General features: G+C 32.3%; 6 protein-coding genes and 1 non-coding gene across 7 annotated transcripts; 2 read left to right on the forward strand and 5 right to left on the reverse strand.

The window, feature by feature from the left end:
• The first annotated feature begins 1,167 nt into the window (after positions 1–1,167).
• LOC129880875 (non-classical arabinogalactan protein 30-like) lies at positions 1,168–1,684 on the forward strand. Its single transcript, XM_055955108.1, has one exon. The coding sequence runs from the start codon at positions 1,172–1,174 to the stop codon at positions 1,682–1,684; it is 513 nt and encodes a 170-aa protein (XP_055811083.1). The 5' UTR covers positions 1,168–1,171.
• A 1,655-nt stretch (positions 1,685–3,339) lies between these two features.
• On the reverse strand, positions 3,340–24,775 carry LOC129880874 (clathrin heavy chain 1-like). The gene is made up of 30 exons (XM_055955106.1): positions 24,509–24,775; positions 20,669–20,873; positions 20,048–20,136; positions 19,852–19,930; positions 19,558–19,685; positions 18,158–18,256; positions 17,960–18,068; positions 17,763–17,842; positions 17,437–17,664; positions 17,258–17,323; positions 16,571–16,687; positions 16,200–16,397; positions 15,959–16,075; positions 15,760–15,819; positions 9,930–10,016; positions 9,731–9,814; positions 9,520–9,654; positions 9,374–9,436; positions 9,191–9,295; positions 8,910–9,022; positions 8,578–8,830; positions 8,359–8,495; positions 8,001–8,279; positions 6,915–7,917; positions 6,308–6,793; positions 6,039–6,209; positions 5,777–5,962; positions 4,697–4,819; positions 4,024–4,134; positions 3,340–3,820 (listed from the first exon to the last, which is right to left on the reverse strand). The coding sequence occupies exons 1-30, from the start codon at positions 24,551–24,553 to the stop codon at positions 3,653–3,655; spliced, it is 5,124 nt and encodes a 1,707-aa protein (XP_055811081.1). The 5' UTR covers positions 24,554–24,775; the 3' UTR covers positions 3,340–3,652.
• Positions 24,776–27,950: 3,175 nt separating this feature from the next.
• Positions 27,951–28,034, forward strand: TRNAL-CAA (transfer RNA leucine (anticodon CAA)). The gene has a single exon. It is a non-coding gene; the product is annotated as a tRNA-Leu (tRNA).
• A 699-nt stretch (positions 28,035–28,733) lies between these two features.
• Positions 28,734–31,371, reverse strand: LOC129880876 (probable protein phosphatase 2C 2). Its single transcript, XM_055955109.1, has 3 exons — positions 30,800–31,371; positions 29,568–30,086; positions 28,734–29,419 (listed from the first exon to the last, which is right to left on the reverse strand). Exons 1-3 carry the CDS (start codon positions 31,298–31,300, stop codon positions 29,255–29,257), a joined length of 1,185 nt encoding a protein of 394 aa, XP_055811084.1. The 5' UTR covers positions 31,301–31,371; the 3' UTR covers positions 28,734–29,254.
• An 11,542-nt stretch (positions 31,372–42,913) lies between these two features.
• Positions 42,914–48,141, reverse strand: LOC129877787 (endoglucanase 14-like). The gene is made up of 6 exons (XM_055953324.1): positions 47,947–48,141; positions 46,861–47,274; positions 45,858–45,944; positions 45,109–45,264; positions 43,957–44,244; positions 42,914–43,319 (listed from the first exon to the last, which is right to left on the reverse strand). The coding sequence occupies exons 1-6, from the start codon at positions 48,139–48,141 to the stop codon at positions 43,002–43,004; spliced, it is 1,458 nt and encodes a 485-aa protein (XP_055809299.1). The 3' UTR covers positions 42,914–43,001.
• A 2,500-nt stretch (positions 48,142–50,641) lies between these two features.
• Positions 50,642–54,462, reverse strand: LOC129877796 (xylan O-acetyltransferase 1-like). Its single transcript, XM_055953333.1, has 5 exons — positions 53,885–54,462; positions 53,241–53,412; positions 52,332–52,531; positions 51,772–51,930; positions 50,642–51,242 (listed from the first exon to the last, which is right to left on the reverse strand). The coding sequence occupies exons 1-5, from the start codon at positions 54,394–54,396 to the stop codon at positions 50,894–50,896; spliced, it is 1,392 nt and encodes a 463-aa protein (XP_055809308.1). The 5' UTR covers positions 54,397–54,462; the 3' UTR covers positions 50,642–50,893.
• Positions 54,463–68,761: 14,299 nt separating this feature from the next.
• On the reverse strand, positions 68,762–71,859 carry LOC129880877 (zinc finger CCCH domain-containing protein 29-like). Its single transcript, XM_055955110.1, has 2 exons — positions 71,730–71,859; positions 68,762–71,143 (listed from the first exon to the last, which is right to left on the reverse strand). The coding sequence occupies exon 2, from the start codon at positions 71,135–71,137 to the stop codon at positions 69,053–69,055; it is 2,085 nt and encodes a 694-aa protein (XP_055811085.1). The 5' UTR covers positions 71,138–71,143; positions 71,730–71,859; the 3' UTR covers positions 68,762–69,052.
• Between the last annotated feature and the right edge of the window lie 230 nt (positions 71,860–72,089).

Consider the following 72,089-nt stretch of genomic DNA (forward strand, 5'->3'; position numbering starts at 1 on the left):
AGGACAAATTGTGTCATTAAATATATATTTTTTCTTGTATCGACACAGCCTTTATTTTATTAAACAAAGCGGTCATAATTTTATATTTTTATAATAAAACTTTACATATTTGGACTAAATATTTAATTTGTCATGTAGGATTACCAATTTTTCCTCGTAGACTTTTCATGTACACGTAGATACGTCATAAAAGTGGCCTCAAAGAATTATCATTATTTTCTTTTAGTAAATTGACCAATCTAATCTACCACTGACTTTATTGGCCCCATTGTCGAAGTGTTAAGCACGTATAAATATACTTAGGTCTATGCATGTATCAAACATCATCATAGAAGTCAAAAGGGAATTTATGTTTTATGTATTCACAGAGTAAAAAATATTTACATAATTATATGAGACAAATGTAATTATATATAACTTTATTTAACAAGTATTTAGTGGAAATATTTATTCAAATAATAGTATTTAAGTAACTTATTATAACATGTTCAATTAGACTCATAACGTAAATTGATTTATTTTCTTCTTGTGAATTTAGTTGATGTGTGAAAATTCAAAGGGACGGAGGGAGTAACTTTAATTCAAAGGAGAAAACGGGCTTTGTTAAATTTCTTGATAAATATTAATCGATAATCTAGTAAAATAAATAAACTAATCTACTATCACATGTGAATCTACACTGATAATGTAAATAATCTCTTACCATCAAGAGCGGATGGTGATTGGTGTGTTGTGATGTTGGGTTCATATGAGCCCAATAATTTTAATACAAAACATAGATTTATATGTAACAATGCATTAAAATTATAATAAATAAAAGGTCTTAACTCATAATTTTAAAAATACAACAAATTTAAATCTTAAATCTCTCTTGGCGTTATCCACATGCATATTACTTAAATCCTATCAATAAACAAAGGAGTCAACTCCTTCAACTTCATCAACTATATTTATATCAAAGTAATTATAAACTTGAGAAAATGGTCATCACGTTATTAGCAACCAATCTAAGGATGAATCTTCAACTCTAACAAACACAATTAGTAGCCTTCACGTCATTAATCAACAAAAAAATGTCAATTGCCAATAATAACTATATATATATATAGGAATAATCATTTCAATGCCATTAACATCATCAAGAAAACATTCCAAAAATTTCTCACATAATATGGCTATTAGAATTCAAGTTATCTTATTCGTATCTTCGCTCCTTCTAGCATTCGGGTATGGTCATGGCCCGGCTCAGCCCATTGAGACGTCGACGACGATGGTGGTGATCGAAGGCATGATTTATTGTCAAAGTTGTGATACCTATGGATCATGGTCATTATCAGAAGCAAAGCCAATTGCATCTGCTAAAATTAGTGTTATATGTAAAGACTACAAGAAAAGAGTGAATTTTTACAAGGCATTTGAGACAAATGAGTATGGTTATTTTTTTGCAGAGTTACAAGGTTACAAAATGAGACATTCTTATCTTGACCATCCACTTCAATCTTGTCATGTGAAATTAGTCAATTCTCCACAAGAAAAATGCAATATTTTTAGTAATATTAATTATGGAATCAATGGTGCACCACTAAGATTTGAAGATAAAGTAATTGATAGAAGTGATTATAAAGCTGTTATTTATACTGCTGGTCCTTTGGCTTTTCGACCAACGCATTGCCCTCCTAAATAAGTTGTCACCGTGAAATCTATACATCATGGGTTCAATTCGTGGAAGCAGTCACTAATATTACATTAAAGTAGATTGTCTACATCACATCTTTTCCAGACTTCCTTCAAATGCAGAATGTTTGATGCGCAAGGCTGTCCTAATTTATGATTTTGAAATTTTTTGATGGTCCAATAATGTTTTTACAAATCTCCACTACTATATTTTGTTTGTATGATATTTTTGTCCTATGTGCCAAACAACCTAAGCTACTCCTCTCGTCTCATTTTATTTGTTGCTTTGGCTTTTTCACGTTCATTAAGAAAAACAATAATTGCAAGATACAACTTATTAAGTTACCTTTATTTGTTAAGTTTTTTTTTCTTCTTTTTCTTTGAGAATTTAGTAGTATTAGAAAAAACTACTTTCTTAATGTTAACAATATAATTTAAAACAATTGTCAACTTTAGTAAATACAAAGTATGGTTTTTTAAGTTACCTCTATTTATTAAATGTTTTTTTAAAAAAATTACTACTTCTTTAATGTAAAGGATATAAATTGAAAGCAATTGTCAACTTTAATCTTAAAATTCCTAAAGTGACAGTTCTTTTGAAACAAATTTTTTAAGCTAAAACAATACCTAAAATATCAAGTTAGCCGAAAGAAGTACAAAAATCTGGCTTGCCCTATTTATCTTCTTAAGAACGAGGCTTATTTCTTTTAGCCCCAAGCACAAAGCAAAGAAATTCACAAGAACATTCTATAGTCTTAGTAAAAGGGGGGAGGGGTTAAGGACTCGACGTGAGATATTACATTGTACGAGAAATCCTAGATGTTGTCCAGTAAAGGATCATCAACAAGGGAGTTCTAGTGTGTTTTGTATCATTTGATGATGCCGAGTGAATCACTAAAAAAATGTGAAGTGTATGGTTAACCCAATACCGAAAGTTTCATGTGAAGTGTATGGCTAACCCAATACCGAAAGTTTCATAAGACTGGAGCAGGCATATAGATTAACCACCTTATTTCCAATGATTTATCCTTTGTATTATTATTTTTTATGATTAATTAACTCGAATTTGGGAAATCAAATACAAATCTAATTTAAAGAACAAAAACGGCTTAGGAATATATTCAACTACGGAATAAAAGTTTTTATATCTGAAAAGTGCATTTCAGCGTTCTTAAATTTGAACAATATACATATACAAGTAATTGCACTCAAATTCAATTTTCATGCAACTTCACATATACCTTTACAGTTGAATAATTAAGAGCATACCCTTCTTTTAGATTATGTAACACTGATATTAACCCAAATTTATAAGAAATAATTACTCAATTATAAAATAATACGTACTGCTCAATTTTGGAATAACATTAGTAATAAATTTACCTTACCAGAACTTCTGCAACTTGATCTATTTAATACTGATTAGATGGCGTTTCATCATTCCGATAGAAGCAAGTTTATCAGAATGACCATTCAGTAGAGGACTAATGAAGATTCAGCCAGTTAAGTCAGCCACTGAATTCCTGTCACAGTTCGAATAGTAAACAAAAAGCACTATACTTTCATTTACAGTAGCTGGTGATAACATAACTAAAGAGAGCATTCAACATGATTTTATCCAAAAGCATACCTGGAAAAATTACAACAATTGAAAACTGAAGAAGATTAAACACCAACCCCAGAAAAACCAGTTAAAGCAATCATCTTTACATAGTTGTCTACAAAATATCCTCAACTTGCTGCCTAACTGCAAAAAAATGCCTTTTCTAAAAGAATATTACAAGGAGATATCAACACACTATGACACACAACAGAAACAATTATTTCTCATAGTCTCCACTTGTGCCCTCTTCAGCAACTAACTGCAAGGTGCTGGAGAAAGATCAGAGCGGAAGACTAAATAAAATAAAATTTTAAAAGCTCGATTGTGCCCTCTCTTCATAATGTTTGTTTACACCAGTGGGGTAACACCATCAGATTAGTAGGAACCCATTGGTGGCATGCCAAATGGAGGCATCGGAGGCATTCCCATTCCACCCATTTGAGGTGGTGGAGGCGGAGCAAAACCTCCACTCATACCAGCACCACCCATACCCGGCATTGGCGGAGCAGGCAAAGCCAGAGGCAGCAGCTGAGCATACATATTCTGCGACCAAAAAAATGAACAGGATTAGCAAGGCCTGGTTGAGAAGATAATCGTGTAAAACAGATGGTCAATTTGCCACAGCCATGAATGTGATGTAGTACTTGTCAAAACATTACCAAAACACTCTGCAACTTCTGTTACCTCCTAGGCTAAAAAGCAGGAAAATAGGCAAATACATTCATCATAGACAAGTCAATAACTACCTGGTGCTTCATAACATCCTTCTCTTCATTCTCTTTGGCTTTTGCTTCTTTTTGAGCCTCAATCTTATCTTTTATCAGGTCATCTACCTTGCCAGTGTATTCACGGATAAACTGTGCCAGACAGGACCCAAATTAGAACGTGGATGCAGATAGTAGCACTGAACTACTAGAAATTCAAAAAACTAGGGCAGTCAGCAAAACTACAAGGGGGAACAAAAGAGAAGGTAGAAGGTATTCATTAGAGAAGGGTATCTAAAAAGTAATGAAAAGTTTCAATTACTTCCCCTCAAACATAATGACATATATACAACAAGAATAATACTATACAGAGGGTTGCTGAGAAAAAAAATTATGTTCTAATAACTGATGGAAAAAATTATCATGTTTTAAAGATGCTGGGGTAGATCAAGGGTTTGATACTAGTGTCAAATTGGTGATCAGACGTACTTGCACAGAAGTCTAAAGATACATACCACAACACACCATGCATGCAATATAAGAGAATTCAATTCATTGTTTTACACACATCAAAATTTAAAAGGCTCTATCAATACGTTTACCAGAGGAAAGGGCACAACTAATGCAGTTATAACTCTCCCTAAAAGCAGATGACAAAATAAGCACATGCAAGACTGCATAAACAGACAGGGAAGGAAAGGAGGTCAGAGGGTACCTGTAATAGATAAGGGAACGCGAAGTCTATCATATTATTCATCCATGCTAGCTCAAGGGCAACATCTGCGCGAATCAAATCATAACAAACAAATAGGCATGATGCAAAGCATTCTTTCTTTCCCTGCAAAAGCACACAACAAGAATTAGAAGATTGAATGAATTTTCCACTACAGTAAATATTTACAGATTAGATGAGCTTTAACCAAATGCACAATTAATGCAATCAAAGTTTCTCAACTCTTGGACTAGCAATATCATTTCCACGAAAAATTTAATATGCTCCTACTTCCCAAGCAAAAAAATCCCTTCGTACTGTAATTGTTGATGACAATTCTGCATATGCGATCCCCAGAAAGCATAGCCAGCACCAAGCCAGATAAACGAGGGTTGTGGTGATTACAGCAAACATAAAAATAGTCTAGTTGGATCCATGTCGCTGATCCCAACTAGTTTGAGATTAAATTGCTTCATTGATTACAAGGCCGACAAATGTTAACTGACCAAGTTACTTATCTAGTAGCAATAAAATGTTCAAATAACATATTATCAGGATCTCCAAGTTGCCAGAATATTTATCCCCACAATCACACCTAACCTTCAGCGTGACCGTCATGGTTTATAAAAATTATTATGTACTCACGTGTTATCTTAGATGCAAATGCACCAGTGCAAGAATTGTTTTTCTTAATTTTCTGTGGACTTCTATAATATCTTCCCTCCTTTTTTTTGGGGGGGGGGGGGGGATTATACCAGCTGTTGGGATAAATCTTATAGCCTAGTTGAAACATTTACATTAAGTCTGGTACTTGCAAAAGTCTTTTTTTGTTTGTTTAAAGATTTTATGCCCAAGTGATAATAAGTATAAGACCTAGAAGAACCTGAGAGTAAGAAAACCTGCAAGTTCTCTTAGAAGATACACAAGTATTGGAATCAAACAAGTCCAAATTGAGCAAAACGGATATTGAAGAATTATATAAAACGAGTCCAACTAATTTAGGATTATGGCATAGTTGGTAGTGGTTGGGGGGATAAATGGAGGACAGGTACGGGTGAATCTTGAAATCCTAAACACAGGTACCTGTTCAATGAAGTAAACAAGCAACTCCTCAGCAAGTTCACGATCCCCAGATTGTGAAGCTGTTTCCATTGCGTCTTTGTAAAGATTATCTTTCTTCGATAGAGCAATGGATTGCTTCCACCGACCAGCCTTCTTATAAATAGAAGCAGCGACACGCCTCATCTCAAGGAGCTCATGTTTCTCTATCTGCTCAAACAGAAAAGGAACTATTATCAGACATGATAACTACCAAGAAAGACAACTTAGTGCAACCAGCCATCACCTTCTGTGCAAGCCCAATCTGATCAAAGCTATCATGCAATTCAATTGATTCACGTAGTCTGTCATAGTCTTCTTCTTCAACATATATCTCGTTAAGGGCCTCATTCACAGCAGAAACATTGTTGCTTTGAACAGCAATCATATAAGGCTTCACTAGGCGAAGGTGACCCGCCTGGTATCATTCCCACCAAAAAAAAAAGGGTTAACAAGAACATATACGAAAGAGTAAGCAAAATTTTGAAAGTAAAGGGTTTCAATGACAAGTGAGACCTTTCTCATTATATCCACTACACGTGTGTGGTCCACCCTGAGTGCTAGAACATTTAAAAGATCATTGATGAGATCAGGATGCTCTTGCAAATAGAAGTGGACGGCCTTGTAATAAAGTTCCACATTAGCAACTTTCACAACGATATCTTTGAATTGCATGTGATCCCACGCATCTGGAGAATGATTCATAACAGTAGTGGCAGCATTATCAAATTCATCATATTGGATATACAAATAGGTAAGTTCCTTCCAGTGTTGCTGCTCATCACAGGCGCGAATAAGCTTCGGAATGTTGAGACGGGTGGAGAATAATTTAATGTGTTCCATGAGCTTCTCATGACGGTATCTGGCATATAGAACACCAAGTTCAGTGAAGATACCCATATGGGCGCGCTCCAAACCAAGCCCACTCTCCATAAGAGAGATTAATTCATTGAAACATCCTCTGTTTTGGTAAAATTCACTCACTTCCTCCAAATCATCTACCTGCAAAATCAAAAAAGGATACCAACTATCACCAGTAGTCCAGAAGATCTCCCTACATTTTCAATGAGCAAGTTCAAAAGAAATACTGACAAGCACAATAGAAGAGAGAAGCAAAAGTTACCTGCACTATAATGTTAAGCCCACAAATTTGAGCCAAGCGGAACTCCTCAGCATCAACACAAGCAAAGCAGACTTCTTTCCATGTCTTTGCACTGTTTGCTTTACGTGCTGCATCAACAGCACCTTGGAATTGATTCAACTTTATAAGAGTGCTTGCCAACTTAGCCCAATTAGAAATAAAAGCAAATATGATCTTTGCAGCCTCATACAAGGCTCCATCATACAAGCGATCGCCAACATTAGGTAGATTAGCAACATTTGGCATCAGAATAAATTCTTCAATATCGCCCAATCGATCAATCTTAGCATAAGCATAAATGAGTTCACTGTCAACCTTGGGCTCCTTAGTCTTTTGCCTTACCATCAGCAAATACTTCACTAAGTCATGATAAACATCCGCATCCTCTGCAGCATGAATGACATCCAAGAATTGGGTGGCATCATCTGCACGAATAAATGATTCAATAGCATCACTCACTAATCCCTCTCTGAGTTGAGCTTTGGCCACCTGGCTCCAAACAGCATCTTCTTCAACTCGGAATGCAAACTCCACAGCTCGATTTATATCACGGATGCTGTCGAGCAGAACATTGACAGCCTGAACATTCAAGTTGAACTTCTTGAAGATTGCAAAAGCTTCTTCATAGAGCTGTGCTTCAACAGCAACCTCCCCAACCGCGGGACCATCAAAATTATCAAGCCTATTGATATAGTCCATGACTCTAGATGGATCAGCCTTAATGGCTGTCAAAATAAGCAAATTCTGCAGATTAAAGTTCCCACTAAATGCAGAGTTTTGGAGCACAATCTTTTCAAGAAGCTCAATCAGTTCATGGGGAAGATCAGCTGTCATGAATGCTTTAACAGCTGCAGAAACTTGTTCCGGGCTCTTGCTTTCAGGCAGAGCAGTGGAGACAACTTGATCTATGAGCTGCCTTCTAAACTCGTTCTCAGGAACAAGAACTTTATCCCAAAGATCACCATCCATCCTCTCAACGACATACCTATAAATATTATAACAGGGTTATTCATCTTCAGAAATCTTAGAAGTGATAAACCAACACTTGGAGACTAACAAAAAACAAACCTGGCTTGAAGTTTGAACAGAGAGTTCTTATTTGTCACATTAATAAGTTCATCATCACATTGCCCTCTTCTATAGGCCACAACAGCAAGGGTCGGATCACGCTTCTCACAATATTTACCCACAACACGAGAGTCATAATATGGGTTGGTCGTGAGAAAATGCTCCGGGTTATTATTGCTCTCTATGATGATCTTACCAAGAGCATTGTGTACATGCACATCTTGGCTTCCTTCACTGACAAGATGCTCCAAAAACTGTGTGAGCAGTCGGAGTCGGTTCCTGACAACCAGTAGATAAGTGTAAGAGACAGATTATTAAACTGGCAATCGTAAAGTAGTTGTAACAGAGAGACAAAAACCTTTTTTCACACTCAGCCACAAGGGGCTCAACGGGAAGCAGAGAACGAACAGAAAGGATCAAGCCTTTGATAAAATCCTCTGGACACTCGTCATCTAAAAGCTGCCCCACAACTAAAGGAGCATTTCCTGGATTGACCTGTTACATAGAGGATATAAGCTTGTAAGTCACATGTTAGGAAACACTACAACAAAGCAAGTACTAAAAAGAAGTTACCAACCTTTTGAACATAACCCTCAATATATCGTAGCATATTGTTAGTGTACAGATAGTGTGTGAGATCAGGAACAAAACCAAAGCGGTCGCAAACATTGATCAGAGGTCGGGCATCAGGAAGTTTGGCTTCCATCAAGAAGTTCTTAGTCTTTTCAGGGTCGTAAAAGTTAGATTCTCTTGTCACGCGCTCAACCTCCTTGATTTGTCCAGTCCTGGCAGCTGCTTCAATATACTTAAAGTGGATATCAGGATCCTCACTGCACAAGGCCCAAAAAATCATTTATTGACGAACAACTAAAATTAGCCAGTTCAAAATGTCCTATCACGAGTACACACCTCGAACTCAAATATGATCCCAAGAAGAAGTACAACCCATCGTACGACTTGAATTGCTCAAAAAGCTTAATGCAGGCATCAATACCCAACTGTTCACAGTACTCTTTTGCAACCTGATATAAAATACAAGTACAATCAAGCCTCTCGTTACATGTATGTCACAATTCACGAGAACCAATCAGATGCATCCTTACAAGTATGTCACACTTCTCAAGAACCATTAATGCATTAGCAATGCCAATATCAAGCAACAAACTCTTCAGGAATAAGTAAATAACTACCTGAACTATTATTTGAAGGTTGCCTTTGATATTGATCACCAGAAGGTCCTTCATGCACTCAAGCGCCCATTCACGTGAGACAGTCCCAAAGAACTCAACCAGAGCCTGAAACATGCAATGTAGATAAATACATGTCCAACAACCCTCAACAGTAAGTCAATACGATCACTGGATCACACCAACCTGAGGCTCAATTGCATGTGTATTAACAATTACGCGCTTGATATCAGGTAGTTCACTGTAGTGCTGCAGAAACATACATAATTAACCAACTTTGTAATCATATCTTATAGGAAGTTAAACTCAAAAATGCTGAAAACCAGTCAAACCTGCAAAGCCCGAATATAAAGACCAGCTTTTTCACAAAGTTGAGCAATTCGTGGTCGATCATAATGACTGAACATTCCATTGGCTAATATAGCATCAGCAACATTTGGGAAAGTCACAAGGTTGATTTCCAAGACCTGTATACAAGAAAGTTATAGCCGAAGAAAAATGTATAAGCAGAAAGATGTCCCTTAATGACAAGCGGACAGATACCTTAGTCTGCAGGTAACCATGCTCGGGAAGGTTAGGCTTCAGAACATCCAACAAAAATGCTGTTGCCTCACGGATCATGTTCCTCTGATGTCAAAACAGAAAGAGAGACTCATCATCAACTGGTACATTGCACCTCAAAAAACTATTAAAAGGCTTCTGAACCACATCAGCCATTTAACATCATTAAGCAGTAACTAACCTGAAGAAATAGGTCGGTTATTGTATTGTAATCAACAGGACACCCTCCCTCCATTTGAGACATCATGAGCGCAAAATTAACAGCACCCTGCACATAATGACAATTATTCTACTTCAACCTAAACAAAGCACCATGTCTTAATTTTTTTTGAGAATGAATAAGCCCTGTGTCTAGTTACTTCACTTCCATTTAGTTATTGGAGAATTTATTGATGGAATTGTGAGTAGCCACTAATGGCATTAAAGGTGGTTGGTGATAAAGATGGTTTGATTGTAATGAATTGAATTGGTGAATAATGGTCTTAAATGAACTTATTGGATGTTTATGAACTAGAATGAGTGTTGAAACTGAACCATAAGAGGGAAATGTACCTAGTGTGAGAATTGAGTGATTCATGACTTATGCCTTATATTTAACTAGTTATACATGATTTGATGATTTTATCCCTAATACTTATAGATTGTGAGTTGTTGGGGACCCAGGAAACTTGAAGAAGTGAATTGGATATATAGCTTGGGAAAGTTAAAGCTAACCTATTAAATGTGAATTTTGACTAAATCATGTATTCCAAGTATTTGACTGAATGCCTAAAAGTTGTTTTGTGGCTAAGTACTTGTGGGAGCAAGCAAATGCCAAATTCACCATATTTGAAGCTCGGTTGCAAAGTGTGTTGTGAACTCCGGTTCCTAAAGTTAGCATTATGTGATCTTTTTGGTATGGCTATAATGGTGCCTTTTGGCCTGTGTGGAACATGTTGAATTGTTTCCTGTGCTTGGCTGACTTAATGTCATGTTGCATTATGTTAAATGCCTATATTGGAAGTGAGGGCAATTGATAGCATTCACGGTGGCATACCTTCATTAAAATACTTGAGATGCAAGACTAGGTTGATAAGCTTCAATGGGAGATCAAGAAGGTGCATATCGTGGAAGAAAAGCCCAAAAATGAGCCCAAAAATTATGATGAAAAGCGGATTAAGTGTTACACATGTTTCATGATCCAAGTCCAAATCCAAGAAGAGGAAGATTGGGGCCACATGGAGCCCAAGAAAGGAGCTGAAACACCCAAGAGGAGCTGAAATTTCATAACACAGTCGAGTGAAAAATCAAGCCCCAAAGGGCAGCAACTCATGCCCAAAGGGTGGCTGAAATGGACTTGAGAATGCTTCCCAAAAAGGGCTACAACTCAAGCCACAAATGGCTGAAATACAAGCCCAAAAAGAGGCTGTTTAAGCGTGTGATTTTTGGAGCAAATTTTGCACTTCTTTCCATGTTTCTTTTAGGTAGTTTTGGCTTTTGGGAAGAATTTTGGGATAATTTTTATATGTTTTCCTAGGTTTCCTCTCTTGTATATAGGGGTGAATTTTGTTATTTTTCATTAGAGCATTATCATTAATATTATTTAAGAGGTTCCTCATCTTTTACACCTGTGTATGGTGACTATGAATTTATCTTGCAACCTTACAAAAAACATTCTTTAGAAGGTAATATTAACTCTTAACTTGATATCTTTGGTTTCTATTAAAGTAAAGAGAAAATAGTCAAATGCCCCCCAAAACTATTAGCCAATTACCAAATACACACCATATTTCACGGGGGTCCTACTACCCCAGAACCATTTCAAAGTGAAATTAATTTCACCCTAAAACGGCATAACCAGTCATGGGTCTTGAGGTGAAATGCACACGCTTGACACGTGTATTTCACCAGTTAATCTTTCGTGTCTAACAAATCAAAACCAAGCTCAGGAAAAACCAAAAATGACAGCAACCTTACACCCCTTACCCCCACCCCCCACTATCACTATCAGTGGCGGACCCACCTTGTGCCGAGGGGGTTCATCCGAACCCCCTTCGGCGAAAAATTATACTATTTATACATAGTTAAAATAAATTTTTATGTATATAAAGTAGATGTCGAACCCCCTTCGACTAGCTCGTGTGTCTACTTATTTAGATTTTGAACCCCCCCTTATTTAAAATCCTGGGTCCGCCATTGATCACTATGCATCCAGTCATTGGTCCTTCATGCCCCATCCCCCAGTCAAACAGTGTTGCCAAAAGCAAAAAGCGCAAAAAAGCTCTAAGCTCTGTTGGGGCTTTAAGCGCAATGCAAATATAGCGTGTGCTTTAATGAAAAAAGGTGCAAAGGGAGAAAAAGAACAAAATATATATGTTTAGTCTAAGACTAATAATTTATAAGCATGAATGACAAATAGATAAACAAAGAAATTGAAAAATAATTGCGATAAAGTGAAATATCAATTATTTAGTGTTGTCTCTTTAGAAGAGGTTCATTGGCAAGGAAAAGTATGTCTTAGAACCTTGATGATGACACTGAAGCGCACATTAAGCGAGGCGAAGCGCTCAACACGTTTTAAGCCTCGCTTTAGGGCTTAAGCGTTCCTTTGATAACACTGCGGTCAAGTGACCCAACCCTCCCCACCCCCACCCTTCTCTCTCTCTCTCTCTCACACACACACACACCCCTTTTAGAAGGCAAAAAGAAGAACTCATAACATCAATTTGAAAAATTCCTCTTTCTTCCCCATAGTAAACTGAGTTTCTGATTTTGATTCTTGGTGGGTATTCGGAGAAATAGGATTCTTTTTCAGAAAATCTGGATGATAGAGAGTTATGGCTACCTTCTGATATTTTTCTTGTAGAAGTTGTACCCGTTTCAGTTTCATCTAGTAAGTTCAAAAACAAAAGCCCCATTACTTTTTCTCTTTGTTATTGTCACTCTTGAGTCAATGGCTTAGAAAAAGAAAAATCAATTAATGGGTATGGTTTTAAAAAAATGGATTTGATTTATTAGATGTGTACTAAACAAGTCTACTGAAGAATTATTTGTTCATAAAATGCATCAATTGCTAGTAACTTTTATACTATGCATCCATTGATGAAGCTTAAATATTGATAATGGTGGAGGAGGTATAGTTGTATAGATAGATGATGAGAAAGAAAGAAAAAGAAAAGGAAAAAGTAAAAGAGAAGAGAATGAAAATAAAAAGAAAAAATAGGCAACTCACTCTCTTTGAGAGAGTGGAATGCACTCTCTATGCCAATTCAACACTTAAAGGCTTATTTATTCCTTTTTAAAGTAGTCCAAGGGGGTAATAGCACTCCCGTGAAGTATTAAGTGTGTAGTGGTAATTGGCTAATTGGGGGGGAGGGGGGGGCGCTATTTTCTCTAAAGTAAATTAAAGAAGGTAATTAGACTTATACTAATTATTGTCCCTAATTTCCAAAATGGGGATCTAGATCACTTTTTATCTCAAGTTCTTTATTTTTTTGGAAATTGGTAAGTTTGTATTCTTCAGCATTAAGGATATGCTGGCCACCACCAAAAAGTTAAATTACAGACTCCCTATCAGATCTATAATCTGTTCAGTATCCTCTATACATAGCTGTTTACACCAAAAAAGTAAAGATACAATAAAATTTCATTTGACTTTACGAATGGAATTGGACCTATCTTCAAAACATCTGGCATTTCCCTCCCTCCATACTGGCCACCATATACATGAGGGAATCAATCTCCACCATCTCTTTTGGCTCTTACTTCCCCCTCTTCTAATCCAGCAGCTAAGAAGGTCTGCTATATGCTCAGGCATGGACCGGCTATAGCCAGTGATGTTGAGAAACAAATTCCACAGCTGAGCAGTGTACTTACAATGCAAAAAAAGGTGCTTGTTTGTCTCCTCAGTCACCATACACAGAAAACACCTAGGAACCAGTTGTGTTCCCTTCCTCTGTAGCACTTCTTCAGCTAGGGAGGCCCTTTTGATAACCAACCAAGTGAGGCACTTAACTTTGGTAGGAATGCTGCTTTTCCAGAAATAGTTCCACTTGCATTGAGTATTTGTATTAGTCACCTGGAGACCTCTTTTGTAAGCACTCTTTACACAAAATATCCTATCTCCGTTGTGTTTCCAAAGAGCTATATCAACCTTTATACTGTTAATAGAAACTTGCCCTATTTTCCCCAGTAACAAGTCTACCCTCTCTATCTCCCAATAATTTAAAGGTCTCCTAAAAGAGATATCCCACCCCTGTGTGGACCAACACTCCTGGATTGTCACCTCAGGGTTTACACAAATAAGAAATAGGTCAGGGAAAGCCTCCTTTAAAGGCAAATCTTGTCTTCCATTGATTGCCATAAATTCCTAATTGTTCTCCATACACCCACTCCATACGTATCAGTTACCATTTCTGTGCACCATGGGTTAGCTTCACCATACTTAGACACAATGACTTCCTTCCACAGACCCTTGTCCTCAGTGAAGTATCTCCATAACCATTTCAATAGAAGACTCTCATTCTGCAGCCTAAGATTTTTGATTCCCAGACCCCCATCTTTTTTACCAAGCAACACTGTTTTACATTTCACCAAACAGTAGCCCTTCCCCTCCTTATTCCCTTGCCACAAAAACTTCCTCCTCAACCTATACAATTTTTCATCACCTTTGCTGGGATTGGAAAAAGTGACATCACATGAGTAGGTAATGAATCAAGGACGGAATTTATCAAGATAAATCTACCCCCAAGAGATAGGTACTGGGCCTTCCACTTAGCTAACTTCCTCTCAGTTTTCTCTAGAATCCCATCCCATATCTCTAGTGCTTTGTGTGTATAACCCAGGGGAATACTGAGATAAGTGGTTTGTAGCTTTTCTGTTTTGCATCCTAGTATGTTGGCCAAACTCTGAACCTGATGAATCTCCAAAACTTGAAAAAGGCTACTCCTTCCCCAGTTAACTACCTGAAACAGCCTCAGAGAGTCAGCGTTTTTTCTCTTAAGTTCTTAAATTGACCCTATTTGTATCATAATTAGTTTTAATCCGCTAAGCTTGGATATTAATATCAATTAGGGTTCTTAGCAGTTAATTTTGAAATTTGGGGACTTTATTCTGGAAATTTTGCATATCATAAAATTCTTGTCCTTAAATTTTTGTATCTTTGCTTTCGCATTATTTACTTGCTTTTATTCAAGTAACCTGATTCTTAGCAGCAACACTTCACAAGTGTTGTGGTAGGGTTGCTGAGGTTAAAACCTCCATACTTTTAGATCCACAGCTCATCTTTTGGAAGTGAGAGCGACAATTCCGATGCATGATATGTGTTAACTGATGAGCCATTAGTTACTAGTTTCCAACTAATATGAGCTTTTACAATGTTACAGTAAAGTGATTTCAGTTGCATGAATATCTTTTCAGATAATACAGTTATGTGGTACTTAACGACTTGGTTTTCAGTTCCAGTATTCAATTTCAATTTATGAAATATTTTTCATGATCATATATTTCATGTTGTTTCATCAATAATTCTTGTCCCACCATTTAATAGGTAGTCGATGAGACAATGAGTATTGTGATGTTATATTTAGACAGGAAGGGCCTGCTTACCTTTTTGGATGCAGAGACAGTTACCTTTGAGCCCAGTAGGCCCAACTAGAGCTTGCATCATCCTTGACATCTCTGGCTCATCGTTTAGCATAGTACCTTGTGATATTTTAGATGGCTCATGACTTCCTCAATTTTTGACAGTTTAGTATCGTTTGGGGTTTCGTTTTACAAATGTTGTGTATTTCCCTTGTCGGGGCATGTTGGTCACCTATTAAATACTATCAAACTTTTGAGTTTAAATGACCTATTTTACAATTACCTTTACAATTTACATTTTTATGAATGTTAACTACCAGCTATGTGGTTCGCTCGACGGGGGTAGTTAGTCGGGTGAGATCACATGCCCCTAGTTTTGGGTCGTGACATGAAGCTTGTAAAGAAAGGAGAGAAGTTGAACATTACTCGTAAAACCATTCCAGGCATACCTGCGGATCGGATCGAAGAATTGTTTGGAGCAGGAACAAATAGTCGGGGGTATATCCAACCTGTATCAAGAAAAGACATCGAATTACTTATCTCTGAATGTTCTGATATATGAAAGAATAAGACTGTCTAACACTGGATTGCAGCTCAGACAACTAAGAAGCAGTCAGTAATGACCACAGAAAAGCATGCATCACTGACCTGCTTTGAGTATATCAGAATCTTGTCAAACTCCCTGCGCTCAGCAAAAGCGGCAACAACTTTTGGTGTTGCTCTTGCTTTGATGTATATCTTCAAGGCAAGGTCATTATCAACAGTCTACAACAAAAAACTTACTGCTATCAGTAACTTAAGCAACAGATTACTTGCAAGAAAAAAATCAATTATAAGTGGTGAACAACAGAAAAATTGAATCCGCTTAAAGTTAAATCCTGCAATCAACCTTCACAAGGTCACCAAGTTCCTCACTACACTCTAGCTTATCTTCAGCCAACCAATTCTCTAAGAGGTTCTTCTTATTCTGGTTGACAACAAGTCGTGAAAGTTCCAAAGACTCAAATGCATTGAGCTTCCCTTTAGTCAAGAGTGTACCAAAGTACTGCAACAGAGGAGGCGTTTGCCCTGCTTGAACAGGAACACTCTGCAAATAAGACAACATAACACATTACCTTTTACAGGATGAGACACTAAGAAACATATGCAATTGATTTTGCAACTCTCTGCGACTTTGAAGGGCAACAAATAATCTGATAGGGAATAACACAGATTTGGTCAAAATAGCCTTTTTTCATGATTTGGTAACATAGCCAATACCTGAAATTTAGCAACAGTATCCGGTGTACGCAGTATGCCTTGGGGGGATTCTGCAGCAAGCTCAGCAGCCTCTTTGTACTTGGTTTGAGCAAACAAATCTTGGAAGCGCTGGACAACCTGAAGCAATACAAAATTAATAGATGTGAGATCACTGTGAATAGCAGACAGCAATAAGTTCCCAACATGCTGGATCGATCAGAACCACTGCTTTTGATAAATTTGCCAATTGCTAATCATAACCAATCAAAGGACTGGTGTTCAGGTAATATAAAACCATTAGCCTTGCAGAATCTTGTTCTAGCAGATGATATCAACTGCTTTATCAGAGTACTGTTGATACATACTGCACTTGAGCCGAGGGTCCATCGGAAATAGCCTCTCTACCTCAACGAGGTAGGGGTAAGATCTGCGTACACTCTACCCTCCCCAGACCGCACTTGTGGGGTTTCATTGGGTATGTTGTTTTGGTTGTAGATGATATCACTAAGAACCAATTAATTAATTTCCATATTTAATCTAGAAAAAGGAGATGCATTTTGAAGAGCAACAGCCTGTATATACTAGTTAAAAGTATGAAGAAGTTTCACATGCAAGAGATCCCTACACATTTTAAAAAATGATGACACTCCATCCAGTCAACAAAGCAATTCAAAAGATAGTGCATGGAGAAACAAGGTTTCCACTTACCAAATTCTCAGCACCGGGAAGATTTCCTCTTTTGGCAAGATTGACAGCAAGCTCTAGATTATTCAACTGCAACAAAATTTGTACAAAGTTTGTCTTTCATGATCATGGATTCATCAAAAATTTCTGGATATGCATCTACAACAATAAACGGCACCAGAAAGAAAAAGAAATATACTTACTTGGCCACTGACAAAAGGAATAATTGTTGCTTCATTTACTGTGGCTAGCAACACTTGCCCTCGCCTGTTGACAGCATAGAAACCACCGATTGATGAAGCTTCTGAAGTCAGAAAAATAGGATCTGGGCTGATCCTATTTCTGTACACTGCAGTAGCTGTTTCCAAGTCGTAGACAAACAGAAGCCCAAGCTTTGTGATGACATAAATTAAACCATACTTATGAGAGATCTGCAGAAGTAACAGAGGAACTGTGTTACAAGAAACTGAATTCTTTTATCACAGAAAGAAAAGATAAAGCACATACAATAAATGGGAAGAAAAAAGACCTGCATGGCAACTGGGAAATCATCAGCAAAATCCGGAGGAAAGAAAAGATCTGCCTGTTTCTTTGTAAAGGAGGGCTTCCCTGCAAATAATTAACTCATTAGGAAACTGACCAGAGTCATATCAGGTAATGTTCTTCCCAGAAAGTCAGTAAAGCAATGTTCAACTTAAAGTAGTCATGAAAAAAGGAGGTACTCACCTGGCTGGGCGCCTAGTTCAATGACATGCAACTTTGATGTAACCTGTCCAGCATTTGAGGTTTTTGAGGCAAAAGAAATGAGTATAGAATCCCTATCATTTCCAGGTACCTGATTAAAGCAAACAACAGTCAGAACAGTAACACATAGAAGCAAGCTACCTGACAAATTAGGAAATTATTGAAAGGAAATTTTCTTACTCTTATTGAGGCAAATGATGCAGCATGAGCCTCAAGAGCTTGACTGCGTTGCTGATCCACTGAAAACAGTTGCATATTCCCTTTGACCAGTTGGGGCTTCTAATAATACCAATCAAAATGGACAGCCAAATGACAATAGTAAATTCATTGAACATTACAATTAAGAGAAATCATCGAACAATAATAAATATCATGATTACTTGACATGTCTCTACCAAAGTTCAACAGGTAGCATATAATTGAGCTTAAAGTTCTTTCTGTTCATTTCCCAGTAATGGGAGATAACCTTTTTAGCACCCAAATTCCTGCTGGAGTGTCAGAAGAATTTTTATTTTTTATTTTTTGCTATTTCAAAAAGAATTTTCAAAACAAACAGATGTTTTGACTTGCTGCAGTTGAAAACATCCAACAGCACAGCAACACAACTCTTGCTGTGCAATTTTATCACATTTTTTTAAAGGATCAAATTGGATAATGGGCCCACCCCTCTACAAGCTCCACTTAAATACCAAACTTTTGCCTAGAGCAGGGTTCAACAAACTCATGACTTGTGCCTAACCCACACATCACGCGCTGCGCTCTTACCACTAGACCAAAGCCCTGGGGGCTCAATTTTATCACATAAAAAAACCTTTGCAGTGACATAGTTGATTATGACCATCTATTCCTACACTTCACAGTCACCCTCAGCTTTGGTCCATGTTTCTAAACATGGTTGGCATGAGCTGGACTATGCCAAAGAAAACTTACCACCGACCTTCTACACTGCTGGAGTGGTGTGATTGGAGGAGTCAAACCAAAGAATTGGTGGAAGAGGATCCCAGCATGCATTTGGTGGTCAGTATTGAAGGGAAGGAACTCTACATGCTTTGAGGACCAAAGAAATTCCATTCAAAGTATCAAATTAAATTGTATATTGTTCTTTCTTTTTTTGGTGCAAAAACAACCCTGTGAAGGATTGTGAAGCCATTCTTGACATTATAGTCTCTCAAAGTTTGTCTCGGGGGAACTATTATTTTGTAAATCTAGGGATATATTTCCTCTTTCAGTGCTACAAGGGGATTTTTTAGTAAACATGTCAAAAGCTTTCTCCTATTTTTTTTAACAGCCTTCGAACTGTTGTTAATGAAATGTGTTGCCAGTTTTTTAAAACAAAAAATTGAATAAAGCCAAAATGGAATTAATGTGACAACAAATTAAGGGACAATGACACAATGAGGACGTGCAGAATCACATGACTTTAAAAAGGCAACAAGTAATTAAACCCTACATGATGTTTCCCCCCATCCTAATGACACTAAGAAGTAAGGACCTTACTAGTGGGAGAAGAAAATCTGCTAAAAACAAATAAACATCAAAACTAAGATTTCCATTAGCAACATAGCTTTAATAGTACACACCTCTGGCGAACCTGGGGCAATACCAATCAAAACCAACCATTTCTCTGAAGGATCACATCGATAGTTGATAATTTGGTTGTTAGTTAGATTGGCTGTTCTATCAAACATCTTTACAGGCTCAGAATCACCTGTACAAAGAGAATTTGGGAATCTTAGGGACAATCAACCATCTAAAAGAAAATTAAAACAGTAATAGGAAGAAAAAACAAAACAGAGCTTCTCCAGGCGAAACAGAAGAAGAAAAGCGGGCAATATTAAGATTGAAAAAAAGAAAAAGGAAAAAGAAAACCTTACCTTCAATTGGCCAATGGTACACTGAGGTTTGTGTGACAAGACCTAACATCTTAGGGGTAATCCACTTCCAGAAAACAACCTGAACAAACAACGCATTGAAAGTATATGAACACCATCATAATTGCAGGATCAGATGGTTGATAACAGCTGCAGCTAAATGAAGTTAGCAAGGATAATCAAATAAAAGAGCCATTACCTGCTCAGGCATCTGATGTGATTTAATTTTCTGCTTTGCCTCAATATTGAAAATTTGTAAGTGGTCTTGAGTAGTTCCTGGGACTTGAGCTTTAAGAAAAAAGGAGAGAGGACTGCTTTGTCAGCAAACATATAAAATAAAAATAAAAAACAGAAGTGACAGGTAAGTGTCTTCACCATTTCACCTAAAAATGAAGAACGGCGACCATTTTACTCATACTACTTCTGTGACTCTCATTTAAAAAGGTGATATCCAACTCAATCATCCTCAAGAAGGAAAGCAATAACACAACAAACTCAAATCCTAATCAACCTCAATGTATCCCTGTTTTATTCTTTTGAAAAGTACCTCACTATGTCCCTTATTTATAACTTTGATGACCAAAAGTATGTTTATCGTCATTCCTATCATCTTTTGCCTAGCCTGAAGTTCTTTCGCATATAAAGGTGATGAATAAGAAGTCAAGCTTTTCACTTGAAAGTCTGAATAAGCCAACAAACTGAGAAGTTAATAAATAATAAATAGCACGAGCATGCCCAGCGTTTTTACAAAAAAATTAGACAAACCAATAAATTGAGCTAATGCAGAAACAACTAAAAACTCTTAGAAAGGATCCCATACCTTTTAGAGCCAGAATTCTGGTATTAGGATTCATAAGAGCAGAGTCTGCCGTAATCGGGCGCCTCAATGGCTGCATTGGCATGTTCATATCAATAATCACCACACTATTTTGTGGTGCAGTCTCCCGTACACATATATACTTATCTGATTCCATGGTAACATTGGTGAACGTGATGAACTGCGGATTAACCCCTATACTTTGCAACTGCAACACCGATGGACACAACACAAAATTCAATCCAGATTTAAAGTTCACATAGAAATTGAATTTCTCAATTAAAAATATTAGTATAACCTAGGTCACAAATCTGAGAATGAACTAATATCATAGGAGTTGTTCAATTTATATGTCTGAGAATGACTAATATCATAGCAACTTTACAATTGTTAGCCACATTACACACGTTCAATTTATATGTCAGTAGTAAATATAGAGAAGTTCTAGTACTTTATGTTTATTTTATTATCATTTTGATTTTTTATAGAAAAAAAAAAGTTATCAAGTAAAAGGTTTCATTGATAATCATTATGATTTTTTTTATGATATTGGCCTGAGATTATCTTAATTGGAGTTCCATGGTCAGGATTTATGTAACCGGCCCCAATTTGTATGAGATTGAGGCGTAGTTGTTATCGTTGATGCTTAAAATCACATAGAAACTGCAGTTCTCATATACAAAAAATATCATAACCTAGGTCACAGATCGGGTAATGAACTAATCTCATAGTTCTGAGCGACTTTTTGTACGTGCCAAGCTGCCAGAAACACCATATATGTGATGAACCAAACGTTAAAGTGGCGGAAAAGATGGTCCCAACAGGGGTGGAATATCTCCTTCAGAAGGCACTTGAATGACTGGGAAGTGGCCAGGTTTGTTGAACTAATACAGGTGCTTGAGGGTTTTACAGGCATCTCTACAGAACCTGATACTATCAGATGGAAGCATGATAAGTATGGCAAGCTCTCAGTAAACAGAACTTATAAAAAGACGCAGGTATGCAGCCTGAAACAGGTCAGAACCTTGGAAACGGGTCTGGAAGAGTTTGGCTCCTAACAAGGTAACATGTTTTGCTTGGCTAGTAATTAGAAAAGAAGGCCTCACACATAAGATATTGCAAAGGGAGGGGCTTCAAATTACTTCTAGGTGCTTGCTGTGAAATGAGGCAGGAGAGACAAACAACCATCCATCTCTTCACTGCAAGATCACCTCACAGTTGCGGTCTTTGTTCCTCGCTTTAACAGAGACCAGTTGATTAATGCCTGAGCATACAGCAGATCTGTTAAGCTTCTAGATCGGGAGGGGGGAAAGTAAGAGACAGAAGAAGTGGTGGAGAATAATCCCATCCAGTATTTGGTGGACAATTTGGAAGGCAAGGAATGGGGAATGCTTTGAAGACAGGGCCAACACTACTCAGAAGATCAAATGGATTCGAGAATATCGTATAGAAGAAGTTGAACAGATAGTAGATCTGGTAATGAATTAATAACAGCTCCAAGCCACACGTCACACGTGCTAAGTTGCAAACACTAACAAGACTACCAAATCCAATCTAGATTATATATTCATATTCAGACTCTTGAGCTCTGGATTTAAAATAATACCATAACCTAGGTCACAAATCTGGTAATGAACTAGTATCACAGCACATCTCACACGTCTAAGTTCCCAGTAACAGTTACAACTTATAAGAATATGAATTCTGTCCAGATTTTAAACTCATGTAGAAACTTGATTCTCAATCCAAAATGCTATCATAACCCAGGTCGCAGATTGGGCAAGGACTTATCACCGTTCTAAGCCAGACTACACACATGCTATGTAGCCGAAAATTCAATCCAGAATTTAAATTCACGTAGAAACTAAGTTCTCGATTCAAATGATATCCTAACATAGGTCATAGTCTGGTAATGAAGTAATCACAGTTCACAACCACACTTCACTTGTGGTCAGATAACAAAAGACAAATAAGAATTGAAATCAATCCAGATTTCAAATCCACACAGACACTTGAGTTCTTAATCCAAAACAATACCATAACCAAGGTCACAGATCTGGTAATGAACTAGTATCACGGTTCTAACCCACATTTCACATGTGTTGCAAGAGTTCTAACCAGAATTCAAAATCAATCAGGTTTAAATCCACGTAGAAACTGAAATTCTCAATCCAAATAATAGCATAACCCAGGTCGCAGATCTGGAATGAATTCTCGCAGTTCCAAGCCACATTTTACACATACAAATTTCCAGGAAAAATAATAAGAATATAAAACTCAATTACAGATTTTAAGTTCACATAGAAACTAAAGTTCTCAATTCAAAATGATACAAAAACCTAGCTTGTAGATCTGATAATTAACTAATATCATTACAGTTCTAAGCCACATCTCCCACATGATAAGTTGCCAAAAATACTTGTAAGAAAATGAAATTCCATCAAGATTTTAATACATACATACATAAGTTGTCAATCCAAAATAATAGCATAACCTAGGTCGTAGATCTGGCAATGAGCGTATTTTGCACACACAAAGTTTCATGAAACATTAGTAAGACTAACAATTCAATTCAATTCAGATTCTAAATTTAAATAGAAACTTAAGTTCTCAATCCAAAATCATGTCAAAGGTATAGTAATGAACTAAAATCACAATTTTTAAGCCACATTTTGCATGTACTAAGACGAATACGGAACTCAATCCTGATATTAAATTTACATAGAAACTGAAGTTCTCAAAACCAAAATAATACCACAACCCAGGTCACAGATCTGGTAATGAACTAAAATCATATCTCTAACCCACAATCCAGGCGTGCTACCTTGCCATAAGCACTAGTAAGAAAATGAAATTCCATCCAGATTCTGGCAATGAACTTATTTAATACTTACTGTTGCCATAAACACTGCTACTAATACAAATGCAATCCAGATTTCAAACTTACAAAGAAAAACAGTTGTCAATCCAAGATGTATTTTTAATGATAACCATGGTCTCTGGGACAGCTCACGCGCCTCGACTAATTCCAGGATATTACTGTATCCTTAGTTGCAAATCTCAAGATTAACTAATATCAGATTAATAAGCCACATTTCACATTGCTAAGTTATCAGAAACACCAATAAGAACACGAAATTTCAATTCCGATTTTGAATTCACATAGAAACTAAAGTTCTCAATCCAAACAAATTGCATAACCTGGATCATAGATCTGGGATTGAACTAATAACATAGTTCTGATCCACATCTCACTCATGCTAAGTTGCCAAAAGCACTAAGAAGAACACAAAACTCAATACACAATTTAGATTCAGATAGAAACTAAAGTTCTCAATCCAAAAAACAAGGTCTCAGATCTGGTAGAGTAGTAGTCACAGTTCTAAGCCACATTTAGCTGGTGATAAGTTGCTGGAAATACTAATAATAATAAATATAAATACATTCCATCCGGAATTTAAATTCACTGCAGAAACTCAAGTTCTCCATCCAAAATAATATCATAATCCAGGTCGCAGATCTGGCAAATGAACAAATATCACAGTTCTAAGCCACATTTCAGCCGTTCTAAACGAAAAAAATTCAACCCAGATTTTGGATTCATACAGAAATTAAAGTTCAAATATTGAATACAATATGTTAATTAAGTTTCCAGATCTTCAATCAATTCATATCACAATTCTAAGCAACATTTTTCAGTAAAGAGTAGCAAATCAAAGCAATTTCGACTGGTAATCTGAATTCGCAAATAAGACTCAATCAGTATCTAGCACGGCTGAATAAATCGTTGATAGAAATGTTAAATCAGAAGAAGAAAGAAAAAAACAGAATATAAATAGATACCGTTAGGGCCTCTTTCATAGTGATCGGAGCATTAGCTGCCGCCATGATGGCGAGATCTCAACGGAATTGAGAACAGAACGACGGGAGATCTCCGATGAAGAAGAAACCCTCGAACCCTCCGAGGGGAAAAAGGGAAGAGACGGAGAGAGAACAAAGGGGAGAAAGAGATCTAGAGAGAGAAAGGGGGTGGAAGAGGGTTCTTTTTGAGGAGAGATGGGGAGTGGGAGAAGTGATAGTATACGACAATGGTGAAAATGGAATTTTCTTTTTTCCTAAAGTGAAAATGAAAAAGAAAAAACAATTGGGAAGGAGGTTTTGAATTCTTCTATTCCATCCCAGCTGTTCACGATTTGATTAAAAATCATTCAAATAAAAAACTAAATCAAATTAATTTAATAAACTTTTATTTGATTTTAATTTCATAAAATGATAATATTTGATTTTATTAAATATAAATGGAAGAAAAAATAAAACCAAACACTTAAATTGGTTGGTCAAGAACTCTCACATCCATAAAATTGAAGTGGCGAGATAAGAATATTGAGATGGATGTATTGGTATATTACGACAGACAAGATCATGAACAAAAATATATGGGACAAGATGGAAGTGGTCTTGGTGATGAACAAGATGAATGAGGCAGGATTGAGATAGTTCGAGCACGTGAAAAAAAAATGGAGAAATATTCCATTGAAGAGGTGCAACAAGTTGATTAGTGTGGTTGTTAGGGGAGGTAGAGGTAGGTTGAACGAGTATATGAGAGAGGTAACTAGATAGGATATGAGACATTTCTGACTTACAAAGGACATGACTCTAAATAGGAGGATATGAAGTTAAGAATTAGGATAGAAAGTTAGTAGGTAATCAAGTGTTGGTTAGTTTCTTTTATCAATAGTATTATTAGTAATTCTCCTGTTATCTTATTCTTCGATTTTACTAATATTGTTTTTCTTGTTTCATTTATCATATTATTTATGATTGTTGCTATTTTTTTCTTCACAATTTTCTGTATACGTCACTTGAGTCGAGAGTCTATAGAAAATAACCTCTCTATCTTCACAAGTAAGGGTAAGGCTGCATACATCACCCTCTCCAAATCTTGCTTGTGAAATTACATTGAGTATATTGTCGATGTTGTAGTTAATTCTTATTAATTTTATTCACCTAATTAAAACTTATAGTTTTAGGATATTTTATCCACAATCCAAAAAAAAAATATAGCCACCACAATTAAAGATTAACAACGGATTATAATTTTTTTCTTAAAAAAAAAGGCAAACCAAATTAATAAATATGAATTAATTTGATTTTCAATTAAAAAGCTATCTTAATTTAATTTAATTTAATTTTAAGCAAACTAAATTAAATTAATTTTAATTTTAATCAAAAATTGATCCAAATCAAATCATGAACAATGCTACATTTAGCGTGTGAAAAGGGAAATTTTGAGATCAAAAGCTTTTTATTGACATTTTTTTCCACTTTGAGATTTAATTCGACATAATGGGATAATGGATCCGTCCAACTATGAAATCATCCATGTTCACATACAATTTTAATATATAAGAAAATTATTGTCTATTTTATTTACACATTTCATACAGTATAAATTTTGTGCTATACTCCTATAAAAATAGCTACATAATTTAAATAAATACTATTTGTAAGCAAAATAAAATCTTCCTCTGCCAAATTCCCTTTTCGAAACCGTTGGTGGATGGTTCATTGCTTCCTTAGGAGCGAAGAAATTAGTCGGTTGCAAATTAGGGCAGAAGATTAATTAGTAAATAGTTAAGCATTATATTATTTTTTGTGAATTAGAATTGGCGATAGTTTAATGCTTCGTATTTGTTTTCTTTTTATATTCGTATTATTAACAATTTTGTGTAGTTTTGCCTTGCGATTTATATTACTAAGCTACCAATTGTATTTTAATTATTGCATTATTTTTTTGTTATTATTTTTGCTTTTTACAATATGCTATGTGATGTTTCCTACCGTACTTGTTATATTTCTTTTCTTTTGTATGTTATTTGAGCCGGAGATTTTTTAAAAATAATATTTATATCCGTAAGATAAGGATAAAATACACATATATTCTACTTTTTTCAAACTCCACCATATGAACTACACTAGATATATTGTTATAGTTACAATATTTCAATACTGTTTTTATTAGGTTTCACATAATATTTATTATAGAGAATCACTTGTAATTATCTCATATATAATGTGATTACATATATTTTGTCTTCGTTTTCCACCGCGCATGCATAACACGTTGGAAATACATCTCTACAACCTTTGCAGGCCTAGAGACTTCATATTTTCAATATACACATCTTTAGATATTGACTTCATTACGCGATCAGTTACTATCTTGTGTATAGAAATATATCGTAGAGTAATTTTTATTTACGTGATATGTTGTCTTTAATAAAGTTGTATTTTTATTTCTCTGTGTTTTGTCCTACAACGATATTTGAGATATTTAGTATAAGTTATGATTATTTAACTGTTACGAAAGAGTTGCGCTGCATCTATCGACCTACTAATGATCTCTAAAGTATTTCATGATCCTTTTTAGCCATACAACTTCTTGCATATAAGAAAACAAAATATGCAATGAACTCTGCTTTCATGATTGAAAAAGTCATGCATGTTTATATTTTGCTACTCCATGAAATAGTATTATTATTTACGAAGAATACATAATCAGAAGTATACTTTCTGTTATTCAATTTTTGTCTCAAATATCATCAGAATAACCAAACAACTATAAGTCATTCCCTTGATAACATAACTTATAATGAGTAGTGCCACTTAAGTATTTCAAGATTCTCTTAACAAATTTTTAATGCGTTTGCCCTAGATTGGACTGATAACGACTTACAAAATTCACTGCATAACAAATATCGGGATGCGTGCACAACACTGCATACATTTAACTCTCAATTTGGTGTGCTTGCATTGTTATCTTATCTTTTCTTCTCACTTTGTCTTTTCTTATTATCATTTATTCAACTTTCTCATTATAATTTTATCTCGTACTATACGTTTGTTATAATTTTTTCCTTCAAATTGTTGATTTGTGGCATTATCTAATAACGAAATATGGTACAATATATTCAAATTTTATATTCATTAAAATAACACAATACACTATAATAAAATACGATATAATATAAAAAAGATACGTTATGACCATCCAAACAAAATGTTAATTAGTGATTAATGATTATATGCCTTCAATTGCTATAAAATAAAATTGAAATCAGAAAAAAACTTAATTTTTTTCCTGAAAAATATTATGGAGGAGGGAGGTAATCTCTTATCAAACTAAGGCAGAATTTTGATTCTTTATTATATTTTCATAACATAATATCTATGCACCCAGAAACGTAAACTATAAATTTGGATTAAGTACAGAGGAATACAATCAGTCAGGATGGCCGAGTGGTCTAAGGCGCCAGACTCAAGTTCTGGTCTTCGTAAGAGGGCGTGGGTTCAAATCCCACTTCTGACAAGATTAACATTTTTTTCCCTTTCTTTTTGCACTCGTGGGTTTGTACTTGGGCACTAATTGTACAGATGATGAGAGAAAATACTTTCGGAATTAGCTAATACTTCAAACATGACTTAAAGTTAATCTCAAATTTTATCCGAAATTATTATCCTTATCAAATGTACCAGACGATCCATAACATTTTTCATAAGCGAGTTTCGAAGTGTATTTGATCAAAAGATTTTTTTTTTTTATAATACGTATTTTTATTTTCCATAATAACACTGGAGGAAACCTTTATTTTAATTCTTTATTTAACAACTGAAAAATTCATTCAGCCAGTACTTCTCTTTCAGAATAACTCAACTTCATCTCTAAAGGTGTTTTAAAAGCCCTAGTGCCTTGAGAATTGAGGTAATTGTCTGACGGCTTGTAATTGTTTCTCATGATCTGACTTGGTTTATGATATTTTATCAAGTGCTTGTAGTGAAACTATATTTGCATTTGCAGCTGATCAACTTTTGAACAATAACAATAATATACTTGTAGTCATACCTTACCCCTACCTCATAAATAGAAAAATTGTTTCCTATAGACCCTTTCGATTCAACGAAAAACAGTCCAAAAAAGTTTTGAACAATCAAAATGAGAAAGAAGAATATCAGAATGTAAAGCTTGAAAAGACCTAATTCCGTGTATTCATTCAGAAACACAAGCATATGCAATTCATAAGTCATTAAAATCTAAAAACTGCATATCTGAATTAGATGATTAAGGTTGGCATATCATCAGCTCTCTATTAATTGGAAGGGAGAATATTATACATGAAGATCATGTTGTTCTATAACCTAATTTGCTCCCAGCGAGCAGAGTGTCTAGCATTTAAAAGCCTATACAAATAAAATTTGACTTCAGATGCTCCAACAAAATGTGAAGAGTCACCTTCAAAGCTGAAGTGATCCAGTCGAAGACACACACATGAATATCAACAATTTACACTAATAACTGTCCTATACCAAGGTAGGGGTATTACGTACACTTTACCTTCCTTGGACCCCACTTGTGTGATTACATTGGTATGTTTTTGACACTGCTGACACTAAAAACTGTCCTGTTAAGCTTGGTTAAGACTGAAAATCTCTAATGATTTTAACCTGTGAACTTCCATGGTACTGCAAGTGACAAACATCTGACAACCAGCAAATCATCATCCAAGCAGGCATATTCTTCCGAGCATTGTTTTATTGAACGAATTGACCTAGTTGAATGACCATTGCGCTTATGTCATCAGAGGATCCTCTCGTTACTGCCAAATCAACAAGCATTTTGCAAGCAGATAAAGGCTGTTGATTATCAACACCTACGCAGAAAGGTCGAAGTAGCTCCACTGCTTCCTGATTACTGACCTGAAAAATTATACAGAGAAAATTTAGCCTCCTAATTTCCCAATCTCTTTACACTATAAACTTGAGACTTGGAACTTTTTGCAGTTTCAAATGACACTTTTTAAAAGCAATTGGCTGAAAATGAGATCAAAAAGTTTTGGCTGGTTACCTGTTCCCAAAGACCATCAGATGCCAAGATCAAGAATTCACATTCTGGTTGAACCTTCAATATTTTTGTCTCTGGTTCAGCTATCACCCATCTCTTAAGTTGGGAATCTCCGATTCCTCGTGATACAGCAAGAGATCCTTGAATTCTCCACACACCCCGGCAACAATCTACATAGCCACCTAGGCGTTGAATTCTTTCCATTTCATCTTGCCTCGAAGGCCGATGATCTACCGTGAGTGCCTCTGCCACTCCTCCTCTGCTCATAACAGCACGACAGTCACCAGCATTCGATACAATAAGTTCTCCATTATGTACCAGTGCTGTCACACAACAACTCCCTCCATTTGCATTTAGCTTTAGAAACTCCGCGTCTGTAGTGAGGTAACCCTCTCTGACTGCCTCTTCCAGTCCCTCTTCACTCCTCAACGACACTTCATTTAAAACATTCCAACCCAAATTCATTGCCGCAAACTCTGCAGCTTTTGCTCCACCATGTCCATCAAATACACCAAAAAAGGCCTGAAAGAAATGTAAATAATGTTCAGCATAAAGAATATACGCCATCTTCATCGAATAATCAATATATCTATCTAATTCAACAATCTTAAATCATCACACCCGTTCATTGAACTCATTATATATTGTTATTATCCGCTATACGGCAAAACCACATTGATTTGTGACTTTGTTTAATGAAGTTGATTTGTTCACTTCGAGTAGCTTAACAGTTTAATCCCACAAATTACATTAACCCAATACTATTGACACAGATTTTCCTTTAAGCATCATATTCATAAAAATGTGTTTAGTTGATGTGAGAGTTACTAATAAACTAGAAAAGTGAGGCTTGTTCAACAATTGGTTGAGCAACTCCACCGTCAACCGGCAGGTTGAAGGTTCCAGTCACATTGGAGCATAAGTGACAACATTATTGATATAAGTGACAACATTATTGATATAAGTGACAACATTATTGATCCTGACGGGCTAATAAACCATCATCAACAAAAACAACTACACATCAATTCCGAACCAGTTGCATGATTAGATGATTAAATCAATCTTTCATACCAATTAGTATCCATCTTTAGGGCAAAAACTCCAACCTAATTTTGGAATCCTCAATCAAGGAGTGAGATACTAATCAAATATAATCCATAGATATAGATAAATTATCCTTCAATAATCCAAAAATTAAGAGATAGACAACAGTTCTAGCAAATAAGTGGTACCTGTTTAGAGCCGTTTTTAGCATCATCATTAACTACAGCAGAATACCGATCTTCCATATCACCTCTTTTTTTCCCTCTTTTACAAAACACAGAGTATCCTTCTTTTTCAACTTCCAATTCATCCAACCTACTCTCTTCCTTCGGAGTTTCACCAACGTGTCCCAAACCTAACGAGACGATCGGAATCGAAATCCTCGCCGGTCTCTTCCTCTTCAAAATCGCCTCCGTCGTCGTCGACGTTGATGACGTGGAGCACTCCGCCGGTTCCTCCTCTTCCCTGAGATTTCTGTTGTAGCTTTTAGTCAACGGCGATAGAGGCGATTGACATATAACTGCCGGAGCCGGCACCGGCGATAGTGATGATGATGCGTAAAAGGACGACCGATTCACCGGCGATTGCATAGATGATGGTTTACAGAAAAATGGTGAATTAATTACTTTTGGTGTCTGTTGTGATGTTGAGAATGTAGGTGAATTTGTTATTGCTATGGCACAAGGCATTTTTGCTCTTTGTTCTATTTTGGCTCTGATTTAGTTTGCAGATTTTAATTTTTGGTTGTACGTAAATTTGGAGGAAATGGGGATATTTATATTCGCGTTTTTTGTTCCTACTCGAAGAGAGAATGAGTCACCAACGCGCCATGCATGTGGGATAGAAAACAAAAGAAATATCTAATGTGAGCACACACATTAAAGCCTAACAAATTCGAATAGTGTTGTGTATATCTTATTTTGGGAAAGTACTCCTTATTAAAAAAATTTAAAATATTCAAAAAACAGTTCCATTCACATTTTGGTATAAAACATCCCTCGTGGTATATAATTTGAATTGAATCTCTACTATCAAATGAACAAGTTTTTGTTTGACTTAATTTTTTTTGTTTGGTTCTTGTTTTCAAATTTTTAATAATTCAAACAAAATCAATATACTTGGTTGGTAAAATGGTTGAGATCCTTTTCTCATTAATTAGAATCCTCGTAGTCGAGTCATGACAATAGAAAAAAATTATGTAGGGAGTGTTGCCCTCATAATGAATCTTGCAATGTGTGAATTCTGATTTATTTAGGTCCAATAATGTCAAAAACGTTGGACGAGAAACTATATAAAATAAAAATCCAAACAAATACTTTTGAAATATGTGAGTTTGATTGTCATTATTTATTTTCTTGTAAAGTCCAAAAATAAATGCTTATTAAGAAATTGATAAGTTGATGTGTTATTAATAGGTTCCATTCTTGGACAATTATCGACTCCGAATTGAACAACTTCACTTACAAGTGAACAAAAAATAAATAAATGTCAAGAGCTCCGTCAATGTACGATTCCTTTCCTTCTTCCATATGCCAATGTAATGTAAAATTAAGTTTTAAAAATATATATATTTTTGCAAAAAAAATGAAAACTTAAGTTTACAAATTTATAGTTTCTGGAAACTCCAAAACATGAATCACATAAAGGTCTTTTGATTGTTGACATTTCTCAGGTTCTTGGTCTAAAATTCTAATTTATGGGTAGAAATTTTCAACTATAGTTGAAGGGAAGAAAAGGCAATCATATAAGTAGATTACTAATTTGGGTACCGTTAATTAATTAGTTGTTCACACTAAGGCAAAAGTTATTCGTAATTTCATAGTCGACAACAAAATTAAGAAAAAACTTTCCATCTTTTAATTCTCTGTATAAGTATAAAAGAAGAATTGTCGCCATTCTTGAAAATTTGTGTGATACATAATACTTTCTTTATTCAATTTATTCCTCTTATTTTTCTTTTTAGTCTATTTTTTTAAAAAAAATAATCTTATTTTTACACTTTTTAAATTTAATTTTCTATATGACATATTTAAAATCACAAAATTAAAGAACATTTTGATATATTTTATATATCTTTAATTTAAGAGATAAGTGTCAAAAACACATCTAAACTATCTTATTTTTTGAGTTTTATACCTAAACTATTGAAAGTGTGAGTTTCGTACCTAAACTATCACTTATTAATTTGAAAAATACACCGTGTGTGTAATACACTCTCTCTACTTTTTGCAAAATTTTTGCTAGATGGCATACCACATGAAAAAATATTTCACTTTGACAAAAATTAAATAAACTATTAATATTAATTAAAAGTTAAAGACTAAAGTATTTTTATTCCCAAAAAAAATTAATTATTTTTTAAAAAATAAAATTTAAAATATTTTTCTCACCCCACAATACCACCTCTCCCCTCCCCCCTCCCCTGTGAAAATCCCCGTACTTTTATTTTTAAAAATTTCTTATATAATTTTTTTAAAAAAAAATTCATACTTCACCCCCTCCCTCACTCCTTCCTAAAAAAATGTCATTATTTTTCTTTTTAAAATAAAATAAAATTACACCCATCCCATCCAACCCCTTCGCTCTTAATTTTTTTTTCTTACATTTTTCTTGTTTTGAGTTAGATATGTACATATATTTTTAGAAAAATATTTTTTTACTTGCATATCAAATATAACAAAAATAAAAATTATATTTAAAAAAAAGTCTTACGGCAATTAAAAAATACTTTCCTAAAATCACATGTATATATATCTAGCATAAAATGAGAAATTTTTTTGGAGGCGGAAGGTTAGGTGGCGCAGAGTAGAATATATTTTAATTTTTTTAAAATAATATCTAAATTATTATTTGAAGATGGGGGTGATGAAGTAAAAAAAAATTAAAAAACTTTTATAAAGAAATTTAAAAATTAAAAATAAAACTAAAAAATGGGGGAGGGCGGGGTATGGTGAGAGAAAATGGTGGAGTGTGATAAAAAATATTTTTTATTTGAGTAGTAATACTTTAATATTTAATTTAATATTTATCTAGGTGGAATGTTTTGTCCATTTGGAGTATGATGTGATAATTTTTTTAAAATGAAAGAGAGAATGTAGTACACACCACCATGATGAGAGTGAAATAAAAGAGAGAGATGTGTTTCTCAAACTAATAAATGATAGTTTAAGTATGGAACTACGCTCCCCATAGTTTAGGTATGAAACTCAAAAAATGAAAATAGTTTAAGTGTGTTTTTGACATTTATCTCATAATTTAATACCATACGATTAAAAAATTTCATTACTTTTAAAAATTTCGTGTCATATAATTATCAGGACAAACAAGTTAAAATAGAGGGATCATTGTACTAACATCATAAAAAGTTCATTAGTAAATGCAATAAAAAGTACTTCTTAATTGTGAAAATTTTCATTTATGTGAGTAAATTATAATAAAAAGTCGCATTTTAAAAATATATTGATCAAAATTTATAAAATTTAAACTTCAAAAGGTCAAAAGAAATACAAAAGACTAATGGAGAAAAAATGGACAAAATTAAGGGTGCCTTCACTATGTAATAAAATTAATTCCCTTAAAAGTTTTTTTATCTTAATGGAAGTGAGAAAAACAACACAACTAACCAAGTTGATTATGTCCTCCCACCTTAGTTTTATCATACCTCATTTTCATTCTACCTCCCCAGCCCCATACTCCTACTCTATTCTCTCCGGTCAGAATATTTATCTAGATTATTATAAATATTTTTATATTAATATTTGTGGGCTTAGACGTTGATACCCGTGCCTACTTCACCGCAGCTACCATGATCATAGCTGTCCAAGAAGCCTTAGTCGACCTCCGGAGGACAACAATTTGCTTTTCCAATCTGAGATTCTCTTTTTCATTTTTTTTGTTTATATACCAATCATAACAAAAAAGTAAAAATATTATTTATTTTTCTAAAAAATATGTTTCGTCAAAAATATTTTTCTCCATATCAAACAATATTACTATCAAAGAATATGATGCAGTGAGACTGTTTCTTTTTTAACAAAAGGTATCAAATTCGAGCATTGAGTAAAAAAAAAATCCTTAATAAAATGTGTTTTTCCCGAATGAAGCCCTAAACGATGTGAATCCAAAATAATCGAGATTCCAACACAACACCTAAGTTGATATTTGGGGTATACGCACTATGGGGTGAGAGTGGGGTAACGCCCACTTGGCCGTCATTTGGTCTTTAATGGTAAAAATGGGTTTATAAGACCAAAAGTAGTATTAAATGGTCAAACACGCTTTGTTTTTTTCTTTTGGCTGGCTGGCTGGCTGGCTGGCTGGCTGCTACTTTCATTCATAAAATAAAATAAAACAATTGTAACACAAAATTCACACTTAGTACATAGTGGGTGTTAGTTTACTGAACTGGCGCTTAGTTGTAACTTCGTGTGTATTATACTCGGTCTTTGCTTCTTCCCAACCATTTCTTCCTTTTTTGTCATGTATTAATTAATTTGATATTAATATTTAATGTAAAAAAAATAATACTGTCCGTTCGTCTGAATCTTCTCTACTAAAATAGAAACCCCAATAAAGGATATATTAATCTTTCTTTTAATAATAATCAGTTGATATTCGGAATTTGTTAGAATAAAAATTACGGATAGCTTTTGTTCCGAATTATATATTTACTTAAAATATATATGAAATTATTAATCTAGAATTCAATAACTTAAAAGGACTAAGATATCGAACTCATGAACTTTAAATTCTAACTCTATTTTTGAATCCAAACTCGTCATATAGGGTTACTTCATATATCAAGAAATATATATATATATATTTCAGGATTTAAACACACAATATTTAATTATATAGATAAAAAGATTTATATCTATCCCATCACAATTATTGATAGCAGAATATTTTTCCTTCATCTCGTTTTATATGGTGCATTTCTTTCTTAGTTTTTCCAAAACGTTTTATACTTTCATGAAATAAAATCATTTTACTCTCACCTTTTTATTTTACTTTTAGTGACAAATTCATTGGGATCTAGCAATTTGATACAAAACTTACCTTTTTATTAAAAGAGAGAAAAATGAAAGTGAATTAGTTATTAAAAAAAAGTTTTTTTGATTCTCATTTGATATTGATATTATATTGAGGTCTGATTAATTAAATTTATATTCACATTAAGATCCATATTTGAGGGGTCTATCTAATAAAGAAGACTTTATACCTAGTAAAGTAAGATCAGAATCAGAATCTGAAACATCTAATTAAGAATAAAAAAAGTACTTTATCATATTTCTACCACAATTCTTTTTGAATAAGTTTGATGGTGGTCAAATTGAGGAGTTGCAATAAAATAATTATCTGAGGAAAAAAATACTCTTTTATTTTTTCTATCAAATGAAAGATAATATGATTGACAAGCACTAATTTAGGTGATTCAGTCATTGAGAAGGTTGAACTTGGTTGGACTAAGAGCTAAGTCATAGTATCACAACTTGTTTTAATAATAATAACTAAATAAAGTTTCAAATATGTGGGGCTTCTACATGCAATAGTATTTTGTCTAATTATGAATTCTTCTTTATATATGATGGATTCAAAATCTTCATTCAATTTTTAACAACAGTTCCAATTTGCCCAAATTGAGGAATATTCTCAACTGCCTCTGTTTTAATTTGTCTTTTATCTTCTTTTTTTTCTTTTGGTTTTATTTACTTTTTCTTATTTTATTTTTGGATGTTCAAGATGGGGCAACATTTTGGTGAACAATTCATAGCTCACCATTAACTTTGACTGATTCACCATAGTTTAATTTAATATATTTAATTTATAAATATTATTTCGTGACGAAGTGTTTGGTTAGTGTTGTTTTAGTCTAAATAATATTTGTATTATAACTATTGTTTTGTGCCAAAGTGCCAAAGTATTTGATTATTTTTTATATTTCAATAACTATTTTGAACACTTCATAAAAGCACTCTTGACAACTTTACACATTGAAGATTTCATTCAAGTGAAAACTAAAGTTGCGCATATATATATTTGGTTAGTGTTGTTTTAGTCTAAATAATATTTGTATTATAACTATTGTTTTGTGCCAAAGTGCCGAAGTATTTGATTATTTTTTATATTTCAATAACTATTTTGAACACTTCATAAAAGCACTCTTGACAACTTTACACATTGAAGATTTCATTCAAGTGAAAACTAAAGTTGCGCATATATATATTTCTTCTCTTTATTTTATCCTTACCTTAATAAAGGAACTTAATAACTACATCTCTGAAGAGGAAAGAAGATTGGGGTTGGATCGAATAGTGCATTGTAATTTTCATTTCATTGCCTCTATCTCATAGTACGGAGTAGAAGATAGGGTGTTAGTTATTTCGTGGCTCCCAACGGGACGTAGCTAATCCTTCTAAGATAACCAAGCGAAAAAAGCGTATTTTGGGACAATCAATAATAAAACAGTGAGATCCAACTTGAAACAAGAACCAAACCTGACAGCGAGAGGAGAGGAGAGACCATTTCCATGAGAGAGGATGAGCAAGTGACAGATTGAAAACAAAATAGATAGGCATTCTGAGCGATCATTTAAGGGCCTTGTTAGCGACTCATTATTCTTTCCTAAGCTGTCAAAGTCCAATCGAAGCGAACAAAAAATAAAAAAATCCTCGCTCATAGATGTGAATTGAAAAGGCAATATTTCTCTTCTTATTTTTATGTTTGAATAGTTATTTTGAACACGTCTAGCTAGTTAGTATATAATAATAAGTTTACAAGAACTCAATGATTCTTTTTTAGACCATCCAAAAATTGTCATGGAGTATATATCATGATATATCTAAATCCTTAATGAAAAATCTCAAAATTCAAGTCTTGAGAATAAAAAAATATTCTGCTCAAAATTAACACTTTTAATTTTTATACGTGCAACATGAATCTTAATTAATTAAGACACATCCAAAATAAGTACTAAATATTGATGGGGGAGGGGGAGGGGGGGCGAAACCACATTCAGAAATGAGCCTTTTCAATATGTAAATATAAATTTAATCGAATTCTAATATAATAAAATTAACGGATATCAAGTGAAAAATTTTTAAAAAAAAGAAGAAGATATTCATGTGCATGGTTGATCAAAATTTATGTAAATTGACGTGTATTTAATTCATTTTGATTGGGAAGAACGTGTCAGTTTATACATCGTGTAGCATTTTCTATAAATTTTAGAAAACATACCATGTGATAAAGTGATTAATTAGTGGCTTCAACATTAATTAATTCTTGAAAAAGATTTCAAGCAAGTATTATTAGAGTTTACGTGTTCCATGCGAGGGAAAATAAATTATTGTAGCTGTTCTCTTTCACACCATATTTCGTTTTTTCTGCTAATTAATTCTTCTCACGCTAAAGTTTTTTTTCTTTTTTCTCTAGAATGTATACGTGTTTCGTATGAAGCATAATATCTTTTTTTAAAAAAAATAGGGAAAAAAGATGTGTTAGTATTTTAATTTTTAATCAAAAGTAGGAAAATAATTTCCTCACTGGCGTTTGTATTTTCCTTTCACAACTACTGATAAATTAATTTTTTAGATGTTAATATAAATTCTTCGAACTTGAACATTTCATAACTACACAACTTCATTTGTTTTGTCAATATTATTATCAATTTTTTAGTACATATTCAACGGATTCTTTTTTTAATTTATTTTTTTTTGTTTGGAAAAATAGTGTTTGTCTATATCCAAGAATATATATCGCAACTAAGATGCGTTAATTTCATATATAGCTACTAAAATTATAATATATGATTACTAAAAATATAATATATAACAAGCTTCCATCGAATTCAATTACTTTAATTTGTCTTTAGCTTATTATAATTTAAATACATGTTAAAAAATATATTTAATTTTACAAATAATACATTCAAAATTAATTCATAAGATAAAATTATAAATCCAGATAAGGAAGACCTTTTCGTACTATTGTATGATTCAGCTAGCTTCTCCGTGACAGCGTGTAAGCACATCGTCACCTGGCTGCCACGTGTCATACCTACTGCTGAGCTGTTTCGGGCATAACCTTCAAATAGCCACGTCATTCTCCACGTGTCAACATAGATATACATAATTGTGCATTCGGTTTTTTCGTTTTGATTTTTTTTTTTGGTTTTCGGTTTTGAAAAAGTGTAATCCAATTTAAATAAAAAAAATTGGTTTGGTCGATTTTTCTTTTTTTGGTTTATTTTTTTTTATTCGGCTATTCGGTTATGCCAATAATTAAAGTTATATTTGCATGCTAAAAAAAATAAAATTGCATACAAGGAGAAGTAATAATATTAAATCTCTTAAAGATACTTCTTAATATAAGTCACGAGTAAAACTTTAAAACACAATAACTTAAATTATACCAATAGATGTCCAACTATAAAATATAAACTATGAAACTTTCAATGAAACTAACTCTAGTTTAAAAATATTATAACCTAATACCTATAATTTAGTAAAATAAAAATGGCCAGTGAATTGGATTTAGTCCTAATACGGTAAATTACTAACCGTAATAAAAACCATCTTACCAAAAAAATGGGATAAAAGTGGTTAATTATAACTTTAATTTTTAACCTAGTATAATTCGATTTTTTGATTTGGGAAGAATGGGATATATAACACGATTTTTTTGATTTTTATTTTTCTAAATCCGAAACGAAACCAAAAAATCATAAAAAAAGTAAAATTTTAATTCGAAACCAAACCAAAAAATCAAAAAACAATCCAAATTAAAATTTGATTTAATTTGATTTGATTTTTCGATTTAATCCAAATAATGCACACCCCTACATAATACTCTCGAACCCCCTCTATAAATGAACAATTAGCTTGTTGCAGTGAGATAGTTTTGAATTCTTTCGATTAATTAAAGGTCTTGAATTTGAATTTTTAAAATATTTATTTTTATGGAAAGCATTTTTTAAAGAAATAAATCCTATAACGTGTGATTTGGAGGTATCAAAAGGGCAAATTATATTGAATTTGAGTGAGTCAAAATAGAGAGTTAATAATAGCGTCCTTTTCAAAAGTTATTTAAGCTGCGCTAAAATGTCGCTCATAATCTAACCAAACAATCTAATTGAATTTTAATTATTTTATTTGTTTTTTAATAATTTTTTTAATACCTAAAAAAATAGTTTTTTATTAGAATTATATATAACTGATTAAAGAAAGAATATTTTAAATCAATTTAAATTTTATATATCAACCTAATTTTTAATAAATTAAAATAAATAAACTAATAAACAAAAAGAATTAATAATCAATTTAAATTTAAACGAGTTAAAAACAAATTATGTTTTTATAAATTAATTTTCGCACCTCTGTGAGTAAAATAATAAAATAACTAAGGTTATATGATAAAGGAAAATCATTTCGTGGTTGCATAACTCAGCAAAACTTCACCATGACAGTAAAAATAAGAGCATAATGCATAAATATATTTTTTAATTTGGTTTTATTTATTATTTATGTTTTCCATTTTATGTATATTATTTTACGTAGAACATATATATCTACTTATTCAACTTATATAAGTTTAAGGGATCGTCAAATACAAGTTATGATGGAATTAATTATGATGGGTTAAGTTATGTTGGATTAGTTATGATATGATAAGTTATATATGCTGATATTATTTCTTATTGAGTGTTTGGTTTGTTGTATTCAAAATAATATGCATTGCATAAATTTTAAGAATAGGTTGTTTGTTTACAAAAATATCCTTCACTTTATTTAGTTTTTTATATTTTCTTTGCAAGCTTTAGTTATTCAATATTCATCTTCTTTATCTTAAATATTTTTAAGTGTGCATTTCCATGATATTTAAAAATATATTTTTTTCTTATTTAATTTAAAAATAGAATTTTCATTTTAAGTTTGTTAAAGTAAAATAGGTTTTATAAGAAATCAAAATATAAATAAAATAAGAATTAGTGAAATAAATTTATAAATAAAAATTATATTATATAGTGTAATTTTTTAATTAAAAAAATATGAAGAATTATCATAAAAATAGGGAGTGAATGTTGTTATATATGATATTAAAAATATTGTAAATATATATGAATGTGATAAGTGAGGTATAAAAAATATTTAAAGGGATATCTTTGTCATATACATATTTTAGCCTGAGATAAGTTATCCCGGGATTAGTATACTACCCAAGATGAGAGATAACTTATTTCGATATTATTTATTAATTTCGAGATAAGTTATCTCGAAATTGCCAACCAAACATCAATTTAAGTGCAACTATAATTTAAATCTGAAATTATTTAGTATTATTCTTCACATCAAATAATCCCTAAATATTTATTTATGCACACTCAAAATTAAAAAATATAGATACCAAATGAGACCATGAATATATTATGTTATTAAAATAATTGTCAACTTACTGCCACATGTCATTCCATTGCTGAATTCTTGTGTTGGGAGTTTTATCCCAAATAGCCACGTCAATTTCCACGTGTCAACATAGATATACATATTACCCTCTCAAGCCCTCTCAATAAATTGACAACTAGCCAGCAAAAAGATTATTATAAAAAAATAATATTTCTCAACTGAAATTTCCATCTTTTGTGAAAGGGAAAGCAAAATAAAATTGTCCACAGAGCAAGAGGAAAGAGCTGAGCTGGACCGCAAGGCAAGGGAAGGAGTGACAGTGGTTCCTGGAGGAACAGGTGGCAAAAGTCTTGAAGCCCAAGAACACCTTGCTGAGTGTAATATTATAATTTTACGTTGTTCGAATTCTTAATAATATATCGATCGATGAGTTAATATTATTTATGTGTCAATTTTTTTAGGAGTAGCATTATGTTGATAGTACGTGTGGAATTTTTTAAAATAGCATATTTTCTTGAATTTTATAGAAGTATGCTTATTTTTAGAGAATTTAACATAAATACGTCAAATAATTTTTTGAGATTTCGAGCAACATAGTCAAAATTAGAGTGTGCCGGATGATAGTTTTTTATCATAAAAAATTACTTATATTTATCTAAATATTATAAAAAGTCATTAATAGGAAAACATAAGAGATTTTATCTGACTATTTAAGCAGAATTGGACAACTTTATGGTTATAAAAATTTGTGTAGTGATTTGTTGTGATACAACTTAGAGTTTGAATGCTTTTGTTACTAAAAATAATTTAGGAACTTCCCGTAAAATATGGACGAAGTTGAGTGAGGTTAATAGTGTAATTATATTGGTTTAATAAAATATAAACGAAGTGATCATTAGTTAAATTATACTTCGATTTGAGTTATACAAATATTACAACATATTTTAATTTATTACATTTCGTATCAGATAAAATAGGATCGCTGAATCGTGTCTATAGGTTAGTGTACATTATGGGTGTGTTTGGTACAAGGAAAAATATGTCCTAATATATATAAGGAAGTTTCCTGTGAAGTTTTCTTTTTTTTAAGTATCGAGTAGGAAATTTATGTCAGCACATATTTTTTTATTAATTTGTCGTGAAAAAAACTTTTTCTATGTATTTTTAATGAGTAGGAAAATTTATGTCGAGTAATGGACATTTTTCATTGATTTGCAGTAAAAAAAGATTCTTTTTAATATCCCTCCGTTAGTCGGTTTTCGTAGCAAATTTTATTTGTTCTTCGTTGCTTTGGATGGTGGGGCTTACTTCCCAGCCCTAGTGGGATGGAATAGTGACTAGCGTAGTTCAACCGCTTGAACAGAGAGATGAGCCTAAAAGTCAGTGGCAGAGTCACTTAATAGTTAGGGGTTTATTTGAATTATTTTCGATGAAAAATTATATTATTTATATGTGGTTAAAATAATATTTTATGTATATATAGTAGATGTCAAACCTCTTTTGACAAATTCATATATCTACTTATTTAAATTTTGAATTCTCTTAGTTAAAATTTTGATTCTATCACTATTAATGGTGCTTGGTAGAAATCGAATAAAATATATAGAAAAAAGATAGCAACAATTAAAAGAAACATTCGATAATAATAAAATCGAAGAACATAATAGAGAGGAACATTAACATTCGATAATAATAAAATCGAAGAACATAGCAAAGAGAGACATTAGTAACAATCAAAAAGCACGACAATCAAAGCAAAAAAGTTTGATAATAGTAAAAATTAAAGAATAACAGAGAGAAACATTCGTAACTAACAATCAAACAGCACAGCATTCGATAATATTAAAATTGAATAACAAAATAGTAGGAAAGTACTACTAATAATATATTTAAAAGGGAAACTATATGGAGCAAGTTCAACTATTAACTACCTGCTTCCCTAATATTAATTAATCTATCTAATATAAGATTTAATAAATTCAGCTAGCTAAGCTAATTTTGCTAAAACTCCAACTAATGGTGCTGAATTAGCAGTAGCAGCCTCAGCTTGCTGGAAATTACTTCTTGAATCATTATAATAATCACTAATATCTGGTCCTCCAACAATTGCCCCATCTAAAACATTTGGATTTGGTGCATTTTTATAGAACCATTTAACAAAACCTTCATGGCAACCTACTGGACTTTTGTCTTTTTTTATTGACACAATTGATGCTCCTCTATGATGAACTTTTTGTGGGTAATTTGTCCCAAACCCAACCATGTAACTCATTTTTCTTGGGTTTTCACCAAGTATATAATCCACCTGAAAATAATTGTAAAGTTCTTAGTAAAAGATAATAATCTAACTAGAGTTCTACTCATAGAATAATATAACAACAATAACATGTTCAGTCTAATATTTATATTTATAAATAGAATCGGACATCAATACAACAATAATTAACAATAACATGCTCAATGAAATTCTATAATTAGGATTTTCGGTAGATCAGTAAAATGTACGCAGATCTTATCACTACGTATACTTTTATGAGGTAGGAGATTGTTTCTAATAGATCCTTGAATAGCACACAAAAAAAGAATTTGAAATTGGCAGATAACAAGATACAAGTGAAACAATAAATAGTAATATACATAAAATAAAAAGGACGAACAACATGATTACTAATTAAATACTACTACTAATAATAAGAAGCGTACATATAGAAGAGGCTATCCATTGCTTCTTCCATACGAAGTACGACAACATTCGACTATCTACTAATAGCTTGACCTAATACCATAATTAGTAGTAATGTTTGTATCTTGTCGAGTAGAAAGTAAATACATTATTAGTGTAGTTATTTTTTTATATATATTTTCACGTCGAATATCTATAATTAACAAGTAAACGCCTCCTTAAATATTAGATTTATAGTTTTGAAAATAAGATAAATTACCTGAGATTTGACGAAGTTTATTAGTTGTGAAGGCTCCACGTTTCCACTAGTGCATTGTATAGAATTTTTAGTGGCAGATAACGTATTTGCATAACTTGTTATAACAAATGTTGCCGTTGTGACATATTGAAGATTATTCCAAGGTTGCCACCATAAAAGTCCTCCATTAGTCTTCTTTATGTTGTTATTTCCCTTTTGTATGCAATTGCATATAAATTCCTCTGCATTTTTCTTGTATTCATTCAGAGAAGTACTTCCATTCCCTGCTAATTTGTTCTTCAGCAGCTTCTGCAAGAAATTAATAATGTGTGAGGGGGTCGAGTTTAACTTTTATATACGAACAATCTGGGATGGACTAAAGTTTGATGAAAGATGGTTCAATTGAAATTTCTCTGCCTGTACAAATAAGATGCGGATTCAGGATTTGAGCTAAAAATACTATTTTCTCTATTACAATTTATGTAGCACCATTTAATTTCACATAAAGTTTAAGAAACTTTACACGTTTGTGTGAATATAAGTCATTTCATTAAGGGAAAAGAGGAATATAATGTTAAACTTATTTCTAATTGTAGAAAAAGTGATATACAAAGTACAAAAACTCAAACAATTTGGGCGCTAATTACATTCTATCCCGAAAGTTTCTCAAATTACAATAATCTGAATTTTTCAGAACTCGCTAATACATTGCTCCTTCGTCCGATACATAGCAAACGATACATAAGTTGTATATATCAGGTACCAAACATAATGAAAGCTGTCATAGTTATTTATCAGATACATAACTATAAACTAGATACATTAGAAAGTGATGTATCCGGATGTTATAAGATAGAGAAGGAAAAAGGGAATTTTCGTAATCAATTCAAATGATAGAAATTTTTAGATATTATGTTATCTTAAGTCATTTATTTACAGAACTTCAAAATATATATAATGTAGAAAAAAATTGGCCCATATTTACTTATAAGCTTGGATCGGGTGATCGAGTTTGTTGAGATTTAATCCCCTCGGCATAAGGGAAACTTCTAGAATAATAGGTAAAGTGATTCAATTTTTTTCTTTACATCATAGGTCAAATTCGAAGTGTGATATTCTAGCAATTTTTTATTAAAATTTCTAATTTCGCCGCTAGAACAGTTAATTGGTTACCTTGGCAATGAGTACTTGAGCACCAACATATTTGTCATCCCATGACAAATTTGATCTGGTCCCTCCACAACTAGTGGACCTTTCATTGATGTAATCCAGGTATATTTTGTCTTGGGTGGCTTTTAGCAACCAAACAGCAGCCCACAACAGTTCATCCTGTTTGAAGCCCAAATAAGTAAGGGTAAAACATATATATACAATCAAATTTTTCTGTAATGGCAATGTTTGTCAATATATTATTGACTGCTATAATGAGATGCTATTATTAAAAATGCATAATACAATATAATGTGGAAATTGATTTCAATGAAAAGTTGACTATTATATTGAAATGTTGTTATAGTGAGATCTGACCGTAGGTATCCTATGATAAGCTTTTCAAAAGTACTCCCTCTTTTTATGTTTGAGTTAATCCAATCAAACATTAAGTTTGATTTAATTCAATTTAACTTTAAAGATTTGTCAAGCTCTTTTTGAGAAAGATATCACATTTAATCGAGACAGAAGAAGTAGTTACAACACTATCTTTAGTTCAATTTATTTGACCTAATTCTTTTTAAAATCTGTTTGTCATATTTTTATTATGTTAATTTTAAAATTTTCACTTGATGCTTTATAAAAGTGATTTATAATTGTATAAATATTTTTAAGTGACATATTTTTTACATATAAAATTTTATTGTCAAACTAAATATCACAACATAAATTGAGATTTAAGGGAGTAAAATGCATTAGATATTTAAATTTACCTCATAGCCGGAGCTAGCATAGAATTTAGTGGCCACAGGAATGCTATTTTGGTACTTGCCTGGGAACTTTTTAGCAAAATCAAATAGCTGCAAAACAATGCATATAATTAATAAATATTTGACTCACAAATAGGTTTATTGGGAGTGTCGATTTTTAAAATAGTCTGTAATGTTCAAATTCAAATTTAATCGGACAAATATAATTGATCATTATTTATAATATATTCTTTTTAGAAAAAAAAAATCTTCACACAAATAGCCGATAAATTTATTGTTTCCTTTATACATATCATTTGATTATTTTAGTTTAATAAATTGTGCGGACCGCCGTTATTCTACCCTTCCAAAGAAATTGTTTTGTAAGTATGATTTGCTACCTAATCAATTTCCATAACTGTTACTCCATATCATTTTTAATTGACTCTTGACACTTTTATTTAAAAGTAGTTATTAGGAATCTAAATTATTTTTGTTAATTATGTTTTGAAAATATAAGTTTAACTATTAATATTTTATATAATTATTTAATGATAAAGACTATATTGAAGGAAAATAATAAATATAGCTTAATTTGCTGTAATGAGCAAGCAAAAATAATAATATTTTAATATATAAAAAAACAAATAAAAAGGAACAAATGGAGTAATAAACAACCAAAAATGAAAATATTTATTACTCATTCTAGATCAAAATCCAGAATAATCTCTTCTTCTTCTTTTAAAACATTATATGAATGTATTCTCACCTATTATAGCAGATTAACTATCATTTTTATTAGGTTACTTTACATACTTATTTCAAAACCTGACTAATTTAATTTGCGCCAAAAAATAACATTTCTAAAATTAAAACATTTTCTACCATAATTATTATCTTATATGTGGTCTAATTATGTAAACATTTTTTTTATAGCCAATGTAGAAAACTTAAAATTATTACTATATCAAATAATCAGTTCATATAACTTAAATATGAATATTATTAGTAATAGCTTAGCTATCACCTGTTTGGCATGAGTAAGAAGCTGATTCGAGTAACTCGGATCGGCTCTCTTAAAAGCAATGGCCGCAGCAGCTAGAGCTGCGGCCGATTCTGCAGTCAGGTCAGCACCTGGCTGTTGTTCATCAATTTTGTAAGCATCCCTTGGCGTTGTCATATCTTCCGGCCTCTCCCAACACTGATGATCGGAATCTCCATCTCCGATTTCGCCGTATAAAACGTGAGGCTCTTTATGTGCTTTGATGAAATAATCAGTGCCCCATTTGATTGCATTCAGAGCATTTTTCAGTTCATTTTTTGACTGTAGTTGGGATTTGAATTCAGTTGCGCTCCATGCTAGCATTGTTATCGTGAATGCCATCGGAAACCCGAATTTTACGTTGTCTCCGGCGTCATAATATCCTCCTGTTAAGTCAATCTAATTGGAAAATCGAAAAAAAAAGGTTAAAAGCGTAAAATTACATGATCAGTGATAAATGAGCGATATATAATTAATGAGTTCATTTGAATCTTAGAAATAAAACCTAGGAATATGCAAAAAATCAATAGAAGTATACTAATAATTAATAGGAGTAACAAATGTTGAACTCGTAAAATTAAAATAAATCTTGAATTTGACTCTGATAACAAACTTTAATTTGATTGTAAATACGACATATAATAGTTATTATTGTTTGTGCTTATGGATCGCTCCCTAGAGAGAAACACATACAAGCATAATTATTATTTTTTGGACAATGTACTTATCACTTGTGAATTGAGTCAAAAAAACAATAAATTCAGTTGAACATCGATCGTGCAAAAACAATGCTTGTGTGATTTTTGTGTGTTGATTCCGAATCTATCACTCAAGATTTTAAGATTCCCCTCCGACAGGAAGGAACATACTTGCACGACCTTGTTTAGAACTATAAACTATAGATTTATCTAAATTCAATAATTTTGATTGGTCTATTTATCCTAAGAAAAATTACTAACCACAAATGCTCGATTCCTCCGAAAATGATCAAATGGGCTATACAAGATTTCTAAAATTTCAAACTCAAATGATAAAATTTAAATTTTGAATTCGTCTCTGATGTTTACTTACCCCGTCGCCTTTGCCATCTTTAAGGGCTGAATCTCCACGCCATTGCACACGTTGATTAGAAGGTAATTTTCCAGATCTTTGAGCTTCAAAATACAATAAAGATTTTGTAAGTGCTGCTCCATAATCAATTGAAGCTGCATTTACAAATAAAATCACAAGGCAAAAAACAAGCATAAAATTATTTGTTGAAGACATGATTAATAATAAAATGTAAGAGAAAAATTTAGTTTGTGAGTTTTCCCTTATATGGTTTGAGGATCTTGCATGACAAGCATATATATATATATTGAGAGTTATATTTAAGACAAAAATTCTATTTATGAGACATAAATTATGTTTTGTCCTTTTTAACTCTAGAAAGTACTTTATGTAGATTGTAAAATGAAGAGAATTTTTTTCACTTTATTTATTAAATAAAATGGCCTGAACGACCACAAAATTCTTTTTTTTAAAAAAAACAGGAGAGAATTTGGAGGATCCTACTAATGAAGAGGGGGAAATGGAAAGAAAATCTTAATTATTGAAAAAAAAAAGGTTTATTTTAATAGATTATTAATTGGTTTTGTACTCAATCTTTAAATACTGAAAAAAATAATTCAGATACACTAGCGATTTAAAAAAAAAACTTATTAGCACTCGCTATTTATATCAAATTAAAATTATATTTAATTTAACTCCTGAAACGAGGAGCACAACAAGTCAAAGGGAATATGGTTTATTTCTTCATTTTCCCTTCTTGATTTTATGTTATTTCCATTTTGAGTGTTATATTCTATATTTGACGTATATATTTTGTTCATAGTTTATTAATAACATGTACATACTATTATTTGGAAAAAAAAAACTATTCAGGAACAAATGAACCATTTATTTATTTATTATAAATAAATCTCACTAAAAACTTATAGGTTTTGATCAATTTTTTTTTAATTATTTTTTAAATGGCTAGTGTACACGGAATACCTTTATTGAGAGAAAATATATAGGTGGTTTTCAAAAAGTTTTTTTTTCCCAAAATAGATTTATAAAAAAAGAAAATTTAGATTTTGACTAGCTTGAATTTTTCTAGAAAAGATCAATAGTACAACGTTGCAACCCATGTGAACTTGAAAAAAGATAGTACCATACATATGGATAAACTGTTTTCACCATTTGATATGTTTGAGTCATGATATGTTATTGAGAATAAAATTGTATTTGGTGGAAGTGTTTTATTTTTAAAGTGAAATTTTGAGACGGAATTTTAAAATTTGGCCCAAAATAGGTAGCAAACATTGAGTAGGAGATACAAAATATTTAACTATCCTAAAAAATGTTAAATAGTTGTGTGGTCATACAACTAAATGGGATTAAAAATGATCATATTTATCAAAAAATGCAACACGCATTGGAATAAAATAAGAGAAGGTCGATTGGAATTTTATCATAGCCTTGTGTAGTTAAAATTTACTTCCCTTCTTCTTTATGATCTACCTTTTTTTTTTGAATTACTTTTTTTTTAAGTTTAGAAATATTCTAGAATATTTACTTTCATTTCAAATCTAAATTTTACATTAATTGCAGAATATTTAGTTTAATATCTATAAGGAAAATATCACACTCTTCTAATTTTAAGTTATAACCACCTTATCTCTTAAAAAAATACAACTTTCTTCAAATTCAAATTTTGGATTGAAAATTTAATAAAAAAATACTTTTTATTGATAAGTTTTAAAAGTAAAAAAGAATAATTTTTAAACAACAAACCAGATAGTTATCCAGCAGCCCAATGGCAGGAACTAGCATTGATGTATAAGTTATCAGAAACTAGCTCAATACATTTCGCCGCTTGCCTAAAAATAATTATAATCGCTAGTCAATATATATATTTTTGAATATTAATTATCATATACAAAATGTATATATTTTTAAGACTATTATTTTGGTGAGTGACTAAACAACATAAATATCTCAATTTATCCTTTCACACAACAACAGGTGTTCAATTTTTTTATTTTTTATTTTAAGCATAACTCGTGCAGTCTGGCATCTGTTAATATATACAATAGAGGATCATAAACATACAATTTCTTAATAGATACCTTTGGGCATCTGTTGAATTTAGACAGGTTAAATAGGGAAAAATTATCTAAATACACAATTAATTTTATTATATTCTCTAAAAAAAATTATCATTTGAAAAAATTACAAAAATCTCTACTCTCTCTTATTCTCGAATACATCACTTTACGCGATGTATCAGTCGGATACATTATTTTACGCGATGTATCGGTCGATACATTCACTTTATATGATGTATCGGGTCGTCGGATACAACAATTTACGCGATGTATCGGTCTGATACATCACTTTAATTATCAGGACGTTTTGGGATGTATACGGATTTCATCAAATTTAAGGAATTTTTGTAATTTGGAAAGAGTAAGAATAAAATATAATTAGCTCTTTAACAGTATGTGATTTGTGTAATCCAGTCATTGTTTAATTTTATCCAAAAGTTATCTGGTTTGAAATGGACCGAGCATGGGTTAAATAATGGATCATAGTCCAATCCACGAAACTCTTACCATATGTTAGTTTCTTTGATTGTTTGTTTCACAATTTGTTTAATTATCAAATTAAAAATAAAATCATTGTTCTTCTTTATTATAGCTATATATACCGTATCAAATAAGTTTGCAGCTAAGATAAGCCATGCTACAATTTCTATGTATATATGACATTTCACATAAAATGAAAACAGGACACAAGTTCTGGCTTAGTTACATACAATTTTCTCAAATTTACAAGCCCAAATGAGCACAAAATCACAATGTCCAACTCTAAATCAACTAGTACTAAGAAGAACCAACAAAAAAAATGTATACCCAATGGTATATCAGTGAGATTTTCTCACACAATATGAGCGAGTTCAATTATCATTGACGTTCTTCAATTAGAAAAAAAATCAAGAACGGGACATTATACGAGTATACAAAAACTCGTTCCACGTGTCGGGCAATCCCGGTAGACACCAATGAATACAATCAGCATACGTAGCTGGATCAGCTTGCTGCTCGGGCGTTAACATTTTGCCTTGTCGAATTGTGTATAATGAAGTGTGTGCATCTTTTCTATACTCTGATATACGTGTGATATTCATGAAATATACAGGGAATTCCATTGATTTTGTCACATTTGATGCTATAGCAAATAGCCTCTTATCTGTCCCAACATTTAGTGGCATTGACATGTTCAGTACTGGTGTTGTCTCCTTTGCACATTTTATCCCATTTGGATTGTTCCAATCTCTACTCCTGTTTCATGCATTTCCATGTATATGCAACCATTATTAGTTCACTTTACAATAGTTGTTGTTCATCAACCAAGTATCAAAATAAAGTATCAAAGTTCTATATATGTATAAACAACAACAATATACCCAGTGAAATTCCACTAAATGAGTCTGGAAAGAGTAAGAGTGTACATAAACCTTACCACTACATCAAGGATATAGAAATACTGTTTCCGAAAACACTCGGCTCAAATGCATCAAACCGAAGTAAAAGAAGATGAAGAAATAAATATTTATCGATGATATAAAAAATATTTGTATGATCATCATGTCCTCTAAAACCTAATTGTAGGTAATTCTATTTAGTAGCATTGATTCTTAAATCATAACCTAGAATGAAAGATAAGTAAGTTATATTTACAATAATGAAGTCACATACAAATGATATTTCTTTTGCTTGAATTTATATAACGGTGTTTGACTGAACACAATATCTAAGAAAATAAAGTTAAGCAAGAAGTAGCACAACACAAGGGAGATAAAGATTTTACTTGATATGCATTGGTGACATGCTCATGAAGAAGACACGTGTCCTATTGGGATCTACATTGTTTTCCACCCATTGGGACCATGTTGTCAAAACTCTTCTATAAGCTATTGTCCTATCAATCTCATCATATTCTGTCGATCCTTCATCAAATGATCCTCGTCTACATGAAAATAAATAATAAAATAATTAGAAACATAAATGTAATAATTAAGATTGCAGATAAGAAAATGAAGTTGGCTACTTTTTTTTTAAAAAAAATTGTTGAAACTATTACGTCAAAGAAAGCTTACAACAAAACGTAACCTAAAGAATCTTAATAGCTCAATTGGTTTTCTACCTAAACTTTTAACTTATTGGTAGAAGTTTGATTTCCTATCTTGTAATTCCATTCTTCATTTTCCTTTTATATAATAATAATTAAGAAAAAATAGCGTCCGTCTCTATACTTTATCACTCCATAAAGTGTATTATCATGAATTATACGTAAAATATATATCGATCGCAATTACAACTACAAACTGTTACGGATAAGATGGTGAAAATTTGAAGAAGTGTACTTACAAAACTTTCATGGTGCCACCATTCATCCACCAAACGTAAGTATTAAAAATGAGATAATCCACATTTTTCCAATTATTCCCATGTTTTTCAATTGATTCTGGCATGATGAGTCTGGTCAAAATGCTATGTAATGTTGGATCATCTGAATTTGACTCCACAATATATGGAGCCCAATAAAATTCCACCGTGGCATTATATTCCTGCAATATTTACCCCCTTTAGTTAAATCAGAAAAAAAAATATAACATAAATAACAATAATAACATATTCATTATAATCCTTCAATTAGGTTCGAAAAGGCTGATGCGTATTCACCTGCACAGGTACCTACATAGTGTAATCTCGGTCGCACATTCAACATAGCATAGACTTTATCTTATTTTGTGAGGGTAGAGAGGTTGTTTTCGAAACACTTTCGACTCAAATGAAGTATATACATGTTTAAAAAGGGGAAAAATGAAAAAAATATTCCCTCTATTCCAATTTATATGACACATTTTTTAGTCAGTTTCAGAAAGAATGACACGTTTATTTATTTGACGAATATTTAATGACACTATCAATATTTTACTTATATTGAGTTTCACTTATTTTGACAAAAAGTTCAGGTATATAGATGTACTCATTTTAAGAGTAGTTTTGAAATATTGCAAAGTCTTTCATATTTATTAAATTCCGTACCCAATTAAGCTATATTATATAAATTGAAACGGAGAGAGTAACAAACTTTTTTGGTTGGTGATAGTAGTTCAACTAATCACAGAAATATGCAACCTACAAGTAAATTTCCCTTCTATCGTGTAGTATTTTCTTTGCTACACAAATCTCATTAGCAAATTTCGAATATCGAATGATTTAAAGGAAAAATAAAAATTTACTTAAAACTAAGAAAGAAAGAATTATAAATACCTCAATCATGAAAACTGATAAATGGTCAATCCTTTTATATTTTTTCCAGCTGAAAGGAACCCCAGATTGAAGCAAACAAATCATAGATTCCCATTGATTCCTATTCAATGAATCTCCCACAAACATTAATCTCTTATTCCTCAGCTTTTCAAGTAGCAATCTTGGTCTAAAACTGAAAAAAATAGATCACATAAATATTTTGTTCAAGAAAATGATTCTTTTTACCCTCTCCGTATCAATTCATTTCTCAGGTTTTAACTAGACATGGAATTCAAAAAAGTGAAAAAAAAAATACTCTTGAATCTTATAATCTTAAACCAAAGATATGCAGAATGTACCAAAATATCTTTTAATCTTATTGTCTTCAAAACAAATTTTTATTGAGAATTCAAGAAAATGATTCTTTTTACTACATCATTTTAATTTGTTAGTACGATTTTGACTTGACACTGAGTTCAAAAAAATAAAAAAGACTATTAATTCTTTTACTCTTAAGCTAAAGATATGCAAAATATATCGAAGTACCCTTTAATCTTACTATCTTAAACAAAAGAATTGCCAAAAAGAGAAAAAGACGTTCTTTTTGTAAATGTACTAAAAACGGAAAATAAGAAAAATAAATTGAAATAGGGCGCAATAATTACTTGGGTAAAGAACAATCTCTAGGCTGCCACCTCCAATTCTGAAACAAAGAATCATTTCTTCCATTCTTCAAACAAGTAACTTGTTCTGTTAGAAACTTGCATTCATTTTCTTTATAAATTGGATGACTAACATTATCATAAACCCATTGCCCAGTAAAAAGATCACAACTTTCTGGTGGCAACTCAATTTCCTCTTCCTTTTCTTCATTTTCACTTCTTGAATTTATCAAAACAGAGGAATTTTTGCTCTGTTTTCCAAGAATCTTGGAAATTTCTTGAATCCCATTTGATTTATTTGAAGATTTTTCTCGAATTTTAGGGCTTGAGATGAATTGGAATTGGGAAATGGAATTGACATCTTCACTATACATGAAGAACACAGAGAAGAAGAAGAATAAGAAAAGTACTATGCATAATTTGTGTCCATTTTTGCAATTTTGTTTCATGTTGAATAATTTGGGAGGAGAAAAAAAGTGACACTTTTGGTAATTTTGAGTTGAAGTTGAATGCATGAGAATTACTATAAGGAGTTAGAGGTGAAAAATAGTACTATTTATAATTTATATAAGAAAGAAAAGAGCGAAAGAAATACTAACTAATATATGGATAAGTATTGTTTTTTTTTAATTTATAGTTTTTTTTTTGTTTAACGAGATTTGGTGAAATGGGATTTTTTTTCTTGCAAGAAATTGATTTTGAGTATAGATGATTGGGAGGCTTGTCTTTCTCACCTTCTATCTATTTAAAACTACTCTAGAAAACTAACTACTACTGTTTTTTTTTAAATAAAAAATAAAATTAAAAAGAAGATTCAATTTGTTGTATTTAAATTAGGGGAAAAGGTCTGTGATATATCTTTCCACTTTGCTATTTAAAGCTGATATATTTCTTGAGTGGTTGAATATTTTTTTCAGTTGGATCGGATTTGCATGGGGTAAAAACAATGGGTGAGATTTTCAGTGCAACGTGAGAGTCTTTTTATTAAAAAACAAAGAAAAATAATTATTTATCTAGTGGAAATTGGTTTGTTAATAATAAGTGCAAATATGTGTTATTTGTTGGACTTCGATAGTATATGTGAGTTTTATTTTTAATGAGCAGTATTTCACTTTTAAATCACAAAAATTGAGAAGGTATATTAGGCCATTTTTTTCTTTTTGTTTGTCTTACTTTTTTTTAATCTCTTTTTTTAACAATTTTTTAATTTTAACTTTTTACATGATATATTTAAGATCATAGGATTAAACCGCAATTTTGATATATTTCACGTATCTTTAATTTAAGACCACAGAATTAATTTTTTTTTATTTTCTTAAATTCTATGTCAAATTAAAACTGAACAAAATAAATTAAAACGAATAGTATAATATTTATTACTTCTCACTGAAATAACATCATGCGAAGAGGGGAAAATTATATTTTAAAACTATGGCATGCAAGTCGTTACAAACTAATATGACTTAATACAATATTCGATCTAAAAATTCTATTGAATTACTCACAAATCATATTGGATCGTTTATTTTTCTAAAGTCCCAAACAATGGATGAAATAAACACCAGACATATTATATGAATTACTTAGAAAATCATATCGAATCGTCATAATTATTTATACAATCATAAAATATATCGACTTATATTTCAAAGTTAAATATATCATTCATCTTGCCTTTATGTAAAATAAAACTCTCCTATTTTTTTATAAATGAAATAGAATAGTACTTGTAGTGGCAAGCCAAGAACAAGAGTGGTCTCAAAGAGTTACTTGTTTATGTGGCTCTTTCTCAAATCTTGTTTTATAATAATTAATGGCCATAAATAGGAAATGGAAATTAACATTTACCATTAAGAAAAATATACTTTTTTCATTTTCTTTCGTTATTTAATTGCTAATTTCTGTAAATTTGACAAGTACAAATTTCAGATCTCTATATATTTAATTTAAATTTTAAGAATTTGGAAATTTTATTCCTAACTCACAATTTAACGCACACCTAACAATAGATTTTGTGGGGTTGACATTTAATCATAACAACAAAAATAACAATAGATAAATCATAAATGGATGATTAAATGAGTATTTAATATCTTGTCACCAACAATTCTACGTGAGGGGTAGTTAGGGGGTAGAGGAGTTGATGCCACGATTAAGCAATTATTAAGGTTAAGGGCCAAATTGGATAAATATTTACCTGTATAGTGTGTTTATATCAAAGTAATTCATCTTATCATAATAATTAAATAGTTTAATAAAGTAAAAATATAAATTCATTAACTTAGTTTTAGAAGTGTTATATATAAATATATGGTATATATTTGTTGATTTGATTTAAATATTTAATACAAATAAAGTCTCCTTGCTTGCTTGCAAGTGATACCAAGCTACATGTCATCATTCTGCAATATCCATTTCATCGTTGAATTATTAGCTCTAGTGTCAATTGTTGGACTAAGTCAATTTAAAAATATTCTTAATATAATATGATATTATTCACTTTGAATTAAATTTTGCAGAATTTTCCACAAAAAGCATTATCGCATTAAGATATACATACACTACATATAGTTTTCCAATTTTTTCAGTTGTCAATATGAATTTTGTTCGCACACCCAATATCTTGTTAATTAATTCGTTCAAACACATTTTTATATTTTAATAAAAAGATATAAATGCAAGCTTCTCAATTTTCTTTAATGAGAAGCTATTATAGTCATATAAAAATTATGTTACATGTTTATTAAGATCATAAGTTTCAAAAATAAAAGTTATTTTTTATTTAAATTTTGTATCAAATTAAACTATATCATATAAATTATGGTGAAGTAGGTATATCATGAAGTATATTAATAGTTACTCCATTCACTTTGTATTAATACATGCTGAGTTACAATTACTATTTTTTGTTGATTTAATTTTACGAGGCTTACAAAATGGGGATAAATTCACTTCAGCCTTATAGTTTTTTTTTTCAAAAAACTTTATTAATGTAGAGTTTCAAATATAATCATGAAATTTTATTAGTGTAATTTGAAATTTCATGATAATAAGTAATTAATAATTTTTAATAACAAAAATTGATTAGTGGGCTCTATATCTACTACACAGCCCACAAGTTGATCCAATCCACTTAGCAAAGAAGTTGTAAAATCAGTCCAATTAATATGGATCCATCCTTACTTAATGACTGGTCCATAAGTTTGGAATTAGGAGCCTGTTTGGATTAACTTTTGACTTTAAATTAGAAATTTTAATTTTTAATTTTTGATTTATTTTTATCATTTTACCTTAAAATTTAGTGCTTCTAATCACTTTTTAAAGTTACTCAAACACTCCAAAAGTTCTTAAAAAATTGTTTTAGCTTAAAAACACTTAAAATAAGTCAATCTAAATAAGCTTTAAGAACAAAACTTTCAAATGTATTAAGTTATTAACAAGTTAGTTTTTACATGTAGTCATTTAGAAAGTTTTTCTTAGGGAAATATTTTTCTCAATATAGTTGTAATATTCTCATTTATATTAATTTTTCATATGTAGACCAACTCATCAAACTATATTAGATTATGATGCCTCTTTTAGTGTGTTTTCTTTGTCATGTGATTTATCGTTGCTAAGATTTACAATTGTTAGCTTTAGTATGATGTCTTGTTATTTTGATCCCAATAAAAGTTACGTGTATATATCTTTTGAATGATTTCATATCATTAATATAAAATTCTTTTACACTATTGATGTATATAAGAAAGAAATTATTTTAATTATGTGATTTATCGTTGCCAAGATTTACAATCTCCCACGACATAAAAGAAGGAAATTATTTTAATTATGTGCAAAACTGTCGAAGGAGCTCTATCATCAAATGTGCTTGACCATTTTTTTTTTGTTTCTCACGTGTTCGATTTTTGTATTGAAATTCAATTAAATTTGAATTCATATTAAGAAGTCCAACATTAGAGTTAAAGTGCTTCGTAACAAATTAAAATAAATTTTATATTCAAGGCTCAAATTCAAGACCTCTAATTAAATATAAAAAATACTTATCACTTCACCACAATCTTTATCAATCGACGGTATACTTAATCATTAGAAATCTCTTTTGTTCTGCATGGAATTATCGAGAAAATCCCTGATTTGGGTCATTCTATGTTGTCTGAGTCTCCTCACCGGTGAATCATTTTTTTTTAACCCCTCTCTAAAGGCTCCCATTCCTTTGTACTTTTTTGGTGACTCGAACTTATAATTTTAATATTGAAAATAGAAAATGTTTACGATCCAAGCAACATCCTAGCTCACTGCGAACTCAGAATGACAAAGAACTAGATTTGACAAAGAAATTTTTTTATTCTCCTAATTAAATATTATCTACAATCTTTCTTTTTATTATTTGCACAATTATTTTAGTTTTTTTCTAATCTCTTCAAAACATTACTATATAGTTCTAAACATACGTAAAAGAAAAACAAATTTAAATATATACTTAGAATGAGATCACACTCATTCTTATCTCACATACTCTAAATTTTGAATTTGCATCTGATGGAAAGCTCTAAATTTAGAAATAGTACATGTGGTACAAGTACTTAATTTTAGCAATACGACGAATTTCATGAGTACAATTAGAAGCAATGCTGTTAGAACACAATTAGAAAACTTTATGACACTCAACACATTTTAGATGCACAATTAGAAAACATGATATTAGCTACGAAATTTATCAATAATTTTTAGTTAATTCATCGATAAAAAGCTCTTAGCTAGTTGATTTTTTTAATAATTCATAGCTAAATAAAATTAGCATAAAACTTTTATTGTTTAACTATAAAATTTTGTCTATCACTAAATTTTTTTCTAGCACGATGATTTTGTCAAACTTTCAAACATGTCTGAAATAATTCACTATGTTAGATGACATCGAATGTTTCTTTCTCCCTTCTTACTCAGAAGATGGTGTAATTTAACCTTTTATAAAGGTAATTACTTGACTCATTATATTTTCTAGCTATTAGTTGTATTAAATTATGGATAATTTTTTTTTAATGTAAGTGTTATTGTAGAGTTTCAGTTTGCTCATAGTTGGCAATCTGACACCTTTTTCTTTAACAAATATTTTCTAAATATCAACAATTTATTTGTCCAACTGGATACTCCTGTCATTGACCAAAAGGCCAACTTTCTAGGTAAATAAAGTCCACCGCCCAAATAAAGAACATTCCTTTTAATTTTTTTTTTATGCATGCATTTGCAAAGATATATATAAAAATAATGTTCTCATTTTTTTAAAAAAGAAAACTTAATAAAGACAGTTTTAGTATTAAAATTTTATTAAATCTTGAAATTTGCTCAGTTCACTCATTCCTTTTGATGTTTCGAGCTACAAAGTCAAGGTTGTTACCGAGTCAAAGTGGATTTATTGTGATTTCTTAAAAAAAATATTTTTTTAAAATACAGTATTTCTTATCAAATGTATACTTACTTTGGATAAAATTAACTCGACCTTCAATTAATGCTTGATGAAATTCTAATTTTCGAATAATTTAAAATTGTTAACACAAAACATTTTGAAAATATTAAAGTAAACGAGAGCAACTTGATGCATTAAATGTTCGTAGTTCACATAGAGTTAAGAAAAAACCACACACGAAGAGAAATTAATGTAAACAATATACCCTAACACAACTATTAAGAGCTAATTCCACAGTTTGCAATATATTATTAAATATATATCCTAATTTACAGACAAAGAAAAACGTAATTAAAGTTTCTTACAAGCAAGAAAGAAAAGGAAAGATAACGGCTAATTAATTTTTCCATAGTGTTTAGGAACATAACTAAAAAGACATCAGCCAAACTCAAAGAAATTACTTCCTCCATTCCCTTTTACTTGTCAATTTTTGACTTGGCACATCTACTAAAAAATTAATTATTGATATGGTGAGTTTATCATTTTACTTTTATTAATCACTAAAGTCATAATCCAAATTCCAAAATAATTTTATACCAAAGATATTAGCTCTCTCAATAAATTGAGGATATATTAGATAAAATTTTTTTATAGTTTCTTGATTTGACAAAAAAAAAGAAAAATCAAATTAGGATTTTTTTGACAAATAAAAAAAACAAAGAGAGTATTATATATCGCTGAAAAATCAATGCCAACTCACAATCAATTAATGCAATATTACAAATTAGCAACATCCATTTTCCCCATAGTTACGTTGCTGACTGCAAGACACTATCGAGTTGTTTAGTAGAGCGTATAAAAATAGTATTGACTAAAATGCATTATATTAACAATGTTAGAATTAATTATATTAAGACTATTTGCTATTCATTAATTGGCCTAGTGTTGGGCTATGGTCCATCTTTCGGCCAAAGGTCTATGACCTAATCCTATTTGTAAAAAGATTGGAGTATTCTCCTTATTTGGTTCCCAATTCTATTTGAAAAAGGATTGGAATTATAATCCTATTTGAAGTTGGTTTTGGCTTTAAGAAAAAATATCGCTCTATAAATAGAATGATTTGAGAGAATTATGCAATTGCTCATTGATTGTCTTTGAGAGACATTAGGCACATAAGGGAGGTTTTTGAGAGAGTTTTCAACAAGGGAGAAGCGAGAAGAAAAGGGTGTTTTTTGCAGCAATTTTGCCTATCCGACTAGCAACCTTAAAATTGTGTTTGGCGATTCATTAACCGTTGGATTGGGCTGAAATTTTTATGAGTGTTCCTAACATCTTATTGTTTGATTTGAACAGTGAAGATCGAATTTGTTGGTTAGAAATATCCTATTTTAGGTCCTGGACATTAGCTCTGTTTTAGGTAGTTTTTTCTTCATATTACTTTTGTTGGTGTAGCTATTGCTTCTCCTTGCTTGACAATTGTTGTGTAGCCATTTAAGAGAATATTTGTAACCCTCTTATTGTTATAGTGGAGCAATTCAAATCTCAAAAATTATGTGGTTGTTACCTTCGATTTGAAGGGTTTTCCCACGTTAAATTTGTTGTTATTTATTTTCTTTATTTTTGGGTTTGCGTTATTCCGTTATTACAAGTAGTATTAGAGCTTTGGTTGTCTTTCAAGGATTTTTTAATGGATGGTAATATGAAAGATAGTGTGCTTAAATGGGAGCAACTACAATATATAGAAGAGCAAAATGAAAGATTTACTGTTCATGAAAAAGATGCATCTTTTTGTTTTCGCTGCTCATAAACTCGAGAATGTGACAGATGAAAATTGGGATTTTGAGCACCAACAAGTATGCGGATATATAAGGCAATGGGTTGAAGATAATGTTCGCAATCATATTGTGAATGAGACACATGCTAGAACATTGTGGAAAAAGTTGGAGACGCTTTACGCTTTAAAAACTGGCAATAACAAGTTGTTTTTGCTAAAGCAATTGATGACCTTTAAATACAAGGAGGGAAGTCCTATTCTTGATTATATAAATGATTTTCAAGGTGTTCTGTATCAGTTGTCAGGAATGAGTGTCAATATTGATGATGAAATACAAGGATTTTTGCTTCTTAATACTCTACCAGATTCTTGAAAAACTCTTCGAGTTTCTTTAACAAATTTTGCTTCCAATGGTAAGGTTACTATGGAATATGCAAAAAGTGGTGTGTTGAATGAAGAAGTCAGAAGAAAATCTCAAGGCACATCCTCACATTCAGACGTTCTCTTTATAGAAGATCGAGTAAGAGGTAAAAAAAAGGTTCAAAAAGTAGAGGTAAAACTAGAAGCAAGTCAAGATCCAAGTATCAAAATGTTTCATGTCATCCTTGTGGAAAGAAAGGACATATTAAAAGATTTTGCAATAAGTTGAAGCAAGACCTTAGAGAAGGAAAGAAAGAAGAAAATAATGGAGATAATGTTATTGCTGTTGTCCGCGATGACCTTCTCTTTGCTTGTGATAAAAACGTCATCAATTTTATATCTCCAGATACAAATTGGATAGTAGATTCTGGAGCTACATCGCATGTCACATCTAGAAAACACTTATTTTCATCTTATAATCATGTTAATTCCGACATGTTAAAGATGGGTAATGCTGGTGAGGTTAAGGTGCTTGGTGTTGGCACGGTTTGTTTGAAGACTAATCTTGGTACAACATTAGTCCTTCAGAATGTCAAGCACGCTCCACGTATTCCTTTGAATTTGATCTCTGTAGGATAACTAGATGATGATGACTATCATAATGACTTGTTCAATAGCCAATGAAAGCTCACCAAAGGCTCATTAATTGTAGCTCGAGGAAGAAAACATTCAAATTTATACGTGACATAAGGATCAATTATTGGGGACTCTATAAATTTAATAGAAAATGAGACTTTGTTAGAATTATGGCATAAGAGACTCAGTCATATGAGCGAGAGGGGGAACATATGTTTGGCTAAGAAGAATTTGCTTGCTGATGTGAAACAAGCAAAGGTGAAAAGATGTGTTCATTGCTTAGTTGGGAAACAGAAAAGAGTTTCTTTTCACAGTCATCCTCCTTCAAGAAAGTCTAAACTACTGGAACTAGTAACTCTGACTTGTGTGATCCTTTTAAAGTAAAATCAAAAGGTGTTGCACTTTACTTTGCAACTTTCATTGATGATCATTCTCGCAAGTTGTGGGTATATCCTTTAAAATCCAAAGATCAAGTACTTGATGTGTTTTAAGGAGTTTCAAGCCTTATTTGAGAGACAAATTGGAAAGAAATTAAAATGTTTTCTCACTAACAATGATGATGAGTATATTGGTCCCTTCATAACTACTTCAAAACACAAGAAATTCGTCATCAGAAGACTCCTCCCAAGATGCCTCAATTGAATGGCTTGGCAGAAAGGATGAATAGAACTCTTATTGAGAGAGTTAGATGCGTGCTTTTAGAGGCTAAACTTTCAAATTCCTTTTGGGGGAAAGCACTTAACACTGTTGTTTATGTTATCAATTTATCTCCTACTGTTGCTTTGAATGGTGATGTTCCAAATAGAGTTTGGTTTGCAAAGGATGTCTTTTATGATCACTTGAAAGTCTTTGGGTGTAAAGCTTGTGTGCATGTTCCAAAAGATGAGAGATTAAAACTGGATATTAAAACTAAGGAGTGCATCTTCATTGGTTATGGTCAAGATGAGTTTGGATATCGCTTTTATGATTCAATTAATAAAAAGCTTATTAGAAGTCGTAATGTTGTGTTCTTTGAAGACTAAACAATTGAAGATATTAACAAGACTGAGAAAACAGATTCTCGGATTGATAGGAGCTTGGTTGATGTTGATCTAGTTCTTAGTACTAACACATCTTTTGTACATAAAGGAATCCAAGATAATAATGTCGATGGGGATCAAGATCAGAATGATCATCAGAGTGTAGAACTTGAAGATGCTCGTAGTAATGATGTTATGGTTGATCATCCACCGACTCATGTTCAAATGACTACTCTAAATTCTCTAGAAACCTTTTGTAGAAGATCTACTATGGAGAAGCTAAAGTCAACACATTATTCTCCTAATGAGTATATACTTTTGACTGACATGGGAGAACCTCAAGATTATGATGAAGTCATGCTAGATACTCATATAGATAAGTGGATAGAAGCCAAGAAAGATGAGATGAAGTCAATTTATTAGAATGACACATATGAATTAGTGGAGTCACCAAAATGTAAGAAAGCTTTGACAAATAAATGAATCTTTAGAGTAAAGCAAGAGCAACATACATCTGCACCTAAATATAAAGCGAGGTTAGTTGTCAAAGGTTTTGGCTAGAGAAAGGGAGTTGACTATGATGAAATTTTCTCTCCTGTTGTGAAAATGTCTTCTATTCGCATGGTTCTAAGCTTAGCCGCAAGTCTAGATATAGAAGTTGAGCAGATGGATGTCAAGACTAATTTTATTCATGGTGATTTAGAAGAAAAAATTTACATGGAGCAGCCTGAAGGTTTTGTGGTTAACGAAAAAAAACTATGTCTGCAAATTGAGAAAGAGCTTGTACGGCTTGAAACAAGCTCCAAGGCAGTGGTACTTAAAGTTTGAATCTATCATCGAAAATCAAGGATATAAGAAAACTTCTTCAAATCATTGTGTATTCTTTCAGAAGTTCTGATGATGATTTTATTATTTTACTACTATATGTGGATGATATGCTGATTATTGACAGAAATAAATTTAGAATTGTATTTCTTAAGAAGGAGTTGAGCAAATCATTTGCAATGAAGGACTTGGGGCCAGCAAAGAAAATTTTAGGCATACAAATTCATCGATATAGAAAGAAGAAGGAGTTATCATTATCCCAAAAGAAGTACATTGAGAAAGTACTCAAGAGATTCAATATGACAAAAGCAAAAGTGGTTAGTACTCCTCTTGCTAAAACCTTTAAGTTCAGTACGATCCAAAGTCCATCTACTAATGAAGAGAAAAAGGAAATTTCATGTATTCCATACTCTTCTGCAGTTGGTAGTTTGATGTATGTTATGGTTTGCACTAGACTAGATATTGCACATGATGTTGGTACTGTTAGCAGATTTTCTTCTAATCCTGGAAAGGAACACTAGAATGTAATAAAATGGATACTAAGACATTTGAAGGGCACTTCAGATATGAAGTTGTGCTTTGATAGTGGGAAGCATGAACCTGTATGCTACACATACTCTGATTTGGGAGGCAATCTTGACAATTTTAAAATCCACTTCTGGTTATTTGATCACTTTTGTAGGGGAGTCTATTTTCTGTCTATCTAGACTACAGAAGTGCATAGCTCTATCCACCACAGAAGCCAAATATATTGCTATCACTGAAGGTGCCAAAGAATTACTTTGGATGAAGGAATTTATGAAAGATCTTGACTTTGAGCAGTCAATATTGGTCTTATTCTGTGATAATCAGAGTGTTATTTATCTCACCAAGCACTCCACCTTTCAGTCTAAGTCCAAGCATATTAGTAGAAAGTATCATTGGATTAAAATGACCGTGGAAGAGAAATTATTTGAGGTTGAGAAGATACACACTGATGAGAATCCTTCAGATATGCTTACAAAAGTGGTGATCGCAGAAAAACAAGAATTTTGTCGAACAGCGACAGGCATAAAGCCTGTCAAGAGTTTCTTCACTTGAAGTCCATTTGGCCCTTGGCTAGAGGGAGATTTTGTTGGGCTATGCTCCATGTTCCAGCCAAAGGCCCATGGCCTAATCCTATTTATAAAAGAATTTGAATAATTCTCCTAATTTGATTCCCAATTCTATTTGGAAAAGGATTGAAATTATAATCTTATTTAGAGTTGGTTTTGGCTTTAGAAAAAAATATCACTCTATAAATAGGATGATTTGAGACAATTATGCAATTGTTCATTGGTAATGTCTTTGAAAGACATTAGGCACATAAGAGAGGTTTTTGAGAAAGTTTTCAACAAGAGAGAAGAGAGAAGAAAAGGATGTTTTCCGCAATAATTATGCCTCTCTGATCAGCAACCTTCAAATTGCGTTTGGCGATTCATTAACCGTTGGATCGGGCTGAAATTTTTACTGAGTATTTCTAACTGAGTGTTTCTAACATCTTAGTGTTGATTTGAATGGTACGGATCGAATTTGGAGGTTAGAAACATCCTGTTTTAGGTTTCGTAATTCTATTTTAGGTGGTTTTTTCTTTCTATTACTTTTGTTGGTGTAGCTATTGTTTTTTCTTACTTGGCAATTGTTGTGTAGCCATTTGGGAGACTATTTGTAACCCTTTTATTATTATAGTGGAGCAATTCAGATCTCAAAGATTTCGTAGTTGTTACCTTTGATTTGAAGGATTTTCCCATGTTAAATTTGATGTTATTTATTTTTTCTGTTTTGGGGTTTGCATTCTTCCGTCATAACACCTAGTGTATTAAGGATAATTCTACTTTTACCCATTCTTATTCATGTATTAGAAGTTCATGTATTGTTAATATTGTCATTTGTTATGTATTAGTTATATACTTTATAATAATGAATAAGATGTATAACTAATGCATGTTCTAGTTATACACAGGCTCAAAATCCTATCAAACGAAGGATTAAATGATACTATGAACAATACAGAATCATTTGGTAGGATGCATTAGGAGAAATTATACATGCATTAGTTTTGTGTATTACTAATACCAATTTGGTACGTTTTTTTAATATGATAGTCATAATATATAAACGTACTTTTTAACTTGGTTTTAGTTGACTTCTATGACCTTCAACTTTGGCATGCACAAGTAGACATTTAAACTTGTATAAAATTGAGCATGTAAACACACACGTCCTACGTCACATATAATCAATACGAAGTTATGTCACACAATTTGCCACATAGGACACCACGTATTACTATCATCATAACCAAACAGAAGAAAGAAATGAGCTATTGGTTATGACGAATTTTAGGAGAGGTAGAGGTAGATCGAAAAAATATTAAGGAAATGTGATTAAACAAGACACAGTACACTTACAGCTTACCAATAACATGACACTTGGATGAAATGATATATATGATACGATGCTTATAAATTATGATAGAAAATTAGTTAATAATTGAGCATTGTTTAAATTTTTTAATCAAGTTAATTTATTGTTTACTTTGATCACATTATTCTATTATTTGATTTTTATTTTTAAAATTTAATTATTATATTATTTATTATCTGTATTGGATTTTTCAAATTCACTCGTGAGATTATATTGAGTAATCAAACAAAAGAAAGAAAAGGAAACATAAAGAGAATATAATATCAAAGCAGAAGAATACGACAAAGTGAGGGCGGCTAGAAGGTGAATAGATGTCTATTGGCAATACAAACAGAACCCACAAACCAAAAGACAAAAAAGATAATGGAATTTTGCCAACCAGCAATGTTAATGGTTCTTATACTTTTTCACCCTCTTTTCAAAGAGTATAATCATATTCTTTTAATCCTCCATCTAAGTTCCTTTATGTTTTGCTTTTTAATTTGATGTTTGATATTAATATTGAGATTTAAAAAGATTTGAATTTGTACTAAAAAAATTCATGTTAAGAGGCAAAAAATTCATGTTAAGAAGTTACATATTTCTAACAAAAGTGATTTCATACTCAAAAAAAATTTAAATTTAAGACCTTTAACTAAAAATGAAAATGTATTTATCATTCTATCGTAATCCTTTTCGTATACCTATTCCTCCTCATTTGTAGTATCTATTTCCATTCTTTTCCTTTGGATGTTGCACCTGAATAGTGAAAGATTAAAGCATGTCATTAATATGAGTTGTGGTGCAGTAGTAAAATTATTTCACCCTTAATCAGATATCTTGAATTCGAGTCTTGAATATGAAAAAAATTGTTTGAAGCACCATCCCCAAATGGGCCGTGCAATTCGCTATTCAAATTTAGTCAAAGGTCCAATGCGGAATCCAAACACCTGTGGAAAATCAAAAAAATTCAAAGCATTTCTTGTAAGTAGCCTAGACCTAAAAAGGATGTATCAAACATAAAAATTACGTGTTTGTCCTTCAAATAGGTTAGTTTTACTATTTTTTATCTTTTTACAATCGAACTTATAACTAATAGGATATAAATTCTTTAGAAACTAAAATCAAGTATGAACATAACTTGTGAGATACTATAATACGAAAATAGAAATTTATGCTCCGAAAAATAATTTGTTTGGAGAAGCATAAATTAAAAATCAACACAAAATAGAGGTGAAATGCAAATGATCCTATATCAAATCGTGATCAAAAATAATAATTGAGAGACTCGAATCTGAGACTTTTCATGCTCTAAATAAAAATTCTTTGAAATAAAATCATTTTTTATATATAAAAAATGTTTTATCCATAAATATGACTTCTTGGGAATTAGAATTAGTTGGGTGAGACTTGGGCAAAAGTAAATACCAAATGAAAAACCAAAATTATTTTTATATTATTTTCCACTAATTCCATTGATGGATCCACCATTGTTAAGATGGCATTTTCTATACCCTAAGAAGTGATATCCTAGTTAATAAAAGAAAACTATTTTATTTGCTGAGTTGAATATGTCTTGCGACTTTGAATCACATATGTAAAAAGTTTATCATAATTAATCCCCCAGGGTTAAAATAAATTAATTTTTTTTTTTATTTCTCACTTTTGATGTCCAACTAATCCAAATTCACATCTAGAAGTTCCATTTTGAGGATAAAGAACTCCTATTTTGGAGCACGACAAATCTAAATTTACATCTGAAAGTATCATCCATACCTGTTTTAAAAAGACTAATATGAATTCATGCCAAAATATATGGCTACCTCATTCTGGAGCCTGATTAATTTAAATTTGTGCCAAAAAATCTAATTTCGAAGGTGAAGTGTTTCCATTTTAGAGTCTGACTAATTTGAATTAACATAAAAAAATCTCATTTATAGGATAAAGATATCCTATTTTGAAGCCCATCTAATCTAAATTCACATCTAAAAATTTCATTTGAAGATAAAATACTCAATTTAAAATATCTAATTAAAGATACTGGATTACTTATCCCCATGACAACCATTGATAGTGAAGAATAGTCATTCCACTTTTCTTGTGTGCCACATAGTTTATAAAGTATGTTACAAACAAATGACCCTGAAAATTCTTTAGTCTGTCTTAAAGAAAAGTACAGATAGCTAAATGCCAATAAATCTTCAGAAAACATGGAAGAGTTGCTTTTCTTGACTTTTACAACACAAAGACTTCAAAATATCAGAGCACAATCTTCCCAACTTGTAACTATCAGAAATCAATAATTGATTAGCCATTCTTGACTATAATGCACAGCTTGTTGAAAGCCATAGTCTAAGACAATAGCAAAAGTACTAATATTAATGAAAGCCATAGTCTAAGATACTACTAATATTAATGATCAACCCATACACACTCAATTTCTGCACAATAGGAATTTAGTAATACTTTTGAAAGGCTGAATATATTGAAATACAACTTTCAATTCCTTGAAGAATATAAAGAACAATTATTATAAAAAATATAAGAATATAACAAATGCCTCTTTTTTCAATCACTTAATTGTTGAAACAATGTGATTAGTTATCCTCCCTATCCATTTTTCTTTCTCCCATAAAACTAGGGATATATGTTGTGATGTTTCTTCCCTTGAAACTAATGGTTAAACTTATATCCAATATATCGATAAGAATTACGAAAAGAATAATTAATTAAGCCACGATACGCTCCTGGTCTATGTACATTTGTTCCAGCCAAGGTGGAATGGAGTCACCAACACCACCACCGTGCTTCTGCAGCTCTGAACTGTATAGCCCAGTACCGGTGGAGGACACATCTTTCACCAAGGAATGAACCCACGACACATCTGGCTCGTTGAGTTGAGATGGTGTGATTATTGATCTTGTAGGAGCACCATTTCCACCGCGAAAACCAAAAGATTGAGATCTCTTGAGCTTGTTTGTGTCATCACTATTGAAGCCCCACTCCAGTTTCCCATCGGGGGAGCCCCAATCTGATGACATCAAAGGTGGAGAGTTAGCAACACCATTGGGAACAGCACGATGGCCCATTCCACTACGGTCAATAAAACTCTGGCTGCGCTTTGCAAAAGCAGCAGACCTGGAGTTCATGACAGCTTGAGCCACTGCTGCTGAAGAATCGAATCCATATGTTGAGGGCTTTCTCAGTGGAGTCGATGATTGAGGAATGTTGGAATAGCTTGATTGAAATTGGTTCATGTTTTGTCGCATCTGAAGCCCGGTTGGAGATTGCATCTGGGAGCCGTTACTTGACACCTTAGGTGAGAGACCTTGCAGATGAGGAACTGATGGAGAATACAACTGAGAGCTGGTTGTGGAAGTAACTCTCGGAGAGAGGCCCTGCAACTGGGACAGCAATTGAGAATCCATGGATCCGAAAACATCATCAAGATTAGTAGGCTTCAAATCCCCCATCCGATTGTCCTTATTCCAATAAGATGGTGAAGAGAGACCAGCCATCTCATCTATCAATTGCTGTCTTAGTTGCTGCTGTGTGCGGATGCTTTCCAAGCCAAGCATTTCCATGTCTAAGTCCAAGTCTCGAGCGTTCAGAGATGTCTTTAGCCTACTACCAGGAAGCTGTAATGCAGGTGGGGTGATGTTCACCTTGTTCTGCCACATGTTTCCACCCATTGGAGACGAACATGTTACAGCAGGAGACATCGGTGGTGTTGAAGTAGTAGGCAGCAACATAGACGAAGAACCAAGCGCCAGAGGGCTCAATGTTGACATGTCCATCGAACCAACTGAACTGGCCTTTGGAGAAGGGATAGCTGAACCAGTTGACGCATACAAGGGACGTAGCTCTTCAGGCTTGTGAGCAAAGAAGCAAACTTTCCTTGAGCACCCGGTCTCATCCTTGCAGAGACGGGTTCTATATTGGGCAGGATGAAGCCATGACTCAAACACACCATGAGCATACTCACAAGAATCATTCTTTGCACAAACTCCTTTCTTGAACTCGGGACATGGGACACATGTATAGTTATACTTCCTTGGATCACGTCTCCTTGCGTTCTCCCCTGGATGAACAAAAGGGCATTCAGTCCAGTCATGAGAATAAGCCCTTGAACATGGCTTAACCTTGAAACAATACATCCTGAAATCATCACTCCCATAAATCCCATCATTTATATCAGGCAAGGAAGTATCAATGGGATACTCTTTCTTCTCGCTTCCTTCTTTCGTCATCTGGATTGCTGTTTTTCCTTGTTCTTCCTCCTCCAGCTCAGCAAGCTCAGCCAAACTGCCATTCAACAACTCCAGCAATTTCCTTTTCGAATTCCTTAAGGACTTAGGATAAGAAGCAATCACATCACAAGGTCTGTTTCCACTAGAATCACAAACATTAACATCAGCAGAAGCATCAATCAAGATCTTGAAAACCTCGACCGATGATTCCGAACCACCAGCTGCAGCACAGTGAAGAGCAGTTGCACCATCAGAACCACAAGCCCTGTTGACATCAACCTTGCTAGTTCCAATAATATACTTCAAAATCTCAATGCTTCCATACATGGAAGCAATCATCAGAGGGGTTCTCTCTTCAAACCCCATCTTTTTCGAACCAAATCTTCTACCATACCAAAAGCTGAACTCATCAACAGCACAACCTTTCTCAACTTCACATATGAAGCCAGCAAGATCATCTGAAGCTGACAATTCAAGCAACTTTGAGCAATTTCTACCAGGACCATCTTTCTTATCCATGTTTAAATCAGAAGTGCGAAGTTTACTCTTTGAACCAGTACACATCAATTCCTGCAAGTTATCAAGAAACTTCAGATTTAGATTTGCTACTCCATCCAACATATATAAAATCACAATTTCCACAAGTAACAAACTGTATTAAATCTAAATCAATACTGTAACTCTTCCTAGATTTACATTTGATACTAAATTAAACCCATAAAGCATCACAACTACTGAATAAAAAATGTAACTTTTTTTTTCTAAATCCAATATACCCATCAGAGAAAAACTCACCAAAACATTAGATCTCATAAATTTCTACAGGATGAAGAAGAACAAACAAATAGTCAACAAAAATTGAAACCCATCACAAGAAAGTTCCAAATTTTAGATCTTTTTTCAAAAGACTTCATACCCATAAACTAAATTTACCAGAAAAGGACAAAAACCCTACCAGAAAAGTAAAAACACAAAAAAACTTGAAACCCATCTCATAACTAAAACTAGTCAACAAGAACTGAAACCCATCACGAAAAAGTTTCAAACTTTCAATATTTTTCACAAAATACTCCATACCCATAAGTATTATTTACCATAAAATGACAAAAAAAACCATACTAGAAAAAGAAAAAATTGTGAGGACAAACAGTAGTACCTTAGAGATGGATAAGGTTTGTTTCTTGAAGAAACTTGAAAATCCTAGAGGAAAAAAGTATTGAATTAGTTGTAAGATTATAAGTTATTTGTTTTGAGTATTTTTTGTGAAGAAATGAGTGAGGGGTTCAGAGGTATATGAGTCAGAGAAAAGGAAGGAAGGAGGAAAGGGTGACTTTTCTTCTTGGTGTGTTCAATTTTTTTCCTTCTCTTTTGTGTTTATGGTCAAAGTCAAATCTTCAAAATTTGGTCCACTACATATACAAGAAAATTATAGAAATGGTCGCTTATATTTGAGAGTAAGTTCAAAATAGTCCCTATAGTATGCTTTGAAGAGTTTTGATATTTTAATTTAGTTAAA

This window comes from Solanum dulcamara, chromosome 2 (genome assembly GCF_947179165.1).
Source record: "Solanum dulcamara chromosome 2, daSolDulc1.2, whole genome shotgun sequence".
Classification (NCBI taxonomy): Eukaryota; Viridiplantae; Streptophyta; class Magnoliopsida; order Solanales; family Solanaceae; genus Solanum; species Solanum dulcamara.

Coding starts and splice junctions, on each gene's coding strand:
- LOC129877787 (XM_055953324.1), bottom strand. CDS start 48,141: ATGTCTTCAACAAATAATTTTATGCTTGTTTTTTGCCTTGTGATTTTA. Junction 47,275..47,946: donor AAGATGGCAAAGGCGACGGG/GTAAGTAAACAT, acceptor TTTTCCAATTAG/ATTGACTTAACAGGAGGATA. Junction 45,945..46,860: donor TTCTTACTCATGCCAAACAG/GTGATAGCTAAG, acceptor ATTGTTTTGCAG/CTATTTGATTTTGCTAAAAA.
- LOC129880875 (XM_055955108.1), top strand. CDS start 1,172: ATGGCTATTAGAATTCAAGTTATCTTATTCGTATCTTCGCTCCTTCTA.
- LOC129880874 (XM_055955106.1), bottom strand. CDS start 24,553: ATGGCGGCAGCTAATGCTCCGATCACTATGAAAGAGGCCCTAACG. Junction 16,398..16,570: donor ATACTGTTGCTAAATTTCAG/GTATTGGCTATG, acceptor TCTTATTTGCAG/AGTGTTCCTGTTCAAGCAGG. Junction 6,210..6,307: donor TAGTGGATATAATGAGAAAG/GTCTCACTTGTC, acceptor GAATGATACCAG/GCGGGTCACCTTCGCCTAGT.
- LOC129880877 (XM_055955110.1), bottom strand. CDS start 71,137: ATGTGTACTGGTTCAAAGAGTAAACTTCGCACTTCTGATTTAAACATG.
- LOC129877796 (XM_055953333.1), bottom strand. CDS start 54,396: ATGCATTCAACTTCAACTCAAAATTACCAAAAGTGTCACTTTTTTTCT. Junction 53,413..53,884: donor AGAGATTGTTCTTTACCCAA/GTAATTATTGCG, acceptor TATTTTTTTCAG/TTTTAGACCAAGATTGCTAC. Junction 52,532..53,240: donor TATCAGTTTTCATGATTGAG/GTATTTATAATT, acceptor TAAATATTGCAG/GAATATAATGCCACGGTGGA.
- LOC129880876 (XM_055955109.1), bottom strand. CDS start 31,300: ATGCCTTGTGCCATAGCAATAACAAATTCACCTACATTCTCAACATCA. Junction 30,087..30,799: donor CTAAAAACGGCTCTAAACAG/GTACCACTTATT, acceptor CATTTCTTTCAG/GCCTTTTTTGGTGTATTTGA. Junction 29,420..29,567: donor CTGATGGTCTTTGGGAACAG/GTAACCAGCCAA, acceptor ATAATTTTTCAG/GTCAGTAATCAGGAAGCAGT.